We start from the raw sequence: 72,089 nt of genomic DNA on the forward strand, positions 1-72,089 counted from the left end.
AGCCTCATTTGTGGTTTATCAGTCTGTCGAATTTCCCCATTTATATAATAATTGGTTCTATGTGAAAATGCAACCTGCAAAAAGTTGTTTTAAAAAATGTAGTCATTCAATACAATCAATGCAAAGTGTGAAAATGTTGCCAGTAATGAGGTCACCAAAAAGCTATTTTTAAATACAGAAAAGTACAAGGCTGTAAACACTGACCCAAACATTTAATACAATCTCTACAGTAACCCTAACTCTATTCCTAGACCTTGCCCTAATTCTAATTCAGTGCGCTAAAGCATTTTATTTTCATGCTTCGAACATTGAGCACAAGGCTCTATTCATCTCAGGTTGGACTTATAAAGTTAGGATTATTCTGAAGTTTGTGTATGCCGTACATTGTATTCATCCTTTTCCCTTGCAGGTATTGGTGGAGTTATTAACTTTACCACATTGACTCCAGTGATTGTATATATTTTACATAGTGTGTTGCTTGTGTGGTATTTCACAGTTGCTTTCCGTTATTCATCTGTGTTGATTCTTGGGCCCCGAATAAATAGTATATTTTGTAATACTTCTGTCTAATGGTAATTCTTGGGATTTCACTGTGTGTGTTCATTAAAGACCTCTAATCACCTTCACTCCTCCAGAGACCTAGCCTTAACTGCTCACCAATCTACCTTGAATTGGTCTGGCTATCGTCCCAGAAGTGTCCCGTTTCACTAACAAGTGTGGCCTCCTCAACTTCTGTTCACCAGAGCAGTTTATAAATCCATTCTAACAGGCAGCACAAAAGCCCAGTCAGTGCTCTCATTGGCCCTCATTACGACCCTGGCGGAAATCGGAAAACGATGGCGGAAATGCAATACCGCCATCGAATAGCGCTCGGTGCGACTATGACCCGTCACCGCAAAGTACGATGCCATTAGCGACACCGTAGTGAACGCCAACGCTAACTGCACCAAGCACGCGCGCGCGCGCCATGCCAAACCGTAAACACCACCATGGCGCAACGGTACGCCAATTCCGACCCCAGCGGACATGTACCTAACGCCATCAAGCATGGCGGAATGCACCATTCCGCCATGGTGAGAAGTACGGCATCGCGAATCAACCGTAAACGGCCCCACTGACTGCCCGTACACCGCTCCCTGCCCACAAAGTGCAACTCCCCGTAGGTGCAACGAAGCCACATGCAACCAGTGAAATGCACAAGTCACCCATGCATGCCAACGAACAAATGAACCTCAAGAGGGGCCAATGGGAGCTGCAGGGCACAGATGGCACGAATACAGAAGCCATCCCAATGGACATGACCACAGTCCCCCACCAAGAAACGCACGCAAACACAGGCACCTGTGACCAGCAACATTCAGAAAATCACAACATTCCACCAGTCCACCTGGCTGACCGGCATCTGTCACACGAAACCCAATCCCCCGCCCCTGAGCATGACAACATCCAAACTGTCATATTGGCAGCCCCCATCCCTGACCTCACGGGCTTCGTAGGCAAACGCGCCCAGTACAGGACCACGCAACAAAACTCCGAAGCTGGAACCCAATGCAGATCCCCTCACAATACATCGCTCCCCAAATAGGAATATGCCACATCACTTGCAAAGAAGAACGCTACACGGCCCATATCAGAATAGAATTTTAATGCACATCAATATCACCAAGCCCATACAGCCATCAGGCCATGAACTCCAAAACACATTTCACCATTGTGGGCTGCATCCGCAAGAAATGACCAGCCACCACTTGTGTGACGCCCTGTTCCCTCATGGTACACAGAGCCACATTCACGTACGAAAAGGCAACATGGAAGCGCACAGAACCGCAGGGCCGTCCCAATGGGGAGGCACTAGTCCAGCTGAAAGGCCGAAATGTTGCTCCGAGCCACCAGTACTGCGTAAGGGCATGTGGCCCATTGGCGATCGTCCCATAAGATCGTAATGCTGCTCCACTGATTAACACGAAGCAGCAGGTGTCGGGAGTAAAACCCATCTGCAGGAGTGGCATACAGATGGCAGTGGCAAAAGGGGAGGAGATACCTGTCAACCAAAAGAAAAGAAAAAGAATAGAATGGCCATCAGAACTACATTCGAACAACTCACTCCAATGATCACACTAAATCCACAGCCATATGCATGCTAGCCCACTCCAAAGGATCATCACCACCCCAAAACCACTTGCGAATCATAACTATCTATATCGAGGTGAAAACACCATCACAAACGAGTGTACCTGTGCATGCGTCTGTCAAAACAGAATCCTTCAGATGGGATTGGTAACGTGCATGGACACAAGTGTCTGAAGGCGCGTCGAGACAGGGAGGGCTCAACAAGGCCAGATAGACGATGGTCCCACTATGGCAGCCCTGCATCACATAGCGTAGGGGAGGCGGATAGATCCCAAGAAGCCCTGTACATGGCAAACTCTGTATCAAATCACCTGCCCATGCATCCATTCATCATTCCCTCATCCCGTAATGAAAACGCCTGAATATTTACTCACATAACATTAGAAATATCCATTGAGTCTGTGCGTTATGCAGCCTGCAAAATCCACAGTGCCCCAGCCCGTAATTCCAGTCTAGTGAAGTAACATGTATTTGGGAACGTCCTGCCTTATCGTCCACTACGCAATTGCGCATCCCATACTATTCATATCAATCATAGCATTCTCGCCATGGCCCCTGTCCCAAGGACATTGAACAATAGAACGTTATATTTGCAGTCAGACCTGTGGGCATCTCCTCGCCGCTAGCTGAAAACCGAAAGCGCCGCCCTTCGAATTCCTCATTTGCAACATCACGTCGAAGAGGCATCTGTGGCCGTTTGAAAACACTAATTAATCCATCGAGTGCGGCTGTGTGTGAAAATGGCAACTGCCTTCACCCACGAATGGGACGCCCCGCCCGTCGTTGCAACTCGGTACAGTGATGAATGAGGGCCCACCGTTACTCGAGTACTACGTTCCACTGACCCTTCACAACTCTGTTCGCGACTGCACAGATAGTATGTGAAACAATGGGACCACAGCAGAATGAACATATCAACCAATGTTACACGGCCATCGGGTACAAATACAAGATTGCAATAGCAAGATGCCATTCCACGAATTGCAGCGTTGTGCGCGGGACGTGCTCGGCCAAAGGGGAGAGCAGTTTGCACAGGTGGAATGAATCACCACAGGTGGAGGCCATTCAGCCTGGAAACACATAAATTGCACAGCCAGTCTCCTCCCACAACCACACCGAAATGCTACCGGCAGGACTCGCGATGTTGGCCCTGGGGGACCTGATAGCACTGCAAGTACTCCAACTCCAAGAAGAAGACGAACACCAACTACAACCGGCCGCACGGAGGAGACGCAGGAGGAGGAGAAGGCCAAGGCAGGGCCAGCAAGGGCCGCCAGCACAGCCACTACCACCACGCAGGCAGCCCGCAATCCCACGCCTCCGAGCACATCCGTTCAACCTCACTGATGAGCAGATCCACACCCTCTACCGTCTGGACCGGGACACCATAACCGCCATTGTGGACATGACACAGGCTGACCTTGTCAGCATGATAGATAGCCCAACCGCCATCCCACCCCTACTGAAGGTGGTGTCTGTACTCCACTTCCTGGCCACAGGCACCTACCAGCACACAGTCGGACAGTTGCATGGCATTTCTCAGCCACTGTTCTCACGGACACTATTGCAAGTGCTCGATGCCCTCCTGCAGCACGCAGACGACTACATCTCCCTACCACGCTCGGAGCTGGAAATTACCAACACAAAAGTGGGATTCCATGCACTTGCCGGCATACCGGGTTGCATTGGTGCCATCGACTGCACCCATGTGGAATTGGTCGTCCCACATGCCATGGAGGCCCAGTACCGCAACCGAAAACAATTTCATTCTCTGAATGTACAAATGGTGTGTGACTCCAACAGGATCATTACACATTGTTGTGCCCGATTCCCTGGATCAACCCATGATTCTATGGTCTTGAGGAACTCTACGATACCACGCTACATGGAGCGACACGCAGGGAACAGATCCTGGCTACTCGGTGAGTCTCATTTCATGCATGATAATGTGGGGTATGTGATTCGGCAATGACCTGGCAGGAAGGGGGGGGGTGTGCGTACGTAGCAATGGCATTCCACATCATACGTTTCTCGTCCACATACAGGTGATGCTGGATATCCACTGAAGAGATGGCTCCTCACACCAGTCCGGAACCCACGGGACCAGCATGAGGAGGACTACAACCATGCCCACTCACGTACCCGTGTAGTCATTGAACAGGCATTCGGCCTACTGAAGGGTCGTTTCCGCTGCCTCAGCAGGTCTGGCGGGGCACTCCTGTACCGCCATGAGAAGGTTGCAAAGATGGTGATGGCATGTGTCATGCTCCACAACATGTGCGTACGTAGAAATGTGCCCATGCCCCCTGACGCAGAACTGCAAGCACCTGATGATGGTCATGATGAGGGTGGGGATGTGGCAGCACCTCAAGGAGTCCGCGAGGCACAGGAGGCCCGTGAAATTCGTCAGCATCTCATTGATGTATGCTTCTAGCACTCACGCCTGGTGGCTGATACATGGACACGGGACTCGTGGCACTGTGTGTGTCTGGGACATGCACAATATGGACTGTACGCCTATGATGGCCTAGTACACAAAGATCAATGTCCACACATCTCATTGGTTGATCGTGCACTTTTTATGGCATATGTGATATCATGTTGTACACCCTATCGACCCGCCACCCAAGTGAGCCCAACGCACCCCCTCCACCCTCCCACCTCCCCCCCCAACACCAGTGTCCAAAGATGCTCATCGTCAGTGGGCAGTCGCTATTGCAAGCCCCCTCTGCGGGTATCAGGGGCACCCCTGCCTGTGGAGCGCAGGTTCCTCCCAGATCTACGTTGGGGGCTGCCCTGGACGGAACTTGCAACGGATGATGTCTCTGCCTGCTCACGTCCATGCATGTCCCTAAGGGTTTGCGAGAGCTCAGTGAGCACACGGCGCACTGCGGCAAGTTCACCACATACGTCTTTGGACGTCGCATGCAGTTCCCCCCTCAGGCTCTCGGTGCTTCTCTCCATTTGGACTCTCAGGCTCTCGGTGCTACTCTCCATTTGTGCCCTTAGTGTCTCTGTACCTCTCTCCATTTCTGCCCTAAGTGTCTCACTTGATGTTTCTATGTCTGCCTTAGTGCCCCCACATTCATCGGCATGGTCCTTGAGGAGCGTGGCCAGTTGCTGCTGTTGCACTATTAACTGGTCGAGGGACTGTTGCCTCTGCTGGGCCATGGCCATTTGCGGGGGTGTCACAGAGGGGCTGTTGTCCTCATGTTGCCCTGCCACAGGGCTTGTGGGGGATGGCCAGTCGTCGTCTTGTGGGTGCCCCTGCGTGGTATCCTCATGTAGTACGGGATGGGACAGACAGGGGGATTGGGACAGGTCATGGATGGATCTGACTTCGACATCCCCGTCTTCTGTGTCGGAGCATGCTGCCATCAATGGGGTGTCACCTATGGTGCTGCTGCCACCGGAGGCAGTGCCTTCTGTGGCATCCGTTGGGGGGACCTGTGGTGGTGTTGTGGGCATGCTGGCTGCTGGGGTGCCTGTTGATGTCCCCTCCTCTGTGCTGCCACCTGATTTGTGCTGCTGCCGTGTCTTGATGCGTGCAGCTGAGGTGGAGGGTCTTTGGCCATTGGTCTTGGCCCTCTTTGCAGGTGTGCTGGTAGGGGTGTCCTGCAGCTCGTCGTTTGGATCGGACCCTGTGGTGGAGTAAAGGAGGGCGAGGGTTATTGGTGGGTCTGTGGGAATTGGAATGGCATTGTATCACATGCATTGGGGTGGTACCTGAGGGTGATTTGGGTCGGGGCCTTGGAGGTGCTTCCATTTGTGTGTGGAGTGAGGGTGCAGTTGTTTGGCAGCCTGCAGTTAGGGTGTGCCTGCTGCACGTGTAGTGCGTGTTTTAGGGGTTTTTAATTATTTATGTATTTATTGTGGGTTTTAACGTGCGCTATCAGGACGATGTGTGTGGACGTTCTCCTGGACATGTGTTTCTGTTGCACTATGGGGACACATGGTGCTTCACATGGATGGACTTTGTGGTTTTGGCATTGTTTCATTAGGCCCACCTACCTGATTCTTCGGATGTCTGCACTCCTTTCTCCATCCCTCCGACTCCCTCTATGCTCTCCATTCCGATGGTGGAGGCACAGATTTCTTCCCAGGGGGTCAGCTTGATGGGTGATTCCGACCCTCCCCCGGTGGCTGTGGCAATGTTGCGGTTGGCAGAGAGTATGCTGCGGACGCGTATCCGCAGGTCGTCCCATCGCTTACGGCATTGCTGTGGGGTGCGGGGTGCGGTCCCCACCGCACTTACCCGCTGTGCCACCAGAGCCCATATGGCCTTCTTGTTTGCGAGTGCCGTCCTGGTCATTTGCGTGCAGAAGACGACGGCAGCATTCTCCTGGAGGGTCTCTGTTAGCACGGTGAGTTCCTCACGGGAGAAGTGGACCTGCCGCTTGCGGTCGCACGCTTTCTTCGCTACTTTTCCCATTTTTCTTGGTTTCGCTAGGGTGGATGACGGGTTGGGTTGTGTCTCAGGGTAGTGATTTTAGTGGTTGTGTGGTTTTAGTGGTTTTATAGGTGTACGGCGGGTTGTTTCCCGTTCCGGGCCCGTGTTTTAACTTCCGTTTCCGTATATTTCCGGTCACCGTACTTTACGGTAGGCGCACACTGCAGTGTCCGCTGTGATGGGTGGCGGTATTGCACCTAGGGCGCCGTACGGCAGCGGTGTGGGCCGTTTTGGGTTCATTTCCGCCATCGCGGACTTTGCACTTCCGCCATGCCGTGGTGCTCGTGCCCGATGGGTCGGAATGGGCCGCACTTTGCTCCTTCTTGCAATGGCGGAAACGCTATTTACGCTGTGGCGGTCCGGTCAGTCACTTTCCGCCAGGGTCGTAATGAGGGCCATTGCAAGATTCCTGCCTTGACTATTTTACTACTAGATCTTGTCTTTGCATTGTGATTTTTTTTAGACCGCATAGCCTTGTCTGGTAAGGATCTTAACGGTTGGGAGGCCCAATCCCATTTTCTTAAGGAGAAGAGGTGATTTACAATCAGTGGTGTCGATTACGGGGGACGGGGTAGAGGTTTTGAGCCCCCTCTAAAATGTTCAAAGGGTGCTTGGTTCCTTCTGGCGACAGTAACCTCGTTAGCATGAGTAAAAAGACATGACTGGGGCTGTACTTGCGTCCCAAATCTATAGAAATACATTCTCTGTCAAGCAGTTTTTTTAAGTTGATTGTCAGGCATTTTTTCCAATGTCTTTGTCTGCCTTTCCTTTCCTTGTGTGTGTTTAAAGTTATGCATAAACTAGTGTTTTTTACCTAGGGGATTGGAAAATCCTATCCTTTTTCAGTTTTAATCCCACAGCCACTTCCCACCAAGGTGGACCAAGGTGATCCAGAACTCAGGTAAGCAGCAGGGTTTGGAGACAGGTAAGAGGCGGGTCAAGTATTTATAATTGATATGAAGTATGATAAAAATGATATTGCTGGGCCCGCCTACACGTTTTTCCCAATAAATGTGTTGGGCCCATCCTCCACTACAGATTGTTTACTTGTTCTCACAGTACTTTATTTCGTGGAGCAGCAGGCAGACACACCAGGGAACATCTCAGTTGTTAGGAGTGGGGGGGTGTTTACCCCTCATAGTCTGATGGTTATCTTTCTGATACCAATGTTGTTTTCTCAGAGCACCACTCAAGTGTATAAAAAGGTCTCTGTTGTAATGTAGCTTGGAGTGTGGAGTGTGATGAGGTCATGACCAGGACAATAAAGCATTGTGTATCCCAGACTCCTCGTGCACCTATATATTAGCCATTTGTCTTTAAGTAACGCTGGTTGCATGTCACAGCATTTATGGTTTAATGTTGTGTGGCATGTAGTGTGGTGAGTGGTGTGTGTGCGACTACAGCATGTAGTTGGTGGGGCGTGAGTTGAAATGCCCATGTGTTTTGTTATTCGCCTGTTTGCGTGTGGTACAGGTGCGCGCGGGAGTGTGGCGAGGGGTGCCCTTTTTCGGAAGTGCTTTAATGTTGGAGCGGGTTGCTCTGTTGTTTTCGTAGCGCCTGGTCCTAAGGCCAGGGTAGGTCGCTATGTTGTTCTGTTGTCTTTCATAGTGCTTGGCTGTAGTGCCGGGGTAGGTCACTATGTCTAAGGGAGTACTCCAGTTTTTCCTGTTGTTCATAGTGCTCGGTCTGAGTGCCAAGGTAGGTCACTATGCCTAAGGGAATATTTCAGTTTTTCCTGTCGTTTCATAGTGCTTGGTCTGAGTGCCGGGGTAGGTCACTATGCCTAAGGGAGTACTCCAGTTTTCCTGTCGTTTCATAGTGCTTGGTCTGAGGCCGGGGTATGTCACTATGCCTAAGGGAGTATTTCAGTTGCTCCTGTCGTTTCATAGTGGCTGGTCATGGTGCTGGGGTTGGTCGCAATGCCTAAGGAAGATTTTGGATTTTTCTGTTGTTTCATAGTGCCTGGTTATGGTGTCGGGGTAGGTTGCTATGGGGATTGATTTATTTCAGTTTTTATCTGATTTCTATGTACTGCAAATCAGGTTGTCTTTTCTGGTGGTGTCTAGAGGTAGTGTAGTTTGGGAGAGAGAAAATGGCCCATTAGCACGAGGTATAGGGGTAGGATTATGGTTCGGTATGTCATCCCTGCTGGTTGTTGTGTTGCTGTGGGGCATTGGGTGGCCGGTCGGGCTCAGTGTTCAGTTGTATGTGCTCCGGTGTGGCAGGCTGAAAGCGTGGGGTGGCAGCCCAGGCGGCAGGTGTTTTGTCGGCACTGGTGGGCAAGTTAGCATTGCTGTTGGTGGTAACGCGAAATTGGTCATGTTGGTCCTTGGGAGTTCTGGGATTGGGGTTCTGGGACCTAGTTGGTCTAGGTTTTTGTTCGTTGTGAGTTTTGGTCTGGTGGGTCATTGGCATTTTGTATATGGTCTGGTTGGTCTGTGAATGGTTCCTTATGTGTTTCTTGTTGCCAGAGTTTCTGGGCATGGGTGACAGCTGTGTGTGGGATTCTGGTGCCGTGTGTGGGGGCTTTGTATAATTGGGGTTTGGTGTTGGTCATGGTTCCCTTTTCATTCTGTGTGTTTTCCCTAGGGAGATAGAGGTGTTGTAATGTTGCTTGGAGTGTGGATTGTGGTGAGGTCATGGGTTGGTGTGGAATGTGATGGTTGGAGTGTTCTACAGTTGACCGCTGGGCTTGGAGTGAGAGAGAGCGGAGGTGTATAGGTGTGGGGGAAAGCCCGATGTTTCCTTCCTTATGTCTTGTCATCCGTGTCCCCTACCATCCTTTGTACATCTTGAAGGAGTACAGGACCAGGACAATAAAGCATTGTGTATCCCAGACTCCTCATGCACCTATATATTAGCCATTTGTCTTTAAGTAACGCTGGTTGCATGTCACAGCATTTATGGTTTAATGTCGTGTGGCATGTAGTGTGGTGAGTAGTGTGTGTGCGACTACAGCATGTAGTTGGTGGGGCATGAGTTGAATTGCACATGTGTTTTGTTATTCGCCTGTTTGCGTGTGGTACAGGTGTGCGCGACAGTGTGGACGAGGGGTGCCCTTTTTCGGGAGTGCTTTATTGTTGGAGCAGGTTGCTATGTTGTTTTCATAGCGCCTGGTCCTAAGGCCGGGGTAGGTCGCTATGTTGTTCTGTTGTCTTTCATAGTGCTTGGCTGTAGTGCCGGGGTAGGTCACTATGTCTAAGGGAGTACTCCAGTTTTTCCTGTTGTTCATAGTGCTCAGTCTGAGTGCCAGGGTAGGTCACTAGGCCTTAGGGAGTATTTCAGTTTTTCCTGTCATTTCATAGTGCTTGGTCTGAGGCCGGGGTAGGTCACTATGCCTAAAGGAGTATTTCAGTTGTTCCTGTCGTTTCATAGTGCCTGGTCATGGTGCTAGGGTTGGTCGCTATGCCTAAGAAAGATTTGGGATTTTTCTGTTGTTTCATAGTGCCTGATCATGGTGTCAGGGTAGGCTGATATGGGGATTGATTTATTTCAGTTTTTATCTGATTTCTATGTATTGCAAATCAGGTTGTCTTTTCTGGTGGTGTCTAGAGGTAGTGTAGTTTGGGAGAGAGAAAATGACCCATTAGCACGAGGTAGAGGGGTAGGATTATGGTTCGGTATGTCATCCCTGCTGGTTGTTGTATTGCTGTGGGGCATTGGGTGGCCGGTCGGGCTCAGTGTTCAGTTGTATGTGCTCCGGTGTGGCAGGCTGAAAGCCTGGGGTGGCAGCGCAGGCGTGAGGTGTTTTGTCGGCACTGGTGGGCAGGTTAGCATTGCTGTTGGTGGTAACGCGAAGTTGGTCATGTTGGTCCATGGGAGTTCGGGGATTGGGGTTCTGGGACCTAGTTGGTCTAGGTTTTTGTTCGTTGTGAGTTTTAGTCTGGTGGGTTATTGGCATTTTCTATATGGTCCGGTTGGTCTGTGAATGGTTCCTTATGTGTTTCTGGTTGCCGGAGTTTCTGGGCATAGGCGGCCGCTGTGTGCGGGATTCTGGTGCTGTGTGTGTGTGCTTTGTATAATTGGGGTTTGGTGCTGTCATGGTTCTCTTTTCATTCTGTTGTGTTTTTCCCTAGGGAGGTAGAGGTGTTGTACTGTAGCTTGGAGTGTGGAGTGTGGTGAGGTCATGGGTTGGTGTGGAATGTGCTGGTTGGAGTGTTCTACAGTTGACCGTTGGGCTTGGAGTGAGAGAGAGTGGAAGTGTATTGGTGTGGGTGCAAGCCCAGTGTTTCCTTCCTTATGCCTTGTCATACGTGTCCCCTACCATCCTTTGTACATCTTGAAGGAGTACAGGACCAGGATAATAAAGCATCGTGTAACTTACATTGATGTCCAGGATCCGTTCTTCTTACAGTATCCGCCTTAGAAGCCCTGTATCCCCTTTGCTAGAAACTGCTCTAAAAACATAGACTTCGTATGGAACGAACCCTGTTTCTTAAACTGAAAAGCCCCAGTAGATTTTCCAAACTTTGATGTATGTTTAGTTTTTGACAGGAATGCAACTTGTATTCACATCATGTCCTATGCATAATTATAAGGTGAGTGTAACAAGCAATACCTAAGAGCAGGCGTCACACATGTCAAACCCAGAAAGCGTTTTTTATGTTTTATTGTGCATTCAGTCACAATTGGACTTTTTTACACACACAACAACATATAATTACAATTTAGAAATACAAAACAGGTAAAATAATACATTATTCAGCAAATACACATTCCAGAACACATATTAAAGTAATCAAACTGTTTCAAAATTGGATAGCACCTAATCCGATTTGCTTTGTGATGTCATTTGTATAAAATGCAATTCATTTAAGAGATTTAGCAATGCCATCAACAAAGAAATGTCTTTTCCAGATGAAAGTCTAGGCCAACATTCCTAACTACGCATTGAGTGGAGTATGTCCAGTTTGAAATACTCACCCAGTCCTGGGATTTAGCCTACCATCACACTCTATTCTGGTAATTTTAGGTCTACCTATACAGCGGGACAATACAAGTACAAGTGCTGTACAAGCATCCAGAAGATGTGGATTAAAAACCAAACATGTAAAAGGTCCCATTCCTTACCCAGGACCACTTGAAAACGTTGTTGAAAGGTTTCGTTTCTGGATTTTCAATAAAATGAGTGTACAAATGCAGCCATTTCAGAGGGTTCGCCCTTAATATTTCTTCCTTCCAGCTATTAAGCTACTGGCAGGATGGAGAAACCGAAGACTTCTGCGTCCAGTCTAAAAGGCAACGATTTAGCACACCAGCCACTTGTGCTGCCCCTTGTAATAATAATAATACATTATTGTGTTCTTACGTAGCGCGTCATGCCAGGATCAACCAACTCCTAAGAGCTGTAGGTTGCAGCGCATTCGGAGCAGTACAGAAACCACAGCCACTGCGCATCCAGAGCTCTCAGAGACTATTATTAGATCCCGGCTGGGTAACCATGGCGACGGGCTTTAACAATGACTCAGAAACTCGTGACTTTCAAACTTTAAAAAAGTATATCCGAGAGAAAGGCGTGCCTCAACTGTAAGTGACTGACTGGGCAGGCGATCACCGGGAGCATCACACACTATACATTTCGGAGGGAAAGAGGATGCGGTTCACGCCAGCGGCCCATTCCAGCCACCCACGTGTGCTTTTTAAGACGGAAAATATGGCCTGCCATTTATGTGGGGCTCCTAACTGCAGTGCAAGTTCGTTATGTAGAGACGCATAGACATTCGAAATGGATATCCCACCCCTGCCCCCACCCTTCCCCTTTCTTGCCAACAGTCAAACCAAAGGCCCTTCAGTGAGCATCTCCGTTACATCACACTTCATCTCAAGCCCTTCTGAGAGTGCTCCTGCTGGAAGGCGGTATCACGAATTCAAATCATTTTCAGTGAAAAACAACTTCCTTGCATAACTGCCGAGCCTCCACCAGACAAGTGTTTTTCATGATTCATTGTTTAAGAGCCGCACTTCTCCTGCAATATGCTCGACTTCTCGACAGTAGCTGAGGTTTTTAAATATCATTCTATCCCTCCCACCTCGACTTCATTTATTCCCCGTGGTCTTTAAATGTCACTCATACCCCCAATCCTTTAAATGGAAAAAAAGGAGTGCAGGTACTCACCGCGCTGAAGCCAGACATTCCAGCGCAGCGCATTCGGCGCCGGCCGTTTTGGCGATGCACTTTGCACAGGTCCCTTTTAGGCACACCCTGTTTGCAGACAATGCCCAGTGAGATAAAATTATGTGCGAGGAGCACACACTTGGGTTAAGCAGGGCATCTGCGATCCTTTCACACAAACCCCCAGTTTGTTGTTATGCATTGTGTGAAGAAAGTGTGAATATCTATATTAAATGAGACTTTCTTTTTTGCATATCAAACTAGCAGATATCATAGCTGCCCCACATACCAGCCAGTGGTGTGCAAACCATGGAAGACATTATTCGAGCTCCCCCACCCTTCCAACCCACAGAAGAGCACAGGATAGAGTGGCAACAGTGGAAGAAAATGTTTGATACATTTTTGATTGCCAGAGGGGGCAAATCATTTGATGCGGAAAGGAAACAAGCCGTTTTATTAAACAGTCTTAGTCTGGGGGGAGAAGGATTTGTGAAACTCACCCCAGTTCCTGGTGGAGGTGGTGATGGTGATGCACAGGATGTTTATCCGGCGACAGAACAAGCCCTTTTGGAGAAGTTTGGGCCCTGTGTTAATGCTGCCATGGAACGTCACTTGTCTTTTTATCGCCGGCAAGAATCCGGCGAGAAAGTCAATTCATATGTGGGTGCTGTGAAAGGGTTCACGAAAAATGGTGCGTTTGGCAACCTCACAGGCAGTCTCATTGGAACCCAAATCATGCGCTGTACCATGGCTAAGAGGTTGCAGGAAAGACTTCCGATGATGCCAGGATTAGCCCAAGAACAAGCTGCAGGCAGGGCAAAGCTTGTGGAGCAGTCTGCAGCCTATTCTGCAACCCTATCTGACACACAGAAAAGTGAAGTCCATGCATTGTATATGAAGAAGGCAAAGACTAGCACAGATGGAGTGCACTCTGTAAAAAAGCAGATGGTTGAAATATCAGAAACAATTGTCTGTGAGCAAATCTAAAGTGCACAAAATTGGGTGTTTTGGCTTCTGGTGAAAGAGGCCATATCTCCACCAGTAGTTGTTGTCCTCTCAGAAATGTTAAATGCAAGAAAAGAGGTCATGTGGCAAAAATGTGCAGGAGTGACAGGTCTGCCAATGATGTGCGATGTGTGGATGATGACATGCTTTTTTTGCAAGAAGACGTAAGTGATATTGTCATTGATACCATAGATCAACATAATGTGTCAGCACCATGGTGCACTATTAAGATTGATGGTTATGAATTGGACATGATGGCTGATTCAGGGTCAAAGTACACTGTGATTAGTGTGAATACATTTGGGAATTTAGGATTCATTGCAGTATTATACAGTACAATACATCGCAGCCAAATCAATACGTAAAAGCCAATGCCAAAATAAAATCAACATATGACTTGTCAGTAGAAATAAACAGGGGTTACACAGCATGGACACTACAAACACAAACATAGGACACTATACATTTTCCAAATAGTTTGGACAGTATCAATGACACCATCTCCTCATGGCAAAATGTCCAGTATATTGGCAATCTTCCGCCAAAAAATTGTGAAAAATGCAATGCACCTTTCACAATCTCCCCTCATGAACATGGTCCAAATCGCATCCGCCGATGCCAACCCCATAAGGCCTGCTGCTTTTTGACGTTCAACCGTAGGTGCTGAAGAGAAAGGCACCTAGTCAAGAGATGTCTAACAGTTTCCAAGCACTCTTCCTCACACAGTGGGCATTACCTACTCTCCCTCAGTATATTATTCCTAGCCCCCACTATCTCTCTGGTCTTTACGATTTTGAATTTTATTCTTAGATAGTCCCAAGCCAAACTATTTCCCACAAAGTTTTGAATATATCTCGGTGTTACTCCACTAGCCTGTATATATTCCACAAATAATGCTGCATGGTTTTTTGTGGCCAAGTTGACAATTAATTGTTCCTGGCTCTACCCAATTAGTATGTTCTTCATGTATTTTTTAAATTTGTTAAAAAAGCTAGCTCAAGCCTCACTCTGGTGCCACGGAAAGCCATTTAATAACTACAGAGGACCATAGTTTCACTATATTGTTTGATGGCATGGTTTTTTCTCTAGAGAAAATTACTTCATATAGTAAGCTCATCAATGTATCGGCTGGGGCATTTGCCAATTTCTAAGACAGATTTAAGCAACAAAGATGTAGCTTTACGTGAATGTGTACCACTTTGAATTCCAAATAAAACATTTTGGTCGAAGTACGAGGGGGCAGTCTCAGTAGTCTCTTCAGTAAATAGCATTGTGTTACTCACAAAGTTCTAACTCTGAGCCACAAGTGCATGAACAATGGGGCACCTGCATACTATAGTTTATTTTCCCAGCCATCGTCTCAGGTCCTCCGATCAGGCAAGATTCCACCAACCTAAATTCAAGCTGAAGGGGTTCGGTGGGATTATGTTCAACGTCCAGGTTCCTGTAGCCTGGAATGCTCTCCCTCCTGATCTGAGAAAGAAAAAAAATGGTGACTTGTGGGGTGCATTTAAAGGCCCCAAACAAAAGTCCCTTTCACATGAATGACAGGCATTTAAACACTGAAACAAAAATGGCTTGGCGTTTGCCTTTGTTTTTCAAAGTAAAGTTAAAGAGCCATGTGGAAAGGGGCCTACCTTTCATTACCAATGAACAATCAGCATTTAATTTAGAAAAAGAAGAAGGAATCAAAGATCCCTGTCACATGGAAAACAGGATTTTTAAACATTTAAAACAAAAACGGCCTGAACATGTGTGTGCAAACAAAAAACGTTTTTTAACAAGCAAAATTGGAAAATAAATATCACTGCTCACAGAAAAATGTCAGAAAAACAAAACATGATGTGTGGGTTGACACAAGCAATGTATATTATGTTTCACCTACAAAACTCCAGTGACATTGGAAGAGCGCCTTTGTCTTCAGGGAAAACCTGTTTCTGGATGTGGGCAAAACTTCACAAAGGAAATCTCCCACTTCCAGCCTGGATGTCACATCTCCCATCTAATGACCCCCACAATAACATTTGCTGCTGATCGTGTTGAAAGCCCAGTGTTTTCCAGACATGTTGGCTCGGGAAGCAGGAGCTTCAATGAAATTCACTCTTGGCTGAAGCACGACTAATATATGTGAAAATGGGGGCACCCACATTCATAGAAAAAATCTCTGGTCACAGGCTGGCCCAGGGAGACATATGGCTGTGCTGGATGAAGCAGACCTCCCATTTGCTGAACATGAACATTCACAATTAATTTAAACTGACTATTATAATTTAGGACTTTTTCGCAGCAACCATACTGTGGATTGATTTCATTTTGGTCCAATTTTTAATGTAATTTCCAGGCGATTTTGGGGATATAAAATGCATCTAACTGTTGCTCTGGGAACTATATTGGCCAGGTAGACTAGGTTTCTGGCTGATCTGAACATGTTCCAAATGTGAGAGTTGGGTAAAAGGTGGAAAATTAAATTAGGGATATTCTTAATAACTTCCATCTTCATAACTGTTGTACATTTTCTGGAAATGGCAGAAATGTGCCACATGGGCGTGCTACATCATACAGATTGGTGGTCGGCTTATCTAATTCGCCATGAACAGCTGAAACAGAAAATATGTTTAGTATAGCAGTTGCTAGTAAAATGATGAATTTGTGATACATAACTAGTTTTTGCCAAAAAGTTGAAAGGAGAACAAAGGATGATGACAAATGGGAATAGACATATGTTGCTCCAAATCGCTAAACTAATCCTGACTTGGAGGCAGGGTTGGGAGGAGAGAGAGGAGTAACTGTCCAATCCTAGTGGCTAGGATTATTGCAGGGTACTACCCCAAGATTGTAAAATTGGTGATGTCATTTCTGCTATATAAGGCGGACTGCACTAGTACAGGAGACAGATGCAAAAAGCACAGGTGACAGAAAAGGTAGAAAGACAGGAAGGCTGCTGGAACTTACCATCTGACAGCTGGAAGGGACACCAGAGGAGATTGCTCAGAGTGCATCTGGGTTGAGCGGTCAATTTCTAGGAAGGCCTCAAAACTGACTGGGTCCTGTGGTGGAGAGTGGCGAGGCCATATTTGAGAGTGGAGTGACCAGACCTCTGCCCTATCTTTCAAGAGTGTCCTAAGATGCAGCTGGCTTTCCAGAACCTTAAACAGAGGCTTGCTATGTAAGTAGAACTACGCCCTGGAAAACCAAAAGGTGGGGGGTGTCTGTTTGCCCTGAATCCTTTCCCTTTATAGTGGGTGGATGGGGCGGGGGGCAAAACTGTGTAGATCCTTAGCCTATATAACCAAAAATATTAATTTAATTAATTCCCCATTTGGCAGAACTGTAGGAGTGAATTTTGTTAAAATTCTAAATTAACAAAGCTTACTTTCCAGTGTGCGCTGAAAACTATAGCCTATAATTTAATTGGGCAATCCTTGTTGTCCAGCTGACCCTGACTTCTATAAGGAAGAAGGGTGTCTGTGTTCTTAAATCAGTCCAACCTTTTTATCTAGCTTCCCCAAAAGAGGCCTTTCAGTAAGGGAGATCTGAAATCCAAAATTCCCCAAAGCATTCAAACTTTTCTGTCTAACTTCTCAACATAGACCAAAGCAAGAGGAGGAGAGGGGGCTGAAAACCAAGTGATACATCACCCTCTGTTTATTTTAAACCAAATGTTTAGGGTGAAATTATATTATTGATCAGTGTAATTATTTTGTGAAGTGAGATTTACAGAAAGGGACGAATTGTGTCTGTGTTCTTTTTAACTCATTTTTCTGATTTATTTATGATGAGAGAATTTTTTTATGTTATGCCACGTATAAAGTGGCGTTTTCGATATTTTCATGCTAATTTCTATTACTGTTAATTTAAATAAATACCAATATATTTCCCATACACCGGCCTGGTTCTTGGCTCATTGTTAGCTCAGTAGAGAGGGATCCAAGGGGAATGATATGTGTCTGAGATAGGGCTAAAAAAAGAATCTGATAAACAATTTGTTGAATAACCACTTGAGTGGGGAGGGAAGGGACTCCCTGTGTTGAGGGTGGCTTCTCAATAAACCGTTACAGACCGACTTCAAAAGAGGGATGAAGATATACCTCTTTAATCCTACACCTTAAGCAGACAACTCTGTGATTTCTCCTTTCTTCGCCCTGATCCCTGTCGTCTGTCTTGTCATGTGTTGGTGTGCGCTGAGACCTCCAGGTGTGTGGCGCATTATACAAATTAAAATAAATAAATAAAAATAACACTCCAATTTAAACATCTCCGAGAGATTTGCAAAAACCCAAGTTTCAGACCTATATAGAATAATGGGTAGGATCTTTGCATAATACAGCTTAATCAGTGCCCCAGGGAAATAACCCCCACACTTGCGATCAAACGAACCAATAAGGCACGTTATTGTGGCAGTTTTTAATTGTACTTGTTCCAAATGCTTTGTTCTGTGCAGTTTGTTATCCAATTTTATGCCTAAGTATTTATACTCTGAGACTACTGCAATCGCTACCCCGTCCAGTGCCCACCTCACTGTTTTAACTTTTTATGTGTTGAGCTGAAACCCACAATTTTCATTTAGCAATGTTCACAATTAGTGAATTATGGTCGGCATACATTTTCAAAGGGCAAAATCATCCGCATAGCCCATTCATTGCAGAGGAGTACTGCCTAATTTCAGAGGAACAGATAAGGTGCTAACAACGGCATCCCTGCCCCTCTCAAACTTGAGCCTGACTACCTGAAGTTCCAGAAGCAGCTCAAGACCTTCCTTTTCTCTGCTGGGCTCTCTCTCTCTCTCTCTCTCTCTCTCTCTCCCTCCCCTGCTGACCTACCTCTCTACTGCACCGACTGGTTGCTTGGCTACCCTCAGAGTCTCACTGAGTACCAGGATCCTCCATGATCAGTCTCCCCTGCACTGCCTACGGACCTACCGTGCGGGGAGAGTCTGTAACTGTAACCTCTACAGTCCCCTGCCTCCTTGCACTTACCCAGAGCTGTACTGCTATAGCTGCACTTACTCAGACCAATGCTGCCCTGATTGCACATCCCCCTCCCTTGCACTCCCCTCTTCCTTCCCCCTGCACTTTGCGTTGTCGCACTTGCACAATCTGAATGACACAAGGCCTAGTAAGATCGTTTGTCTTGTCCCCCCAGTGTCTTCCCTCCCTTGTCGTGTCACTCCTAGAAACACCTGTGAACAGGCACGTTACAAATGACATATCATATCTCCCAGGTCAAACAAATACAAATTAAACAGCATAGGCACTAATATGCAGCCTTGCCTGAGGCCCTTTTGGGATGCTATCCAGTCAGTCATCCTACCGAGTTGGTCCAGGTGAACCTTCACCCTAGTATGATCATGCAGGTAAATAATATTTTTTAATAAACCTAGCAGAATGTCCCAGTCACGCAGCTTTCTCCATATCCTACACCTGTCAACAGTGTAAAATGTGGCACTGAAGTCAATAAAATCAGCGAAAACTGGTATTAAGCATGTCAGCCACACCTGCTGTATGATGGTGATCAGGGTTAGTATGTTGACAGTGGTGTTAGAGCCCTTACAAAGCCCAATTTCATTAAGTGGGATTATATTATGAGTCTCTGCCCATTCTTCGAGCTCAGCCAAAAGAACTTGAGCAAAGATCTTTGCCCAGCCCTCTATCATTGCTAGTAGGTGATAATTGCGTGGGTCAGCATGATCTCCTTTTTTTAGGATCTGGGCAATAATACTGTAAATCCAAGATCTTGGAATCGATTGAGTCACATGGATCCAATGAAACAGCCAATGCAGGGCATTAGCCCAGGATAGGCTAGAGAGATGATCTTAATTAACGAACCACAAATCTTGTCAGGACAGGACCGGGGGCCCTAGAGGACTTACTGGCCCTTATAATGGAGTGAATATCTTGAATACTTTTTGAAAAAGTCCAACTAGTGCCTAACCGAGCATCAGTGGAATCTTCCACCTCACCCCCACCAAAGATAGCTCCATGTGGGATACCCAGTTCATCTCCAAGATGCCATTGATGACTCTGTTCTTTCTCACATTGCCCTTAACAAGCTTCAAAAACATACTAGGATTGTTAGTGAGAGACGAATTAACGAGAGGCCGCCAAAGGGAGCATTCAATCGAGAACTTGTGTCGATTGAGTCATGTATGGTAGATATTTTTGATGACCTTTGCCTCACGGGCGTGTTGTATTGGAACAAGGTTCAAATTAGCCAAGACTCGCAGCTCTCGTCGTAGTTCACTTTTTTCTCTGTGATATCCTTATAATATATGTGTTGGTGTACTTTGTTGAAGCTAATACCAGTCCTACGGTAGGAGTTAGGCTTAACTATGGAGCATTGTTTGATCCTCTCCGTGCCAAATTCATAGAGAATGATAGCTGTATCTCCAGTTTGGTTCGAAAGCTTTACTTCAATCAAGGAACTAGCCCTCAAGTAGGAATCAAGAGTCTCAACAGCCACAGCCGACGCCTGCCCGATCCGACTGTCACTCCAAGAAATTTGGTTCAATGATGCATTGATATTCAATCTCCCAGTAGAGATAGGAATGGAAAGCTCTCATTGCAGATTCAAGCATGCGATTAAGGGGTAATGATCACTTTCGTAGCTTTGGCACACACGCATATCTGTGATTAACGAGGGAGAGTTTGCAACAAAGATATAGTCAATTATGCTGCTGCTATTATTACAATGCATGTGAATTTAGGGGGAATATCAGAGGGGTAGGTACTGACAACCATAGAAAAGACAGCCAAACACCAAAGCCTTGCCCAGCTGATTCCCTGCTGACAGGCCCTATTTGAGTTGACAGCCTGCAAAGTTTGAGAATAAAATAGGTGCAATTCCTCCGCTCCAAGGGAATCTTGTGGAATTCTTGCATTGAAATCCCCACAGATAAGGGCTGATGTTCCTCCCTCTACCATGCTGGCTAACCATACCCAAAGAAACTCGCCCCACTTCACCCCATTTTCCGACAAAGGGCCCCCTAATTTGGTGCGTTTGCCAGTCTGTAGTTCTTCCAGTACGTTACTCTATACGAAGTTTCGTGAAAGGTTAGGCGGTGCATGCCCTCTCCTGTTACGGCTCTTAGACCATCCATCAGGCTCATTAAATTTGCACCCCTGCTTATCTTCCACCTCAATAAGTGTACATTCATATCCCAATTTATAGAGAGCAGAGCAATGGCCCATTATATATGCAAGAGTGTCATCAGCATGAGAAAATACAATAGATGTCACGTAGACAACATTTTCACAGATGTCCACAACGCAAATGTCATTACTACTGATAAAACGATGAGGAATGACACTATACAAAAGCTCCATTAATCAAGATCGATTTAAAAAGAATCTTTTTTGCTATCATAGAAGATACTTGGAATATTTAAGGCCTTGATATTAGTCTTGGTGTTGACTCCATTTGTTGAGGCTGCAAGCTCAGATAGGGTGTTATGTACAGTGATTCCCGTACCTGTCTGGACCGAGGCATTATTAATGATACACCCCGCCATGCCCATGTTAACAGAAGTCGGATGGACAGACAGCTCCTCGAGATTATATATTGACTCGTCCACAGCCTCTCCAATTATTTTATCTACATTCTTCTGTCCTTTTGCAGAGGTAACTGACTCGTTAGCGCCATGACATTTGTTTATTTGGGGCTGTCGTCGACCTCGACGCTTGGTAGCCGCAGAGCACGGATGTAGATTTCCACCACCTGTGAGAGTGGTATCACTCTCATCTGGGATCACCTCTGGGACAATTGTGGCACAATTCCACAAGCATGGGACCTTGTTGCAGGTATCTTGTGGATGAGACTTAGAGTTAAGGTTACAGTTTCGATAGAGAGCTCAAGGATAAGAAGGTCCCGTGTTTGTCAATACCTCCTGCGTCTTTCTCTTTGTTTTGGTATGAAGGTCTTTGTACATGATTGCTTGCTTAACAACCTTGCGCTTCTTTCATTCACACCATCTGGCAGAGTCAACTTCCACCCTGAAAGATTTCGGGTTCAACACCGCACCTTCGGCATAAGACTTGGTCAAAGGCATTTTTTTTTGTGCCATCATGTTCTCTTTTATTTTATCCTGAGAACTAATGAGGGCATTAGTAGCATTAGTGAGTTTGTTCAAAGTGCTTGTTATCTGTACGGAGTAAAAACAACATTTATTCAACCTGGCTGCAATGTCATCACATTTGGTGTTTAGTTGAATGATCAGAGACTCCAAGATATTAAACATTGCTGCAGAGGAGCTGCTAATGTCACTTGCTTGTGATGTATAATTCAGCTCCTCCAATGGCTCACCGTCAGGTGACAATGTATTATTTGGCGGCACGTTGTTTATTAGGGACTCACTCAAATGTTGGTTTGGCAACAAATTAGTTGTTAAAGAGGTGTTTAAGTGAGGCTCGACCCCAATCTCAGCCTCAGCCATACCTAAGGCTTGCACCTCTATGCCGCCTACATCAGAGACAATTGCTACTGGGCTAGGTGAGAAGCTGATTGGAGGCGTGCCCTGTAAAGGTGAGCTAGCAATTATGACTGAAAAGTCTGGGCTTTGTTGAAATTGGATTTAAGGGCAGGATAGCTAAGGGCAAGTTGTATCTGGCAGACAGGGGGGTTTCTCTGTTGAGTTAGAGACATCAAAAAGCTTTGAAAATTGTACTTAACCCGAATGCAAGAGAACCAGTGATGCTTGTGGAACATGACTTGTGTAGTGAATTTAAATACGGTTTTAGTGAAAAAATCAGCCTTTTGAAGGGGTTTCGGCATAACATTATTTTGAAGAGAAATGGAAAAGTGATTGGTCATAAAGTGAGGGCTGTACCTCTAATGTTAAAAGACAAACTCAGGGCTGCATTAGATAAGTTGTGCCAGGCAAAGGCGATTGAGCCCATTGAGGCAGCTGAGTGGGTTTCTCCTGTAGTGCTAGCTAAGCTTGATAAGGTGAGTTTTATTATTTCTCGCTTTCATTGCCTATTAAGAAATTCAGTAGATAACTGGAGCTGTGTAAGAGATTTCAGTAAAAAATGTTCCATCACAACTCCAATTACTTAAAAGTTTACATATTAGAATAGGCACTGCTAATAACAAAGAAACGTCTTTAAAAAGTATTTTCCCAGGCTCTCCAAATCAATCCATGTTCCATCAAAGGACACCAATTGTAACAGGTGAAGCCCGCTTAGCGAAACAGTGTTCCCTGCCTAGTGTGCTAAGAGCACAGTAGATGCATGTTTGTCTCTCGTTCAGTTATGAGGGTGGGCCCAGAAGGAGACATTATGGGCATTGCGGGTGTGCAGAGAGGAGGAGAGAGATGGCGTTGCTTTCCCCAGCAAAAGCTAGTGCTTTAAATTGAGATAAAGTGAAATGAACAGCTTTCATTTTCCCCTGCAACATAGATTAGTACCGGTACTCTCTTTCAGGCGTTGAGAAGTGCAGGTACTCAAATGCTTGGGTTGGGACAGATTCCCAGTGCTTTTCTATGCTGATGATGCTGTATTACTATCTACAACACCGATGGGGTTGAAGCCTAATCTGAATATATTCAAGGAAAAGTGCCAAGAATCGTCCTTGAATCTAGAGAAGACGAAGGTTCTGGTTTTTAGCAGAAAGATTCAGAAGAACATGAAATTGAATGTCTTATTAGGTGACTTTGTGCTAGAGCAGGTGTCATATCAAGACTGTCATGAACCATCGGACGCATCCTTTCTGGACTTCCTGGTCCCTGACCCATAGGGGCTTGCACTCAGCACTACTCTCAACATGGTCCCCAAACGCGGAACGCTGTTTACCAGTTTCCGCATCGTACGCACTACGTTCTATAAAGCTGACCCGCGGCCCTGCGTGTCTCAACGCTACCACTTGTAGTGCTAGACGTGTGCTGCCGTAGTTCGTACTGCGAATTCCTTTGATTCCTGGTTCCCGGTCCCCTAAATTCCTCCTCCTTCATTCCTTCCCTTCTTGTCTTCTGTTGCTTCCCGGATCTCCTTGCACTTGTTCCCCGAGTGCACTCCTCGCTGTTTCCTGGACTTTTCCTGGACATCTGAACGTTCCCAGGAGACGGGACGCTGAACGCACGCTGGAACCCGAGGACCTATGCACAGGGTTGTACAAGACCTGAACTGTGCGAAAGAAGATTCCATCGAAGAACTCCAACAAACAACACAGACAGGTGAGAAGGGGGGAAACCTGTGACAAAGACTGTTTGGGCATTGGAGTCTCAGAACACCTAATGTGGTCAGCGAATATCGATAAAGCAAGAGCGAACCTTGAAAAATATAGCAGTGGCATCCCCTGCCTGTGCAAGCTCATAAGGAGCGCAATTTCCCCAGCCATTTAACTATATCAAGAACAATGCAGGGCTGCGGCACTGTATGGTGCAGAATTGTGGGGCACTGTCCCTCTACTGAGCTAAGTGCGGTGGGCAACAATTTTCTGCAGAGTATATTATTGAAACCGAACGGAGCACCAATGGCATGTTTTACGTTTGGAATGCTGCTTCAAGCCAATAGCTAAAGTCATAGCTACTAAACCACTGCTGTACTGATCCAGGCTCTGGAGCAGCCCCAAACTAACTAAATACAGAGAAGCAGTGGTTTGAAAAACACAGTGGGTTCTAGTTCCCTGGCTTGGCTTTGTTGTGTGTGCAGAGGGCTTAAGAAATTGGATTTGGGGTCACTCTGTGTGAAACCAGAGGATCTCACTCTGAACTCAAAGGCGCTGATTAAGTCCAAGTGCCACAAAGCCATATTAAGACAGATGAGAATTGATTGTGCTGCGCTGAAGACAAGAGCCCTCTATATAATGCTGAAACGGGTAGAGGGTTGCGAACTGTATCTTGACTGCGTAGTCCCTGCATATGCCCGAAGTTTATACTTACAGTTACGCACTAACACTCTTAAAGTGGCCAAGTACACGGCTGGGTGGTCTAAACCACCTGCTATGAGTTGTAAAGTCTGTGGCAACCCTGAGGAGTCAATGAAACACTTTTTTATTGTTTTGTGGAGGCTACTCTAGGATGAACAAGCGTTATTTATCACCAGTTTTTCGTTTGAACGGCATTAGAACAACAGCCTTGGCTGTGTATTTCTGTAAGAACCCACCAGATGCGAACTTAGTTTACTTTATTGGAAAATTTTCGCATAGAGCTTGGCTATATAGGACAAAAGAAAAATGTCAGAATTGTGTGAATTGTAAACAATCTCCCTATTTTAAATTCTAGTATGTATCTGAACTGTAAGCGCACAGGATTAAGAGTTTTTATCTGAAGATTTTTAACATATGTTGTAAATAAGAAGTGTTGATTCATTCCTTTTGTGATCTTATTAAGTGATAGTTATTGTGCTTTTATGGTTTTCTACTGAATAAGGTTATGTACAACACAAAATGCTCAGAAATTAGAAGTACAGGTTACTGAGGGCTGTGTAGGACCGGCCCATTTACAGCACTGCTTAGAACCCTCACCCTCATCGTATGAATCTGTACTCTTGAGGCATTTAAAAATGTCTCTATACAATATTGTCCTCCACCTCCACTGCTTCATGTATACCCTGTAATAATTAAATGCCACCACACTCACCTTCCTCTATTGAGGCATGACAGCCATGGCAGTGAAGGCTGTAACTGGTGTTTATGGCCCACAAGAGAGTTATGGCCCCAAAATGGAGAAAAAGGCACATAGCAAGGGTAATGGATGATAACACCTATTAGCGCCCTGCACGGGAGTTGCAGCCAATCAGATGGCTAGGAGTAAGGGCTGGATCTCCCAGTGTACGCCTCCATTCCAAGCTACCTGATGGCTGCTTCCCCCACCCACCATCTTCCCCCCACCGTCCCATCCCTTGTTAGCTCCCTCCTCCCCACTTAACCTATTGTGGCAACAGCGGCAGATGGTGCCACCAACATATCTGCTCCTGCTTCTGCTCCCTGACCATTGTGGCTGCCATGGAAATGGAAAAAGGGCTCCGTAAAGAGACCTGTCTTCCAGCTCTGCACCGGCCATCTGTTAGGGAGAATTCTCAGAAATGTGCTAATTCCTCTCTACCCTAGAGACTCCGAGCAACTTTGCTGGATTTTTAGGACTTGGATTTTTAACCTGGACCCACGCTATCATGTGTTTTAATGTGATTTTAATCTCTGTGTTTCTTCTGGTTGTGGAGTCTGACAAACTCCATAGGCATCATCTTTTACATTGTGTCACACAGCACCTTCAGTGCAGTGACACAGGGAAGTCTTTCAGATTTCCCCAAGATTTAAATACCTTCTCTGGGATAAACTACTGTTTCCCAGCGCAGTAAAGTGAAATTGACTTTACTTACATTTGTAACTTTCTAGTCCCAGCACACACTATCTTACAATAGGGTGCGGGAGGGGTTACTTAGTATCCCCTTTGTCTAGCTTCTCATGTAACATTTTTATGTAACCCTTTCCTCGATTAATGGCTGGTGGCAGTGGTTTCCTTTTTACTACTTTTTACTACCATTGTGTGTTTTTACCGTGGGCTGCGTTCTCCGCCATGCTAAAGGACCTGTGGGTGCCATTTTTGTCAAAATGGCCCAGTCTTCTTTTTTCATCATTTCTTTGTGCAAAGGTCCTTTCTGAGATTTACTCTGCACGCCAAACCAGGTTTGGTCCCTTTGTTCATTTTGCCTTTGGCGCGATTCACCAGTGATGCCCGCCTCTGGCTCCAGGGTGTCTGGCGGCGTCAGGAAGCAAGGGAGGTGCCCAAAACTCCCTGTGCTTAGTCTCCTAGGAGACAGGAATGCACTCTTAGGTGATTGGCTAGATGTCCGTCAAGGACCGCCACATGCTGGGTGACTGACAGCTGGGCTGGAATGAATGGGAGAAACCTGCATAAAAGCCGATGCTTTTTGGCTTGGAAGGCAGAGTCGACCACTGGACGAAGGAATCTGAAGAAGAACTTGAAGAGGACGCCTGCTGCAACTCCTGGACCGTTGGTTTGCCCGGTGAAGCACTGCTGCTGTGCTGAAACTCCAAATTTGTATCGACAGAGAAGCCCCTGCAAGGACGACTTCTACCTTTGAGTTGGTAGGACCAATCAACTCCAAAGTAAGCCATCTGGACATCCTCTCGGAGCTAGTCTCGGAGCTGGTTGAAATTCCACTGCAGTTGCTGCTGGAACCGAATAGCCAGGGAGAGGAACAACCGATCATGTGCGCTTTTAAGCTGGCCAAGACCTCCAGGAAGATCCTCCTGACTCCCAGGAAGCAGGACTGACCGAGCATGAGCACCCTCAGCAGAGTACGCAACCCCAGATGCAAGGAAAGCCCATCTCGACAGCCAGGAACCGTAGTGGTGCTATTTGTGGTAACGCGAGGAGCTGAAACACTGAAGTGCCACTTGTTTGTAGATTGCCGATTGCGGTCGGTGACCGTCCCATTACAGTGCAGGAGTCCCCAGATGTCCTCCCTCTTGTCCCCACAATGAGGCCCAGGAACACCAGGATCTGCACAGCAGTACAGGAACAGAAGTCACCTGCTGCACTTTTCTTCAACCTAAAGGTACTGTAAAGTCTGAGAGAACTTACCTCTTGTTCTGCTACCTTGCATGTCCTCGTTTGAGACTTGTCTTGGTTGCTCTTGTAGAGTTGCTTGCAGCGTCTCTCCCTCACAAGCCTAATCATCTTGTGGCCCTACCTTGATTTCTTCTATTCTACAAAGACTTTATAAACATTGTACTTACCTGCAAGAAGTGCTTCTGTTCACCATGACTGCGGTTTTGCTAACTTAACATTAGCCGGCCTGGCTCCCTGAATGACTCATCGCACCCTTGCTTATGTGTTTTACCTTCCTTCCAGGAAAGGGTCAACTGACTTTGCATTGGGGGGCTATTTTGAAAGTACTTACCTGCTTAAGGATAACTGTGTGAATAGTTATTTTATTCTGAACTCTCTTTTCTTGAACACTCCTCTCAAGGATATTTTAAATACAACAGTGATATATTAATGTCAACAGCACCCTAACTATTGAAGTCACCTGAGGGTGTAGATAGTGCCTGTATGCCATCCCAAATGGGTATTTGCTGATTTAGAAAACTAAGAGTGAGTATTTTTGGAGTGTATTTGTGTGTTGCTTTATATTGCTCCCTTCTGAAGAAGGCTTATTCTAACTGACTGATAAATAAATGAATAATTGTTTAATCAAGAAACCTTGTGTGTGTAAGAGTTTATGTGAATACTTGTCACTGTGAATCTCGGTGTAACTCCCCTACAGCTCACATTGACCCCTACTGAGATAAGTCTGGCTACTCGACCACACTACCAACCTGTGGAGTACAGACTTATACCAAAGGTTGGGTTCCTATTGCCAGGAGGTCAGGGTTGTTGTAGTGCACCCAAAGGGTACTGCATACAATCTTGCCTAACACTGGTGGCAGATGGTGAGGATCTATTGCAGGGTTGTTACACTAAGAATTTACTTTGCTTTTGTTCAACTAAAAACCTTCACAAGGCTTAACTCCACTAGAAAAGCAATTGTAACATGCCAACTATGGATAACTTCACTCAGGAAGATAACTGTAAGAAATGTGTAAAGTCAGGTGTCTCCCTGTTAAAGGAAAGAAAAATGATTAATTGCAAGATTATTGAATCATCCCAGGAAATGTGGAAAATTATATTTGGGATGATAATGCAGAGTCCACCTCTGATGTCTTAGAAGAGTCAGAAGAGGGAGAGGAGTCTCAGGAAGAGAGCCCCTCTTTACCTCAACAAGCCCTTTTGCCTCAACCTTTAGCCACTGGGACCCCACAAGGTCCATCACCGAGTCCAGAATGTGTGTCTCTTGAGAAAATGAGACTTGAGTTAGAATTCAAAAGATTACAAATCCAAGCTGAAACCAAACATCAGGGCATCAAACTAAGGGAAAGGGAAATGCAACATGCTCTTGAAAGGAAGAAATTGTCTCTTGAAAATGTTTCTATCCCAGAGTCTTCTAGGTCTTCCAGTCCAAAGAGACCTTGCATGCCTAAAGAAGCAGTGAGTAAGTATGATATGAAACTTGATATTTTGGATTAGTTAGGTGCTTTTGAATATAACTATGGGATTCAGGGTTTCACAGGGAATCAGTTGATTCCTTGGCTTTTGTCTAGGCTCCCCCAGGTTGCAGCTGATGCTGTAATGGAGGTGGGGGAACTTGAAATATTGGAGTATGAAAATGTGAAGCTAGCTTTGATGGCTAGATTTGGGAAAACTACTTCCGAGTACCTTAAGAGGTTTAGGACCCTAAAAAAGACTGATGGTACCCCCTGGGCTACCTGGGTGTGTGAATGTTTGAAAAACGTAGATGGTTGGGTTAAGGGTTACAGAGTGAACTCCTTTGAAGGAATCAGAAATCTATTTTTCTTGGAATCTATTTTTGATGCCTGCTCCCCTGAGTTGAGACGGCACTTGGCTGACTCAAAAGAGATTGATCCCAAGAAGCTAAAAAAAAGCTGCTGACTTGTGAGTTGCCAACAGGGCTACTCACATGGATTCTGGGGCCACTCATAAAAAGGATGAGGGAAAGCAGCACAAGGAAGATGTGTACTGAGAGACCCCCGGCCAGCCCATAGAGTCGGAGTTTGCTCTGCAGCACTTTAAGACGAGATAGCTGCACCTCGCGATGGATGGGGGTGCAGGGTCTCTTACTCCAACACCAATCAATAAGGACAACTCAATGGGAAGCATTGAAATCGACAGCAGTGTCTCGCTTCAACTCCCTCGAATTTCATACAAAACATAACTTGTATGCTCAAAATGCGTCATAATCTGATGTGTAACACTCAAACGTTAACATGCAATTCTGTTGGTTGGAAAAAGGTAACTTTAATATAGGTGCTATATCTGTATATGGTAACGGAGTGAGGGGATTGGGTAAATACTGTCAGGTGGGCATCTAAGCCCTTCCTTAATAAATGACTACTGTAAATGTCACTAAAAGTATGACGTCTCATTGGTTCTACTAACTATAGGACCTTAGATTATTTGTTCCACTGTGATTGGGTTGGCATCAACCCCATGCATAACTCTCCACTTTGCCTAGCAGCACGCAGAATGGTCAACCAGGTGCAGGGTGCCCCCTCAGCTACCTGGCCTTCCTCCAATTACGGTTACTATCAATCATCACTTCAACAACTATGTGTCAATTATGTCACTATGGTTGGCCTCGAAACTGCATCTTCTGTCTGGAAAGTTTTGATATCTCTGTCTGGGTCAGTGCCAAGCGTAGGTGTGAACTCGTGCCTCCTCTCGCTCGGCTGGTCACTTGCTAGTACACCATGGATGTGCCTCGTTTCTCTCCATTTGTGCATTCGATTTTCGTTTCACCCTGCCACCTGCCTTCACTTTCTCATCTCACTTCTTCAGAGGCTGGATATTCTGTTCTTTGCTTTAATTAAAGTAGCTACTGTCTGCAGCTTCTATCTATGTGACCTTGGCTTCCCTGGCACGAGCTGCCTCTGCCGAGTTTCGATTCAGCCTTTTTCCTCTTGATGCTAGAATATGGAACTTCTTGCGTTTGGCCTGTAATAACCTGAGTTGGTTCTGCTTTTATGCAAAGTGGACCCGCACTTATAATATTGTGCTTCATTTTGAGGTAGATTATATACAATGGCGCTTGCCGCTCTATTCTTCAATTTAGCATAGCAAGCCGTACTGTTTTCTTAGCCTTCTTGCGGCTCCAAGCATTTGTACAGGTGTTAGCTGGTTGAATATTTTCATCCTGTTTACAGCTTAAGCTTCTTGGTATTTTTCATTGTTCTCCCTTTTAGGTTCATGATATCCTTATTCATGGAGTTTTGTCTCTTTGTATCATTCTCGGGTCGTTATTTCTTCTATCTGTACACCTGTCCAGGTCCCCGTGACGTCATCATTTGTCTTCCATTAAGACCTTTTTAGTTTCTTCGGGGACTAGTCCTACTGCGGCTCTCTGCTGATTTATTTGCTCATCATACGTCACATATCTTGGTGTGAACATTCCTGGTACTTCGAAATGGGTGACTGGAGTGCAGGCTTTATTCGGGACATCCTCTACACTCCCCCCTCTGGGCGATTCATCGACCACTTTCACCTCTGTTTTTGGATTCAACTTACTCGATTCTTCTGTATTCATCTTCATTTCATCTTCTGGGCTCATTCCCTCTTCATCTTGTGGTTCTGTACATGATGGCTTGAAGAAGTGTCTTTTTGCCGTCCATATCTTTATCACTCCTCTTAGGTTTCCTGCTGTCTTTACATGTTCGTCTTTGTTCCATGTCATCAGCTGACATTGTCCATTTGGGTTGCAATAAATCCATCTTCCCACATAATTTCTGCGTTTCCTGGGATATAGAAACGTTGTGCCTTCACGAAGTCTCTTATTTCTTCATCAGTTAGGTCTCTGGGCTTCCATCCTGGTTTGACATCAATCATAATCTTCATCCCTATGGCTTTCTTTGCAGTTTTCTGGCATTGTGAGTTTATTATCTAAATAACACAACATCCTAGTAATATCATCACTAGCAGGGCTCCCAAGAACTTGAATGCATCCGCCATCCATTTTGAAACCCATGAAAACAGTTATCCAAACCAACTGTCATCATCAACTTCATCGGTTTCATAGATTATCTGGTTCTGCAGGTTTGTCAGCATACCTATAGCTTCCATTAAAGTTCCATTTTCTTCGTCATGAGAAGGTATAAATGTGCAACATGATTCTCCTATTTTTGCACAAACTCCTCCATCCATAGCTGTGATCATGTCAAGTACATATCTGTTCTGGAGAGTCATCAGTTGGATGGCTCTTAGCTCTTCCTTGATTGCATTGAATCCTTTTATGGTCGTGTTGATCGTCTGCAGTAACTCCCATCTGGTTATCTGCAACCATTTAGTATTTGCTCCAACTTGAAATCTTGGCATCAAGATTGTCGAGAATGCTGAACAGAGGTGAGGCTTCTGATTTAGGAGAGAAGTAATTCTCTCTCTTCAGTCGAGTTATCAGTTCCACAGATCTCTTCTTCCTCAGGTGTGCATCTGCTTTTGGGAAACTATCAATGTTCAGGTCACTTTTCGGGATTACTAATGATGGAACGTGGACATTCACAATCGTACATATGCCTCCCCAGTCTCTTGGCAGTCTGATGTATGCTTTGGATCCGCATGCCCAATAATGATCCATAATTACTGCAGTTCCGTGAACCATTCCTGGAGCATCAGAAACTTGTCCACAGTTCTGATTCTCTCCCATCTTTCTTGTGCCATTGTTTCTGAAGCAGAATGCTGGGCTTTCCAGTGGTACTATCTGCAAGGGTCCTCCTCTGTCTTCGACCCATGTCAGTAGTTTTGCAAGTTTTGGCCATAATGACTTGCAGCCATTTTGCACAATATCAACAGTTTCTTTGTACAGTCCAGTGATCACCCATGCTCGGCAAATCACCACTCCTTTTTCCCATCCGTCAGGTGACAGCACCGTTGCCCAAATCTGCATCTGAGCTCTGTTCTTCCACTTTCGAGCTTCCTCTGGAGTTTTTCCTTGGACATTTAGTCTCAGATTTACTTCTGATCTTATTTCGGCTCCTTTAACTCCAGGCTTCTCGTACCTGATCACATGATTCCTCATATGAGCTCTGTTTCTTGTCTTGATATCCTGAACATGATCATCTTCATCGGGATAGGCTGTTTCAGTTGCCCATATTAGGGAAGCGTCACTTCCTATAAATTGGCCTCTAGTTTTGCACAATGCTACGTGTGAAAGACATTGTGCTGTCTGGACATCAATTTCTACAGCTACGAAGATCTTGGACTTTCCCATGCTGTACAGTAGGAAAGCACAAACATAGCGTTCCCCTTTGGAATTTCGTCTCCCAACTTCCATGCTGTGCTGGTACCAAATGTAGTAACCTAAGTGCGCTGTGCTATCCAGGTAATCGTTGAGTTCATTGTCGTCTTCATGCATGCTTCTCTTAATTCTTAGTGTTTTCATGTAGTTTGCTATTACTACATCTCTGAATGCGTCTGTATGGCTCTTCCTTGATGGAGGGTTCTGAGGTGTCCTGTTCCAAGGTGCAGGCCTTCTCATCTGCGCCATTTGAGTGGACAGGAGTCTGGCATCTCTTCCTTTTTCTTCATGCATTTTTTCTCTGCTGCGTGCAAATGCCCATGCCAACCAGCCTGACACTGGTCCAGTATATGGTTGTACTGTGGAACTGGTACTTGTCCCTTGTGTTGGAACATATATGCTTGGCGATACAGTCTCTGCTATTTTATTTTTCAGTTCCTCATGCAGTTTCCTAGCTCTGGCTATGTGCTGGAATAGTAAGTCTACTAACATTTGTGTCCTCTTGGAGAGTTTTTCTGATTTTGCCCTTGTTTTCTCAAGAGGTTCTGATATGACTGCTTCTGTGACGTCTCTTATGGCAGGCAGTCTCTTCCCTTCTGCTGCTTTAGTTTGTGGTTCTGCAGTCATAGATGCTAGGCCTGTTTCATGTACATTCAATGTTTGTATGCGTGTAGTTGTCAGTAATTTGTCTTCATTTAGTTCATGCCGACCCTGTCTCCGGCTTTCCTGCTCATTCGTTACCACAAGAGTGTGTGTATTATTGCTAGTCACATCCATTTCAAGTTCACTCACTCCACCATCAGATCTTCTGGGGACTGGAATGACTATGTAGAGTCTGGGTGCCTTTGTGGGTTTCATGCGTATATCATCAGGTGAGTGTACTGAATTAGGAACGCTTAGTGCACCAATATGGAATGCAGTTCTGATCGTTAATGACAGTAAAATGATAATAAATACAATGCATAAGTACATTATGGTTCTATATGTAAGGCAACAGCATTTCCTTCCAGAGAAGCCGGGGAGCCTCTCTTCTTGTGGGAGGACCATGTTGCTGCTCTGGGCCCCCATCTCGATCATTAGACGACTGTCGATGTTATTGTTTCCTTATCCAATATTGTCTTTCAAGTTCTGAGTTTATGAGTGTCTGGTGTTTAAAGGTGCTCCCCTTCTCCTTCTTGCAAGTGGCAATTGTCTTTTAATTCAGGATACAGTTCTTTTCGCTAGACCAGGGGGGCACAACTGATTTTGACAGAGGGCCGAAAGTAGCTTACATGAGGGCTATAGGGGGCCGAAAAGTAAATGTGGGCGGGGCGGTAGGCAGGGCGTGGCAGGAGGCTTTTTCAACCTCCAATTTGTATTACACACATTGAAAAAGAATATGTTTTTGAAGGGTAACGATTTTTATTTGCATTTCAAACTTACATTTTGTACTACACATTTTCCATTGTTATAATGTATTTCTATATAGTTATTGTATATCGTCTGTTTAATTAAATTATATATATTTTATTGACCCTTGATTGAACATTCCGTTATTTTGGACTGCTATAGTTTTCTGTTTGGGTTGCCCAAGAGGAGTATGGCCTTCGTTGAGTCAGGTTTCCTCAAAAAGCAAAGGATGTACATCTCCTAACTGTGCCTGTTTTAGCTTTATTATTGGGTTCACTCTTGGAGTGCAACACTATGCCCCATGGCTCCCACCCCCAACCAAACACTATGCCCCATGGCCCCCTCGCCCCCAACCAAACACTATGCCCCATGGCTCCCTCAACCTCCCAACCAAACACTATGCCCCATGGCTCCCTCAACCCCCAACCAAACACTATGCCCCATCCACCCTTACCCCCATCCAAACACTATGCCCCATGGCCCCTCACCCCCAACCAAACACTATGCCCCATGTCCCCCTCACCCCCAACCAAACACTATGCCCCATGGCCCCCTCACCCCCAACCAAACACTATGCCCCATGGCTCTCACCCCCAACCAAACACTATGCCCCATGGCTCCCACCCCCAACCAAACACTATGCCCCATGGCTCCCTCACCCCCAACCAAACACTATGACAGTTGGAGAAAGGAGGGAAAGGAACAAAACAAGCTATTATCGTACTAGGCCTGACGACATTTCAGATAGTGCTGGAGAGGGACAGAGGATAGTAAGTGGGGGTGGGGGGCAAACATTTGTTACTATCATTCTAGGTCCAGGGACAATTCTGGACCTAGGAGTATGATCTTTAGGGGACTGCAGCTAATGCCAAAGAGCATCACTAAATGAGCCGTCGCTATCGGACATTTACAGGGTGTTTGAGTTAGACCTGTAGACAGACACCCACCAATCATTTTACCCCAGCTAACATTCTAATGGAACCTGGGCAATGTGGAGTGGCAGGGTAGAAATGTTTGGCTTCCATTTGACTTTGCCAGCACCCATCACACAACCAAGTGGGACAGCATTGGGATTCATGTACTGATGCAGAAATCTTCAGCCTTCAGGACCCTGAATCCGGAACATCCCAATGGCATCAAATTCCGTCAACATGCACATGCAACAATGGGTGGTTATTGAATGAATGTTTTACTATGTTACATACCGTTATTGATAAAGGCCATCCCTAATAATGCAGACTTTTCCAGCTGCATTGGTTAGCTTCTGACTTGTGTTGGCCTCTAAGCCCAAATCTGAGAATTCTAAGGATCAAATGAGCATGGCACCGGAACTTGCTTTGTGCCCACGAGAGAGTTTTGTAGAACAGGAATTTGGCCTGCTCCACTTTTGATAGTAATCTATTGCAAATAAAGTAGTCTCTCTTGTGAATACAGTTCCTCTTCAATTGGTTTTGTTTGCTTTGTATGAAGAGATGCGCCCATCCCCCATCAGGGGCGCCCATCCCCAATCAGGCACGAACTCGAACCCCCTACTCCCCCAACTCAGCACAAACACTCAAACATGCACCCATACAGACCGGAACCCCCCAATCCCCAATTTAGCACACACACTCTCAAGCATGCACCCATACAGACCCGAAACCCCCAAATCAGCACACACTCTCAAACATGCACCCATACAGACCCAAACCCTACACCCCCCAACTCAGCACACATACTCTCAAGAATGCACCCATACAGACCCGAACCCCCACCCCCCAACTCAGCACACACACTCAAACATGCACCCATACAGACCCGAACCCCCCAACCCCCAACTCAGCACACAAACTCTCAAGCATGCACTCATACAGATCCGAACCCCCCACCCCGCAAATCAGCACACACACTCAAACATGCACCCATACAGACCCGAACCCCCAACCCCCCAACTCCAAACCCCAACTCAGCACACACACTCGAACATGCACCCATAAAGACCCGAACCCCCCACCCCCAACTCAGCACACACACTCAAACATGCACCCATACAGACCCGAACCCCTCCACCCCCAACTCAGCACACAAACTCTCAAGCATGCACCCATACAGACCGAACCCCACACCCCCCAAATCAGCACACTCTCAAACATGGACCCATACAGACCCAAACCACCCATCCCCCAACTCAGCACACAAACACTCAAACATGCACTGATACAGACCCAAACCCCCCACCCCCCAACTCAGCACACAAACACTCAAACATGCACCCATACAGACCCAAACCCCCCACCCGCAAATCAGCACACTCTCAAACATGCACTCATACAGACCCGAACCCCTCACCCCCCAACTCAGCACACAAACTCTCAAGCATGCACCCACACAGACCCAAACCCGCCACCCCCAACTCAGCACACACACTCAAACATGCACCCATACAGACCCAAACCCCCCACCCCCCAACTCAGCACACACTCTCAAGCATGCACCCATACAGACCCGAACCCCCCACCCCGCAACTCAGCACACACACTCTCAAGCATGCACCCATACTGACCAGAACCCCCAAATCAGCATACAAACTAGCAAGCATGCACACATACAGACCCTGCATCTCAACATACACCGCACTTACACTCCAAAACGAACATTCATGCACACCGACACCCCCCCACCCCCGCATCTCAACAAACACTTCACAAAAATTCAAAAACAAACATTCATGCACACCCAACACCTCCCCACCCCCGCATCTCAACATACACAACACAAACATTCAAAAACAAACATTCATGCAGATCCGACACACCCCCACCCCGCATCTCAACATACACAACACAAACATTCAAAAACAAACATTAATGCACACCCGACACCCCGACCCCTTCATATCAACATACACAACACAAACATTCAAAAACAAACATTCATGCACATCCGACACCCCCCCACTCCCCCATCTCAACATACACAACACAAACATACAGCAAAACAGACCTGACACACAAACACAAACACACAGACCACTTACCGGAGACGTGCTTGAAGGCAGGTAAGCTGGAACGCTGGCGAGGTAACTGGAGTCGTACTACGGCTGGCGTGGCAAGGCTGAAATGCCTTCCGGCATCAAGCCTTATGGACCACGCCAGCCATAGTGCTGGTACCCCATTGGTGCAGCACACACGCACTATGTGGCTCGTAGGAGTGACATGGTGCGTGCGTGCTGAGCCAATGAGGGCAAGTGTTTTGTCCGGCCCAGAAGACAACAAAGACTTTCCTAATGGAGTGCGGCCGATGCTGCTTGCGGGCCACCCTTCATTAGGAAAGTCTTTGTGCCTCGCGGGCCGCAACTTGCCCGCGGGTCGTATGTTGTGCACCCATGCGCCAGACTATGGAAAAGAGATCAAATTAAGTAATACTTCAGTGTGTCCTTTTACTGTGCATGTTCAAAGTAGGTGAGTTCCCAATTCACCCACCGAATCTGCTTCAGTCCTGAGGACATGCTGGACACTGATTGGTATGAAGAAATTTGGAAAAATAACAACAAATGTAACAAATGGAGTTTTGGACTCTGCTTCTTCAATCTGTCCCTCAGCGTAAGGTTTCACGATCTTCTCAGGAAACTCCTCTGATAATTGGAAAGTTCCACTTGCAGCATAATTCCGTGCAGTAGCTTTCCCATCTGTGCAATATTAGCTGGATCTCTGATGAATGTGAGAACATCAACATCGATTGGTCTCCCCACTAGCTCTGGAAAGTCAGTGACTAGGCGAAACAGAACATTATGTGCTAGCCTGCTGTCCTCTGGTGATAGAGACATCAGTCCAGTTTGTGCTGAGATTCCGGATTGTCTGTTTTTTCCTTGGTATAAACAATGTCTGCACTGTCCGTTTGTTTGAAGTGCAACCAAAATACTGGTTTTTTCTAAAAGATGGTTTAAATGCTCAGTGTTCGCTGCATCTTGTAGAAATGTATGTGTTGGTCGGACAGTCTTCAATTATGCGAAGGAACACTGTGAGGATAAATTCATTTATTTTTTCCTGTGTTGGGAACATTTGCTTCTTTCTCACTGTACTCAGGGAGTACAATGAATTGTTCTGCAATGACAGTAAGCAGTTGCCTTATTATTTTTTAATTTTCAGGGTCTTGGAGAAAGTCTGCGACACTTGTGATCCTTCCTACTAATGACGGGTATGATCTTAGCACTAGGTTGAAGTAGGTAACTATATCCTTTGTGATGTCCTTAACATGGGACACCATAAGTGTTTTCAAATAGGGTCTCAGTGTGGAAGGAACTAGGGTGCTCTATCTTATTTCAATTCATGTGTCCTCGGTCAACATTTGGCATATTCCTTCTGATCAAGGCTTTTTAGCGTGCCTCAGTCCAAGGTTCAAAATCAACAGACTATGTTGTGGCTGATAAGCAAAATTTTCTTCTTCACCCTGCAACTAGGATGCCCAGAGCGTTTGTCTTTTATGACCTTGCCCCCTTTTTGCTTAGAGGAATGACCAAAATGAAGCCACAATCCTTTGGCAAAAGTTCTTTGTCTTTACTTTGCTGGTCATGCGTCTTTCTTCCTCGTCATGGATCTCGTCTGCACATGCTGTGGTTCTTCCCCATTGCTCGTCGATTCCTCTCGCTGGGGTGCAGGCAGGGGGCTTTCTCCGATGTAAGGTTTAATGTCACCGAGAAAAATCCAAGCTCTCCTGCCCTGTAGCTTCACAGCGGACAGAGTGCAGTCCTCCATGATAAAAGGACCGTTGAATCTTGGTTCATCCCACTTTTTCCTTGTATGATTCCTCACCAAGACGGCGTAACCAGGGAAGCTGAGTGGAACACGTAGTCTTTGAACTGAGTCTGATGCAGTGTCTCCTTCTGCATTCTGTGCTGCGCTGCACCCTTTTTATTGTTGCTGCAGCTGGTCTGAAATTACAGTAAGGCAAGATGTCATGCAGTTCAGATCGTTTTGCATTTCAGATCCTAAAACCTCTCCTGTTGACTGGGCATCACATCTAGCTCTGTCTCGGGGTGTGAGGGGAGTTCTCATTCTTCTTTCTGTGGCTATCTCGTGTGGAGCAAGATGATGGTCGGAGCCAGGTTGTTTTTTAAGAGAATACAGTGCCAATGGAAGGCAGTGAAACCATCCCCTCTTTAGAGTAAGCTTCAACTTGGCTATTCTCTCCTTCAACAAGCCGTTGAGCCTCTCACATAGCCCATTACCTTCCGGATGATACGCCGATGAGAACTTGTGCTTTATACCAAGCAGCAAGCTAATCTGCTCAAACACTGTATTGACAAACTGGGCCCCATGATCTGATCTCTTGACTTCACACACCCCCCATCTGGGAAACACTTCCCTCACTAAAAACTTGGCTGCACAGGTAGAGTCTGGGTGTGTACATGGACCTGCTTCTATCCATCTAGAGAATGGACACACCACAACAATTAAGGATCTGTACACGTTGCATACTTGAATCATGTCGACGTAATCAACATGCAAGTGCTGAAAAGGCCCATTTGGCCTGGGGATGACTCCTCTTATTACTTTTAATGAGTGCCCGGTGGTGAATTGCTGGCAGATTATGCAGTTCACCATAAAAAATGCAACATGCTCTGCTAAATTCGGTATGAACCAGTCTTATGCGAGCATTGCTGCTAGATTCTCTTTTGTCATGTGCGCTGGGTAAAGTGCCTGCTCCAGTGCTATTTTTAATAGGGCTACAGGCATTACTGGTTTACCAGTGCTTTCTTGTCGCCACAAGCTGTCAGAGGGGTTTAAAGAACACCCTTGACTTTTCCACAAGTTCTTCTCTTCCTGTGGTGCCTCCCCTTGGAGCTCCATCACTTGTGTTTGCCCAAGATCATTATAGGCTTCCGATGTTGCCCGCGCAACCATCATCCTTTCATTGGTGCACGCCACTTCCATAATCGTCTCACTTTTGGATGACATATGTTTGGCTTCTGCGTCCGCTGCTTGGTTCCCGTGTGAGACAAAATTTGTCCCCTTGGTGTGGGCGGCGCATTTCACGACCGCTATGCCCACTGGGAGCTGTAGTGCCTTAATCAGCCTGTCCAATGAGGCTGCGTGCTGTACCGGCATGCTGTCCGCTCCGAGGTAGCCCCTCCTTTTCCAGCGCAGTAAGCCTGCGTGCACTGTCGACGTCACATAGGCGGAGTCACTGTACACCGTTACTTCCTGGTCTGCGTGATTCTCGATGGTGAGTATCAACGCCAATAATTCTGCAGCCTGTGCTGAATAGTGAGATGGTATTTGTGCACTAAGAAGTACTTGAAACTCTCCATTTGCTGTGTGCTTTATCACAGCAACGCCTGTGTATCTCTGCCCATCACTTTGTTCGATTCTCGATGACCCGTCAATAAAGACGATCTCTCCTCCTGCCAGGGCATTCTCTTTCACTGTGGAAATTTCATCATAGAATTCTACGTAGTTTGTGCAGTCTTGTATCGGTTCTCCCTCTGTGACTGGTTCTGCGATGACCATGGCTGGATTTACTATCTTACATCGGACTATTTTGATCGATGGGTTTGATATGATAACTTCATAAGCAAAAGCTCTCTGAGATGTCAATGTGCCCTTTGGTTTCTCTAGAACAGCAAATAGTGAGTGCTCGACGTACAACATCATGGAGCATCCCATCACAATGGTTGTAGCTTTCTCTATGGCGAACGCTGCGGAAGCTAAACTTTGTTTGCATGGGAAGTGGCCTCTCATTACTGGGTCCAGATTCCCACTGTAGTATGCTAGGGGTTTGTACCCCAAGGAGGTTCTTTGAGCGAGTACTGCCGTCATAGCGCTGCCATTTATGTGTGAAAACAGGTAACATTCCTCGGCATAATTGGGAATTCCGAGAACTGGAGCTGTACATATTGCTCTCTTGAGTTCAGTAAACCCTTTCTCCATGGCTTGAGACCATTTAATCCTTTCTTTTGTTACTTGGGCCTTCTTTAGGGCTTGAAGTAAAGGCTTAGTATAAGAGCTGTAATCGAAAACCCATGTTCTAACATAATTGCATAGGCCTAGAAAGCTCTGCATTTGCTTTATCGTGTGTGTCTTAGCCATGTTCATTATGGCTTCAGCCCTTTCTGGGGTCACTTTCTTCCCTTCAGGTGAGATCAACTGGCCTATGTACAGCACTTCTTGTTGACAATATTGTAACTTTTCCTTGTCAACTTTATATCCTTTCTCAGCCAATATAGTCAATAGCTGAACAGAATTGTGCCTGCATTGTTCTTCTGTGGTGCTGCAAATCAGGATGTCATCCACATATAGTGAGACAACACTTTCTAGTGCAATGTTGCTTAAATCCATTTGCAGGACTCTGTTAAAATAGACTGAGACTCACAGTACCCCTGTGGCAGCCTTGTGCATTTCAGACGCATTTGTCTGAATGTGAATGACGTCAGATCTTGTGAGTCACGGTGCAAAGGGATTGAGAAAAATGCATTTTTCAAGTCAATCACCATGAAATATTTTGCCTCAATGCGTATATTACATAGAATTGTAGACGGTTTAGGGACTAAAGGGAACTCGGCCTCAACAATATCATTTATCGGTCTAAGATCTTGAATTAGCCTCCAAGACCCCCCCTTTGATTTCTTGACAGGATAAACTGACATATTACATGGTGACTCTGACGTCACTAAGATGCCCTGGTCGATCATGGCAGAGATTGTCTTAGAAATCCCTTCATCTGCCTCTCTGGACATTGGATATTGTCGGTTCTCTTGGTAGGATTGATCCTGGTTTCAATTTAATTCTTACTTCTCCCTCCCCTTTCAGGAGACCCAAGTCATAGGGTCTGGTAGTCCACACTGAAGCTATATTGGCATCAAAATATTCAGGACGTTTTAGTGCCAACATCATTTTCTGAGGTACTTCTCTTTTAATCATCTTTACCCAAAAGGTGAGACTCACTTCCACTATTGTCTCTCCCATATCCGGTTGTTCTTCAAACAGATCATCATCGGTGACGTCAGTCACTCGATATCCTTCTTCGATGACGATAATTGTGCACCATTGTCTGCCCTCCTCATGGCAACCGTCAACCAAAACCACTTTCCCTCGCACTGCAGCTGCGTGTATCATCAAGGAAATTACTTGTCCCTCCTCCTCATGCATAGGTATTCGTGGTCTGAATAAAAACTCATCACGGGTTCTCATGATTCTGTCTGCAAGGCCTGATAATCTCGCCATAAGCACACGCATGCCATATGCAAACATTTCTGGCTCTATTGGTATGGCCCCCATGGCTATTTGTCCTGAGTATGCTCTAATCATTTCACATATATTTGAGTAGTGCATTCCTGGAGTGGAGCACGCTATGCCCTCCTCTGTGAACGAAATTGTCATGTTCAATTTTGTCATTAGGTCTCGACCCAAAATGTTTACTGGGGTCTGACGTGAATACAATAAAGGTACATACATTTCGCACTCTCCTATGGAGACTGGGAGTGCGTTTGTAAAGGGAACTCGACTGTGAGCTCCTGTAAAACTCAGTGGGCCTCATTACGAGTTGGGCGCAAAGGGATTACCAGCACCGGTAAGGACACCGGTGCCGGTAATCCCTTTCGCCCTATTCCGAGTTCACTTAGCGGGTCCCTTCCTTAACGCCTGGTTTTACCAGGCGTTATGGATGGGACCCGTTAAGGGAATTCAGAGCCAATAACGGTACCGCAATTTGCGGTACCATTATTAGCACCTTCCCCCTTCCAATTGAGCCCTATGGGGGCTCAAATGGGAATGGGCAATGGCTTTTTCAATGGGGACTTACCGGTCCCGCAAAGGTCGGAATAGACCGGTAAGTCCCCATTGGACCAGGGCGGACTTGGTACCGGTATGGGAGGTAGTCATGGCGCAAATAGCGCCATGATTACCTCCATACTCGGAATGAGGCCCAGTAGCTATGGCCTCGCCGGACAAGGAAAACTTGCCTTCCCATATAACGAGCGTATTGCACCTGTGTCCACTAGGAAGAAATAATCCTTGCCCCCTATAACGACATCCACCCTAGGTTCCCTATGAGGGTCTGGTATCACTGATAGGATAGAGCACATCAGGGTTCCCAGTGAGCTGTCCTAGTTCATATACAATTTTGGCCCACCGTGCACTTGTATATTTTCCCCATTCCCATTGTTGCTTCCCCTTCCAGGGTTCGGGTGCTGCCCTGTGCTCATCGTGTCTGACACTTGCAACGGTGCTTGTTGGATTTGTCCTTGTGAGAAACTACCCATGCTCTGAGATTGTACTCCCTGTTGCGCTCCTGGCGTTTGTTGTTGCACCGTGTGATTCTGTGCAACGCCCTGTTGTAAAACTGCAGGTGGATTTGCCATGCCTGCTCCCATCCCTCGGCTGTTCTGCATCATGCCTTGATTTCTGCATGTGTGCGCCAAGTGCCCTGTCATCCCACACAGCCAACATACTGGTGGTGGTCAGATTATTTTCCCATTTGACATATCTGGGTTTCCATTGTGCCCGTTTTGAAAGCCTCCCTGATTATTTTGGAAGCCTCCCTGACTGCTCTGCCATCCTCTTCCCCTAAATCCTCTCCCCCGTGGATAAAATCCTACGTTACCCTGATTATTCTCTTGTGGACTAGCCAACTGCTGCATGCTTAGTTCAGCTGCGTTAGTTAGCGTGGCTCCTTCAAGAGCGTACTTTGATAGTTTCTTCTGCACCAGTTTCGCTTCCTCACCCTTTCGAGTTGCTTCATTCTTTCGATTCTTTTCCCGTAATAGTCTGCAATAGTGTGCGATAGTCAACTGTATTTCAGCCCAAGGTTTAGCCTCAACTCCTACCAATTTCTTGAGTTGTTTCTGTACTGGTTCTGGCAATCCTTGGCACAATATATGGTAAAACACAGGTATGGATTTTGTCCAAGATTCATGCGTTTCGAGCACCCACGTGTCTTGGAAATTCTGTATATAAATTAACGAATCTTCAGAATCCTTCATTTTTTGAGTCTTTATAGCTCCCATATCAGAAGTGTCTGGATAAAGTACTCGTAGCACTTTCCATACTGCTGCTCAGCAATTGTTAAATGGTGCTCTGTCATGTGCGGTATTGATTGTGGTTACACCAGGGCTCTGTCATGTGCGGTATTGATTGTGGTTACACCAGGGTACCCTGCCCGTGTCCACACGTCGTCTGCTCTCTCACCAAGTATGGCGATTAGGAGACCCTTAATGTCCCCTATGGTCAACGTATTTTCCCCTGTCATTTCTTCTAACTCATGTATCCATTTTTCGGCTCCCAATGTCAGCATTGGAAGCTTCTTTTTCAAGTTTTCCCGATCCATGTGTGGCCATGGAATATATTGTGGTCTTACTCCTCCCCTCTCTAGTAGCGGAAACTGGAATGCGTAGCCCTCTTTTTCTTCTCTCATTGTTCTCCTGTCTATTGCAGGGGTAATATTCCTGCATCGCCGTCTACCTGGCAATGTCCTTAGTCTGTCCACATAGGGCGGTGAAGACACCCCCCTCTGACCGTGAGACAGTTCTTCATGTTGGTGAGACCGTGTGGCTGACTCTAATGCCCTCGGTGCAGACTCACTAGTATCTGACCATCGTATCCATTTCTTTCTTGGGAGACGTCCTTCGTTCTTTCTCCCTCATTCTCTTTCCTCTCGCTCCTCTCCTTCTGAGTCGGACATTGTGGGTTCCCAATTTATACAACTTCTTGTATCTTCTTTATTCCTACTTACTTCTAGTCTATCCAGGGATAGGTCTTTATTCCCGCTACTCCGGGTGACATCCTCAGTGTCATACAGTTGAGTGCTCTCCAGGCGCTCATCTTCCCCCTCTCCTTGGGGTATTTGTTCCAGCCCCATTTCATCACATATTCTATTGATCGTTTCTCCGATACTTCTGGTGTCAAAGTCATCGTCATTATTCGCCCTAGACGAGCCTGGTACCGAATTGTAGGCAGGAGGAAATTTGTCAATACCTTCCCAGTCTACAACTGGATCTGGTTTTTTTAACCTCCCTCTCCAAATATTCAAGATCGCGTGCTCTCTGTCTTCCCTTACGTTCGATATCGTCATCAAATTCTTTGCGCTTCCTCGCCTCTTCTCTGACCCTATCTTCTTCCTTTCTCTTTTCATTTCTACGTTCATTTGCCCTTTGTATTTCCTCATCTCTTCGTCTTTTTATTCTTTTCTCACATATTCTTTGCTCTTCTTCTAACCTTTGCTGTTCCTGTCTGTCTCGATCATAGGCTGCTCTTGGGTTGCAACCAAGCTGTTTTTCTTGCTCCTCATGATATAGCTGTTCTCCCCTTTGTCTGTCTTTCCTTCTTATCCTTTCGTCTCTTAATTCCTTTTCTTTTCCCTTTCTCCCTGTTTAATCTAACCTCTCCTTTTGTTTCACGTCATCAATGACTTTACCATCGAATTTAAATAATATTTGTCCTCCCATCCACTCGTCCTTTGCGAATTCTATCTCATCAGTTCTGTCTCCGCTCCCTTTCCATTTCTTCCCTTCTCTTTCCTTGTCGAGCGATGCACTTGTCTGTGCCTGGTCTTTCCTTTCATCATCGCGCCCCCCTTGTCCCTTGGGACTATGGAGGTAATATTCTTGTACTTATCCTTCCCTGGATTTTCGTCACTACTATGTGCAGGTTACTCATATGCAGGGTTGCTGTACCCCATAGATGCTTTAATTTCCCTCAACGGGTATAATCCCTCAACCTTACTTCCTTCATCTTTCGTTTCGGGTGGGGCAGGTGGCGTGATAGGCATCTCACCCCCCTCAGTGCATACATTAAGTATCCAATCTGTTGGCAGCTCTTCCTCCTTTACCTGTTCGTACATTATCCACAATTCAAGAATAGCAAGGCGTTTTTCTAACTTCTTGCCTGTATATGTGGCATGCAAATATGTCGTCATATGTTGTAAGACGGCTTTAGATAAAGACCCATTCTGTGGCCACAGCATAAACATCTTATGTGCAGTACCTTTAACCCACTCGGTGCTATACTTCTTTAGCTTGGGTGCATGTTTTGGCAATTGCTTGCACACGTGTGCTAATGGAGTTATGTCTTCCATGTTTAAATCTGTTCCCTTTCCTCTTATATAACACTTGCCAATGCTTTCGTGTGGCTTAAACAACTTGGGACAATATGAGCGAGCACCAAACACTGCAAGCTCCAATCCAAATTTTCCTAAAAATTTTGTATTACCAATTTGCTCAAAAACCATCAATTCGTATGCGATTCTGTCTCAGCTATTGAATCGAGCAAAACATTTTTGAATCAGTTCTCTTAAAAAATTTCACATGTGACGTCACGACAGAAAACATGTAAGACAGACGCCTAACAGACTAGACAGACGCCAGCTGGACACAGATATCTCTGCCTCTAATCATTACCCCTCATGGAGTGTAAACAAACCCCTTTTACGACGTCTTTAAACATTGTGATAGTCTATTTGTTCCCCATTATGTGGGACTCTGGGTACACATTTCTTCTAGCCGCTATATTTAAGCGCAGGAATAAGGTGAATCCTCTCACTTCTCCGGTGTCCGCCCTGGTAACCTCTCTCTTCTCGGGTGTCCACCCCGGTAACCTTTATTTATTTAATTATTCTAGAGTCTTTATCTCCATATATATATATATATATATACATATACAGTCTTCTCTAATTCTAACTATATTTTGTTGTTTCCCTCCTCCCTCCATTACCTTTTCCCTTTACTTGTTCTAAGGCATGCACTGTTTGCCAAAGCACTACATTTTTGTTTCACTCACAGTTTGCATTGTTCATCTCTGGACCCTCGGGACCACCACCTTCGTTACCGCCTCCTTCAGCTTTTCGCCCGATCAGCTGCCCGTAGGAATGGGAAGGGATGTGTTGGGAAAACGGTCCCTTCAGGCCCTGACTGCAGTTTTCTTGCTTATTCTACCATTATCTATGGGGAGCTTCACGGTCTACTCAACCGAATGGCAAAGGACTTGTGATATTGCCGAAGACCTAGAGTTACCTTATGTCGACGGTCAATAGGTGTCTTACTTCAATCAATAATCGATAGTCGATAAACCATCCAATCTTTGCTACCAAGTGTACTGAGAGAACCCCAGCCGGCCCATAGAGTCAGGGTTTGCTCTGCAGCACTTTAATACGAGATAGCTGCACCTCGAGATGGATGGGGGAGCAGGGTCTCTTACTCCAACACCAATCAAGGACAACTCAATGGTTTGGTAAAGGGGAGTCCGTTTAATGACAAGTACAAAAAATGGGGAAACATGGAAATGGACAGCAGTGCGACAGCCCGTCTCGCATCAACTCCCTCGAATTTAAAAAAAAACATAACTTTTATACTCAAAACGCGTCATAATCTGACATGTAACACTCAAAAGTTAACATGCAATTCTATTGGTTGGAAAAAAGTAACTTTAATATAGGTGCTATATCTGTATATGGTAACGGAGTGAGGGGATTGGGTAAATATTGTCAGGTGGGCATCTAAGCCCTTCCTTAATAAATGACTACTGTAAATGTCACTAGAAGTATGACGTCTCATTGGTTCTACTAACTATAGGACCCTAGATTATTTGGTCCACTGTGATTGGGTTGACATCAACCCCATGCATAACTCTCCACTTTGCCTTGCAGCATGCAGAATGGTCAACCAGCTGCAGGCTGCCCCCTCAGCTACCCAGCCTTCCCCCAATTAAGGTTACAATCAATCATCACTTCAACAACTATGTGTTAATTATGTTATTGTGATTGGCCTCGAAACTGCATCTTCTGTCTGGAAAGTTTTGATATCTCTGTCTGGGTCGGTGCCAAGCGTAGGTGTGAACTTGTGCCTCCTCTCGCTCAGCTAGTCACGTGCTAGTACACCATGGATTTGCCTCGTTTCTCTCCATTTGTGCATTTGATTTTCGTTTCACCCTGCCACCTGCCTTTGCTTTCTTATCTTGATTCTTCAGAGGCTGTATATTCTGCTCTTTGCTTTAATTAAAGTAGCTACTGTCTACAGCTTCTATCTATGTGACCTCGGCTTCCCTGGCATGAGCTGCCTCTGCCGAATTTCGATTCAGCCTTTTTCCTCTTGATGCTAGAATATGGAACTTCTTGCGTTTGGCCTGAAATAACCTGAGTTGGTTCTGCTTTTATGCAAAGTGGACAGGCACTTATAATATTGTGCTTCATTTTGAGGTAGATTACATACAATGGCACTTGCCACTCTATTCTTCTACTTAGCATAGCAAGCCATACTGTTTTCTTAGCCTTCTTGCGGTTCCAAGCATATCTACAGGTGTTAGCTGGTTGAATATTTTCATCCTGTTTACAGGTTAAGCTTCTTGGTATTTCAACATTGTTCTCCCTTTTAGGTTCACGATATCCTTATTCATGGAGTTTGCCTCTTTGTGTCATTCTCGGGTCGTCATTTCTTCTATCTGTACGCCTGTCCGGGTCCCCGTGACATCACCATTCGTCTTCCATTAAGACTTTTTTGGTTTCTACCGGGACTGTACTTAGGCGATCTTCATTTCGTCTCATTTGGTTGTAGAGTTTTCTTATTGGATACCTGACTGTCCATGGTTGTCTGGGCATCGATACTTCAATAGGTGTTGTTTTTCTGATAGGTACTGGGCAGAGCCCTACTGCGGCTCTCTGCTGATTTATTTGCTCATCATACATCACATTTCTTGCTGTGAACATTCCTGGTACTTCAAAATGGGCGACTGGAGTGCAGGCTTTATTCGGGACCTGCTCTACAGTTGACAAAGAGAATTCTAAAACCTCCCATCCAAAAGAGGGCCTCAAACATAAGAAGGGTAAACCATTTGGGAAACCAGGTCAGTCTAGTGAGGCCTCGGGTGCCAAACCAGAGGGAGGTCAGCAGAAGCCTCCATTCCAGAAAACATTTGGTAAATGTTATGCTTGTGGGTCTACTGACCATGTGAAAGGGGATCCCAGATGCAAGGGTTAACCTTCAAGGGTTCCACACTGCCTCCTTAGCCTTAATCCGTGAGAGAGAAGTTCATATGGCAAGTGGAAACTTTCATCTATTGGCGGAAGACCCCATTGGAGTCTCAGTCAGTGTTTCTTTAGTGTCCCTGGGTCAGTGGGAACAGCAGAATTTAGATATGTATAACTCTATTCCAGATAAAACAAAAGAATACTACAAGGACAGTGTACTTGTAAATGGACAGGAGACCTCTGCCATTAGAGACACTGTGGCCAGCATCACAGTGTTGGATGAAACCTTTTTCAAACCTGAGGATGTTGCTAAGGCACCCAAAGGACCCACTAAGCTTGCTGGATTCCCCGTCCAGATAGTTCCAATAATATCAGCTCTCACCCAGTGCAACAATATGACTGTAAAAATTCCTGTCAGTGTAGAGAGTGAGGTGCCTGGGAAAGTCCAGTTGGGGAATGACTGAAAGACTCTTGGAGTTGTATCAAGCACTCCCAGGCCTTCCAGTAAAAGGAAGCAGGACCAGACTAGGAAAGCCAGAGAGGTCACTTTCGATGACTTTCAGTGGGTTGTTACAGAATAACTTATAACACCCAGTCCACATGAAGAGCAAACTTCTACTTCCAAGAAGAAAGAGACAAAGGGGAATCCCAAGGTACCAGGTAACCACAGAAGTAGCACTCCTGTGCACAAAACCAGGACATCCCTGAGAGGACAGTCCCAAGTCACACCTGTGACTCCTCCACCAGCTGAGACTGAGTGTGAGGTTCAACCAGAAGATGGTGAATCAGCTACTGATGACACAGAGCTGGAAGAAGACCTTCCCCCTGTTGGAGATCCGGAGCCTAAAGACCACCCTGAGCTGCAGACTTTGCTTGCAGAAGGTGGCCCCTGTAGGACAGACTTCAGCAGAGTTCAAATAGAGTGTCCTACTCTTGAAGTACTTCACCAACAGGCAGCTTCCCAGGTGTACGGGCAAGAGCCATGGAAGCACAGGTTGTACTGGGAGGATGGCCTCCTCTACAGTGAACCTATTGAGTCTACCCCGGGGGACTACAGAAGACTTGTAGTGCCTCCAGAGATGAGACAGTGGTTTCTACAGTTAGCTCATGAGATTCCTTTAGCTGGTCACTTAAATTTTAAGAAGACCAAGGAAAGGATTTCTCTTTATTTCTACTGGCCCAAGATAGGGTCTGATGTAGATAAATTCTGTAGGAGCTGTCACACTTGTCAGACTTCTGGCAAGAGTGGAGCCAAGAACATGGCACCTTTGGTTCCTTTGCCAGTGGTGGGAGTGCCTTTTGAGAGGGTAGGAATTGACATTGTTGGTCCCTTAGACCCTCCCACATCTTCAGGCAACCAATTTATGTTGGTTGTGGTCGACCATGCTACCAGGTATCCTGAAGCAATACCTATGAGGACTGTTACTGCTCAGGCAGTGGCTAAGGCCCTACTTGGGATTTATACCAGGTTAGGGTTTCCTAAGGAGGTTATCTCAGACGGGGACCAATTTTATGTCCCACTCCATGCAAGCCATGTGGAAAAACGGTGGAGTGACCTACAAGTTCTCAACAGCCAACCATCCCCATACCAATGGATTGGTGGAGAGGTTTAATAGAACAACGAAGAGCATGATAGGTGCATTAGAAGTACCCCTTAGAAGAAAGTGGACCTTCTACTGCCATGCCTTCTCTTTGCTTATAGAGAAGTCCCTCAAGACGGGGTTGGCTTCAGCCCCTTTGAGCTTCTCTATGGTCATCCGGCTAGAGGTCCATTGGCCCTGATCAAGGAGAGGTCAGAGAGTGCTCCTTCCCGCAGGCCAATGAGAGTCACTGACTATGTGTTAGGTCTCTGAGGGAGAATGACACACATGAAGACAGAAGCTTCTAATAACTTGAAAGCAGGTCAGGCTCTGGTGAAGCATTCGCATGACCAGAAGGCCCACATGGTTGAGTTTACTCAAGACCAGCTAGTTCTAGTTATGGTACCTACAAGGCAGAGGGCCTTACAGGACAAATGGATTGGACCCTTCATGTTTGTGGGAAAACTTGTAGAGGTCAATTATTTGGTGGACTTAGGCAATCCTAAGGAGACCCCCAGGGTCTTTCACACCAACCGCCTAAAGGCCTATGTCTCTAGCCCAGAACTGGGAGCTTTGCTCTTAGAATGTGCTCAGGAGGAGGAGGAAAGTGAGCATCTACCTGACCGCCTCAGGGGACAACCTTTAGATGGAAAGATAGAAGGAGTTAATCTCTCTTCTGATCTGACACTGGAACAATAAGAAGAGTGTAGAATTCTGTTAAATCAGTTTGCCCCTCTGTTTTCACTCTCACCAGGCTTGACCCCTTGAGTCCAGCACGAGATTCTCACTGGTGACTTTCTGCCTGTCAAAAGCAGGGGTTACAGAATGTCAGACCATGTAAGAACCCACATAAAGAGGTCAAGAAGATGCTTGATCTTGGGGTAATAGAGCCATCTACAAATCCATGGACTAGTCCAGTTGTACTAGTACCAAAGGTAGGATCCAAGGAGTTGAGATTCTGTGTGGACTATAGAGCTCTTAATGCAGTCACCATGACTGATGTCCATCCTTTACCTAGGACAGATGAGCTGGTGGGAAAACCTGGTTCGGCCAAGTACCTCAGTACATTTGACCTAACATCAGGCTATTGACAGATCATGCCAAGGAGAAAACTGCATTTTCAACCCCAGGAGGCCTCTACCAGTTTAAGGCTATGTCCTTTGGACTAAAGAATGCACCTGCTACATTCCAAAGGATGTTGAATCATGTTCTGAACGGGATGGAGGACTTCTGCATGGCATACTTGGATGACATTGCAGGGTTCAGCCCTACTTGGACTTTGACCATGTGGGATATGTATTGCATGCTCTTGAGCAGGCCAATCCGACCATAAAGACAAGTAAATGTCAAATTGGTCAGAGTAAAATGGTCTACCTTCGACATGAGGTAGGAGGAGGTGAAATAAGGCCATTGCCTAGCAAGGTACAAGCTTTACAAGACTGGGCCACCCCTACTACTCAAAACCAAGTGAGAGCCTTTCTAGGTCTCACAGGTTACTATAGGAACTTCATTGAGAACTATGGGACCATAGCTTCCCCCTTGAATGTGATCTCCTCACCCAAATTCCCCAAGAAGGTCAGGTGGAATGAGGAGTGCACAAAGGCATTTGACGGACTTAAGAAAGCCCTTTGTCAAGCTCCAGTCTTAAGAGCTCCTGACTACAACCAATCCTTTATTGTACAAACTGATGCTTCCAATACAGGTATAGGTGCAGTTCCGAGTCAGCTGGATGAGAAAGGCAGGGAACACCCAATCTGCTTCATCAGTAGAAAACTGAAGGACCCTGAAACAAGGTGGACAACCATAGAACTTGAGTGTTTTGCCATTGTGTGGTCTTTGAAGAAGTTTAGGCCATTCTTGTATGGGTCTACCTTTTGTAATGCAAACAGACCACCAACCCTTGAGATGGTCAATGCAGATGAAGGGGGAGAATCCTAAATTGTTAAGATGGTCAATCAGCCTACAGGGGTTTGATTTTACCACAGAACACAGGTCAGGGTGTAATCACCAAAATGCTGATGCTCTCTCCAGAAAATATGACCGACTGGGGTGGATTAAATCCTCATGTTCCTTAGTCTGGGGGGAACGAGTGTTAGGGCTAATTCTAAGAAATGTGCTAATTCCCCTCTACCCTAGACACCCCCAGAGGTTTTGCTAGATTTTTAGGACTTTAACTTTTAACCTGGAAAGAGTGAGACCCTTATTTCCCACTCTATCATGTATTTTAATGTGATTTTAATCTCTGTGTTTCTTCTGGTTGTGAAGTCTGACAAACTCCATAGGCATCATCTTTTACATTGTGTCACACAGCACCTTCAGTGCAGTGACACTGGGAAGTCTTTCAGATTTCCCCATGGTTTAAATACCATCTCTGGGATAAACTACTGTTTCCCAGAGCAGTAAAGTGAAATTGACTTTACTTACATTTGTAACTGTCTAGACCCAGCACACGCTATCTTACAATAGGGTTCTGGAGGAGTTACTTAGTATCCCCTTTGTCTAGCTTCTCATGTAACATTTTTATGTTACCCTTTACTCGATGAATGCCTGGTGGCATTGCTTTACTTTTTACTACCATTGTGTGTTTTTACCACAGACTGCGTTCGCAGCCACAATAAAGCACCCATGGATGCCATTTTTGTCAAAATGGCCCGGTCTTCTTTTCTCACCATTTCCTTGTGGAAAGGCCCTTCTTGAGATTTATTATGCGTGCCAAACCAGGTTTGGTCCCTTTGTCCATTTTGCCTTTGGCGGGATTCACGAGTGAAGCCTGCCTCTGGCTCCAATGTGTCTGGCGGGGGCAGGAAGTGAGGGAGGTGCCCGAAACTCCCTGTGCTGAGTCTCCTAGGAGATAGGAATGCACTCTTAGGTGATTGGCCAGCTGGCTGTCCAGCAAAGACAGACACCCTGCTTAGTGACTGACAGCTGGTCTGGAATGAATGGGAGAAAGCTTTTTGGTTTGGAAGGCAGAGTCGACCACTGGACGATGGAATCCGAAGAAGAACTTGAAGAGGATGCCTGCTGCAACTCCTGGGCCATTGGACAGAGAAGCCCCGGCAAGGACGACTTCTCCCTTTGAGTTGGTGGGTCCAATTAACTCCACAGTAAGCCACCTGGACATCTTCTCAGAGCTCCACTGCAGTTGCTGCTGGAACTGAATAACCAGAAAGAGGAACACCAGATTGTGTGTGTTGCTTTTAAGTTGGCCAAGAGCTCCAGGAAGATCCTCCAGACTCCCAGGAAGCAGGACTGACCGAGCCTGAGCCCCCTCAACAGAGTGCGGGACCCCAGATGCAAGGAAAGCCCATCTCGAGAGCCAGGAACCGTGGTGGTGCTATGTGCGGTAGACACGAGGATCTGAAACATCGAAGTGCCACTTGTTTGAAGATTGCCAATTGCGGGCGGTGACCATCCCATTACAGTGCAGGAGTCGCCAGACGTCCTCCCTCTTGTCCCAACAACGGAGGCCTTGGAACTCCAGGTTCCGCAGAGCTGTACAGGAACAGAAGTCATCTAATGCACTTTTCCTCAACCTAAAGGTACTGTAAAGTCTGAGAGAACTTACCTCTTGTGCTGCCTTGCTTGGAGACTTGTCTCGGTCCTGTAGAGTTGCTTGCAGCTTCTCTACCTCACAAGCCCACTCTTGTTCGGAGGAGAATTGCCTAGCATTTTGTTGCTGGACTGGCCCTGGGCAGGACAAAGACTGATATGCAGGGAAATGTCTCCTCTGTGAAAGGACAGTGAGCTAAAGACTTGGTAGAGTCTCTCCCAGGGCCCATCCACCCAAAAACAGGTCAATGGGCTGTGTTCGTGCTGGTAGAGGGACTCCCAGAACCCCCTTGTTTTGCATTTTAAGTAACTTTGGGTCTCACCCTAAGTTACCAGCGGAATCCAGACGTGGACCCCTTGCTCACTGTTCTTAGAGAGGTACAGCCCCATTTTACTGATGAGGCCCGACTAGGCCGAAACACGTCTCTGGGGTTGCTGTTGGTACTCTTGTTCGGAGGAGAATTGCCTAGCATTTCGGTGGTGCACTGCCCCTGGGCAGGACAAAGACTGATATGCAGGAACATTTCTCCTCTGTGAAAGGGACAGTGAGCTAAAGACTTGGTAGAGTCTCTCCCAGGGGCCATCCACCCAGGAACAGGTCAATGGGCTGTGTTTGTGCTGATTGAGGGACTCCCAGAACCCCCTTGTTTTGCTAATCAACTTGTGGCCCTACTTTGATTTCTTCTATTCTACAAAGACTTTTTAAACATTTGAAAGACTTTCTACTTACCTGCAAGAAGTGACTTTTTTTTTTTTTTTTTTTTTTTATTTTGGTTGGCTGAATTGAATTCAACCTTTCAAAAAGTTTTTTTATCATTACAAAAAGTTACAATATTACAGTTTTCCGATTTTACATGAATCATTTTTGCATAATTTGTATCGAGATCCCAAACTTACAATTTTTCAAGCTTTCCATGGTCTATGTACATATTGGAAGTTATAAGCAATATTTTGTTCACAAAAATAATTGACAAGTAATGTTAAAATTGAAATTATAATAAATAAATTGAACCAACATATATCTTAAATTCTAAAATACATTTGTCAATAGGCCATAAAGAGTTAGCTACGAGGTAATATCGATTTTATAAATTGCGTTAAAGCAATGTGAATGGCAGTGCGATTGCTTGTCATTAATATAATCCATATTTCATACGCAGAGCGATCACAATACAATTGTAAAATATTACAGAATACACGTTTTCGTATGCCACTCAAAGCCGGACAATCCACTACTAGGTGAGCCAGGCACTCTAATTGCGTCACATCTTTACAGAAACGGCAATATGTGTCATTTTTTGAAATTACACCTCTCCGTGCTAGAATTTGATTTGTGGACTGTAAGTTCAAACGCAATCTTAGCATTTCAGAGCGAACATGCTGTGATGGGGATTTTAAAAGATAATAGGCCATTTGTTTGAGCTTCTTGAGAGGGAACAAATTCCGATCAAAATCTACATATTCTTTACAAAGATCTTGGGTTACATTCCAGTCATACCAATACAGTCTTTTCTTTGCTAAAGTAGGATTCTTAAGTAGCAAGTCGATTGAAACATTTGCATTTGCTAGAGCATTAGTGACTTCTCTTGTCCATCTTTTGGGGAATACATCATTGGAAGTACACATATACATTGCCATTGAGCCCAGCATATTATTAGTTTGTATACCCAAAAGACATTTTCGATAGAAATTGCAAAATTTCCAAAGTATTAGGCTAAACAAAGAGATACTACCGAGTTCGTACCTTAACATACATAAGGGAGTGCACACTGGTAAGCACAGAACTGCTTTCCAAAATTTCCCCTCAAGTCGATCCCAGTAGATTCTGGATTGAGGTAACAGAGTTTCAGCTCCGTAAGATAGTATTGGGACAACTTTTTGATTGAAAAAGGTTACCACATGCATTATAGTGAATTTGCCGAACTTATGTAAAATGATTTTCGCTTGTGAAATCAAGGTCATGACTTTGATTTTTACAGAGTCATCATAAGTTTGGTTTAACATAGAGCTAGAAAAAGGTAATCCTAAGTATTTATAGCTTGGTACCGTTTGTAAGGGAACTTCGCGTAGGAACCATTGACTTCTCACCTTTTTTGTATACTTTTTTTTATGACAAATCACTATCTGAGTTTTATCCACATTGATAGTTAGATTGTTGGTGTGAGTATAAATATCCAATTTGTTCAGGAGGTTCTGTAGACCGCTTGGAGTCTGCGAGATGAGAACAAGATCATCAGCATACAAGAGCCATGTAATTTTTTGAGCACCTAATTTAGGAGAATCTGACAGTACCCTTTCAAAGCAGGTCCCAATATCTAAAATGAATAGGTTAAAAAGAGAGGACGCCAAAATACACCCCTGTTTTAGTCCTCTCATTGTATTAATATTCGCGGACAACAACCCATCAAGCGACAGTCTGACTTGCATTGTCGTGTTCGAGTGCAATTTTTTGATTATGGTTAACAAAGACGAAGGACAGCCATAGCTCTGTAATTTCTGAAATAGCAAAGATCTATCAACTGAATCAAAAGCTGCCCGAAAATCGACAAATGCCATATACAGAGGTTGATTGAGTTCTGCATATTTGGATTTTAGCATATTTAGTGTGATTAAGTTTACTGAGGTGCCTAGCCCTGCGACAAAACCAGTCTGAAATGGATCTCTTTTGAGCTCATTTAGTGTCCAGTTATTTAGTTCTCGCAAGATAATACGGCTGTACAGTTTACCAGGAGCGTCTAATAAGGCGATGGGTCTGTAGTTCTGTGGGAGAGACCGATCACCTTTTTTGTGAATAGGTACAATCAGAGAGTGAGTCCATGAAGCAGGAAGCTCTTGGGTTTCATTAATGTTTTCATATATATGATATAAGATTGTTGACCATATTACCGGATGATCTTTGAAAATTTTGTTTGAAAGTCCGTCTGGACCAGGCGCCCTGGACTGACTTATTTTATTGATAAAATGTAAAATGTCAGATTTGTCAATATTAATATGAAATCGTTCGTAAGGGGTGAAACTTATAGGTAAATTGCAATTAGACGGGATAGCATAGATTTTAGAAAAATAACTAATCCAGCTCGCTTCTGGAACGCTCTGTGTTTGTGACTTTATTTGCACCGGGGAAACAGCGTTGGTCAAGACTTTCCATGTTTGGGCTGTATTATTATCACGAATATTTCGTAACATTGATTCACCGTCTTGTTGAAACAGTTTACTACGATGGCTTCTCCGCCAGTTCCTATAAGATGTTTTAATTTGCATTAAAGCTGTGCGCCTGATGCTTAATGGAAGTTTCATAGCTTCTCTTTTTTTGTGACGAAATTCAGTTTTCTTACTTTTGGTCTCCAGGTCAAACACATGTGATTTCCTAAAGATGTACTTTTTCTGTACTCTATTATCTGAGAAATGAAGTATTAGGTCATAATAGGCAACTGGGGGGATGGTTGTGTTATTCCGAGCATGACAGAAGGCAGCTTGTAGAGAGATATTGTAGTTGTCTAATTTATTTTCGGTCCAAATAATACGATTCAGTTGATTAGAGACTGTTAGTTGACCTAAATTCCCCATCGTGCTACGGTTGGTTTTCAACACTTTTGAAGCCCACTGTAAGGTGAGCAATCGATGATCACTATTTAAGTTTGACACAATATTAAAGCAGTGAATTTGAGAAAAAAGTCTGTCATCAACATAAATATAATCGATCGTGGCTTTGGCGCTGCCCTGTTGCCACGTGTGACTCAGCTCACTTTTGTCAAATTTGCTCTCATTCAACATGCAGAATCCTCTCGTGAGCATAAGTTGTTCCCACAGTTTGCAATTTGAATCCTCCGATAAGTTCAACGAGGGGAGGCAATGGAGATTTAAGTCACCAGCAACAACTGTATGTTGTACTTCTGGAACAAGCATGATAAAATCCAACATGGAGGCAATATCATCCAAGAACCTCCCATTTTCAATGCTTTTGTGGTTCCAGTAAAGATTAACTATAGCGTACAAGATTGAATCAATAGCTATAATAGTCAATTGCGTAAATGAGTTAGGAGAATGGGAGTATAAAATGCTGATGTTAGAACTTAATTTAATTGCTGTAATAAGGCCAGCCATCGGGCGGCCTCTCTTTCCTTGAATGGCTGGCAAAAAATGAGTTTCATGGTTGTTCCATACGGGAGCAGTTGTCAGCCATGTCTCTTGTAAAAGAATCACATCGTGATTATTTAAGATATTTTGTGAATTATTAACCAAATGATTGAAACCACGAGTGTTCCAAGAGACCAATGATATATATCTTTCCTTCTTCGCCTTGTACGCAAGTTAACTCCTGGAATCGCAATTACAGCAGCATTTGGAGGGGGCCTCTGTAATTACATCGCTCTCCATGTGCACAGTACCCTTATTAAGTTCCCTTATGGCAGAGTCAATCCATGTTTGAGCACTAAGAGAACCATTAAATGAATTTGTTGGGCCGAGAAGTAATATGAAACCTAGTGATAAAAGTTGGTTTTTTGCTTCCCAGATGAGATTTCTGATGACTCTTGACGTTAGCCATAAGCATGCCGTGCTTACTGAGTTATCATTGAAAAATTCAACCTGTGCTATATCCGCAGAGCCAATATCTTGCAGTAGCGGAATATCGGAGAACACCTGTAATATACTTTGTCGGTTAAGTACATATTGCGGATAAGGGGCTGGCCGGCATCCCAATATTAATGCAATATTATTATCTTTTTTAGGTTTTAAGATCGATTTACCTGGTGGTTTATTAGGAATATTTTGAGCAGCTGTGGGATTTTGTTTTACTACAGAAGGGCGCAAAGTTTTTAACATGGTGACAATTTCTTCATCGTGGGTTGCCAAAAGAGGAGGTGACTCTATTAGTTTTGTGTTTTTATCGCCTTTAAATGAGACTGAAGGTTTCGCTGATGAATATAGAGTTTGCATATTATCAATTTTTTGTGATTCAATAGAGGGGGCTTTGAGTATTGATGGTGCAATAATTCTGCTCATGTAGGCATCAACTTCTTTTCTGATATCAGCACGACACCTAGCAATCATTTCTTGTTCGTGTTCGTCTTCATTCACTGAAGTGACTTTTGCTAACATAACATTGGCTGGCCTGGCTCCCTGACTGGCTCATTGCCCCCTTGCTTGTGTGTTTTGCCTTCCTTCCAGGAAAGGGCCAACTCACTTTGCATTGGGGGGTTATTTTGAAAGTACTTACCTGCTTAAGGATAACTGTGTGAATACTTGTATTCTGAACTCTCTTTTCTTGAACACTCCTCTCAATGATATTCTAAATACAACAGTGATATATTAATGTCAACAGCACCCTAACTATTGAAGTCACCTGAGGGTGTAGGTAGTGCCTGTATCCCATCCCAAATGGGTATTTGCTGATTTTGAAAAATAAGAGTGTGCATTTTTGGAGTGTATTTGTGTGTTGCTTTATATTGCTCCCTTCTGACTGATAAATCATTTTATAATGGTTTAATCAAGAAACCTTGTGTGTAAGAGTTTATGTGAATATTTGTCACTGTGAATCTCTGTGTAACTCCCCTACAGCTCACATTGACCCCTCTTGGGATAAGCCTGGCTACTCGGCCACACTACCAACCTGTGTAGCACAGGCTTATACCAAAGGTTGGGTTCCTATTGCCAGTAGGTCAGGGTTGTTGTAGTGCACCCAAAGTGTACTGCATACAGTCTTGCCTAAGACCGAGTTACCGGATTGGCAACCCGGTGGGCTAATAGCATTAACACCCTCTCTGGCATGCCAGGTCTGGGGTTATCGGTCTGGGGACCTTCGTTAAAAGCCCTTGCTGTGCTCGGGCCTTTATCTTGATCGGGTGTTGATGCCTAGTTACAGCCCGGTTCCAGGGACTTCATGCCATTAAAATATGGCAAATTCACAAAAACAGGTTAAGAACAAAAGAAAGCAGTTTCAAGAAGTTTCTCATAACCTTGCAGTGAGCATTGTCTTGATGGAATGTTGGCTAAGAGAGACATTGAGGTGAAATGTTGGGACATAAATATCAAGCTTTGACCTGTAGTTAAGGCCCTCTGCTGGCACATTGTTTACAAGGGCTCGACAGCATTACAATGGTATAATGTATTAAGCAATCATCCCCGCATCAGAGGCGTTCACAAGAGCCTGGATGAGGTCGCTGGACCATTGCCATCCATGTACACCTCAGACAAGGGGGTGATAGCTATTTACACCCCCAAGGCTTTGTCCGTGGTGCGAATAGTTTAAATGTATTTTTTTTTATCAGAAAATGGCTGCGTACGTTTGGCACATGTCCAATCTCTCAACGGAAAAAAACCAAGATGGCCACCAATTAAAGGAGTGCGGCAACGTTCGGGGCCTGCACGTTAAGTGGGGAGGAGAGGGGCAGTGTTAGCGATGACATGGAGGCTGGGGCCGAGGTGGGAGCAGGGGGAAGGCTGGGGCTGCATCGCTGAATGCGCCGGGAAAATAACGGCAACACCCCAGGAAGAGGCGTGTGTGGCCGGAGAAACGTGGGCAGACACTGACATTTTCCGCCCACATTTCCAGCAACCTGATTGGCAGAGCACCCTTCAATGGCTGTGAATGGATTGTATGTCCTTAATGGATTTAAATGTCTCTCTTATATCTCCATCCCTGCTCCTGCGTTGTATTTATTCAGAAGGTAATCATGTGTGCTTACCACATCTGTGCCTCACACATTCCAGCTATAAGGGTTTAAATCGGTGCACTTCCCTTTGTATGATTTCTGAAGCAATCAATGCACTCTATGGCCGGGAAGCACATATAGAAGTACACACTTGTCTCTGAAGATAATATAGCTTTTACAACCGTTCTTTTTTTTTTATTATCAATGAACGTTTTAATAAATAAACTCATCAAACCTTGAAAACGGCATCTCGTGCTGAAAACTCAAACTCGTAATCGAACTCTAAAGAAAGCATGACGTGAGTTTGTCTTTTTTTGAGTAAATTGTGCAGGCTACCCGGGAATGACGAGAGCCCTTGGCCAATCGAGATATAGCTCAGCAGACAGGCCTGAGGGCAATGACCATGAGGTGACAGACAGAGGGAGTGCCCTTGCGACATCAGGCCTGGCCCCAGCAGCGGCGTGTAGGCATTTTCCTGTTGCCCACAGGATCAGGATAGAAGGTCAGTGACTGTGAGGCCCATTGTTCAGCTCCCTATCGATCACCTCTTGTGTCCTCTACAGATTACACTGCTGGGTCACACCACCCAGCTCTCTCTCTCCAAATGTCTGACATGACTGAATCATTCCAACCCTGAATGGCCTCTCACTGGGCCAGTATTTTGGAAAATCTCACGATGGCCTGACATTCCTTGCCAGTCCCATGTGGGGTGTTCTACTCAACGGGCCGCTATTGATTCCCAGTTGAGGGGTGAGTGGTATTTGAAGCAGTTTGACTTACTTTCTTATATACCATGTGAAAATGTCCTCTGCTTAAACCTGCGACTTCCAGTGGGGTGGCCAAGGTGGGCTGGGTACCTCCCCAAGCTAGTGGAATATTGGCCAGCAAGTGCAATGGGGAGGATCATCTGGTCACCCCACCTGTTCCTCGTCATAGGGCAGGGGACAGAGGCAAATCAAGCCACAACATAACTGACCAATTAAATAACGCTAAGGGGTTTCCCTGGTTGGAGGTAGATGCACAACCCACATCTCTACTGGTGATCCTAGTGCCCAGCACCCTCCATTTGAAGCACCACAATAGCAGTACTGTCTCTAAAAGCATTTGGAGCTCCGAGTGGATGTGGGAAAACATAAACTGCACCGCACAATGAATCTCTTTCCCGTGCCAGAGTCCGCTCAGACATCAGGGGCCGTTTGTGGATTCTTGCACTACCTCACTCACGTCACAGGCTTGCACAAGCACTTGACAACAAAAGAATTCAGAGAGATTGCAGCCCTTACACCAAGCCTACCAACCTTTTCCGATTTCCAACCTCAACAAAGTAAAACATCACAGCTTTCATGGCTGCCAACAGAACACGGCCATGATGTATATGATATCAAAGATGGAAGAACAGCCATTGAAAACTTGGTCTAACTCCCTAATCCTTTAGTGCGAACGTGTGACCTCTGGTACCACAGCCGATCCTAGTCCCTCACAAATTGGGCATCGAAGGAGCAGACCTTCACAGAAAGTCCCGCTAAATGGGAGGGTTGACAGGGCTACATAAGATAATGGGGGTGTTTGGGAGACGGTTGTGGCAGGTAGTTGGCGTGAGTTTGCAAAGTTGGAAAGAGGTTGTGACATGATTTTGGAGAGGAAGTTGGAGGCTAGAAGTTCAGAAGGTGGGGGCAGAAGGAGATTAGGAGGAGCTGGGGGTAAATCAGGAGTGTGCGGCCAGAGAAGAGAAGGAGAATGTTCTTGCACATCGGGAGGGGGTGGCAGGATAAGAACAGGAGAGGTTTGGCCAACATGAGAAGAAAAGAGCAGAGGAAGACAAAGAAGAAGCTGGATAAGGACAGCAGAAGGGTGAGGATAGTCCTATGAAGATTAAAAGAGGCCAATTCTGCCCATGGCCGAGGGTTGGTGAAAGATCCTGATCTGAAGACATTGGGTCCATTGTAGGAGGAAGAAAGAGCATGGGCAGAACATCGAAGCGGGACAGGAACAAATTAGGTACAGCGACATGCATAGAAGGCCAAAAGTCAGGGCCCTGGGATAGAGAAATTATGAGGCCCTACTTAAGTAGCTCAAGCGAGTGGTAGGAGAACTGACCCCGTTTCTCCACCTGAGCCTTGCCAAGAAATTCACCTTATAACAGCATTTGTTGGGAGAAATCCAGCAGTGCCTATAGGAGAGGTCCGAAGGAGAGAATAACCACAGAGAATAAGGATGGGGAAACCCTTAATCTCAATACTGAGATATGTGATCACAGGACTGAGAGAAAAAGAATGCTGGAATCCCATAAACGCAGTACTGAGATGGAAACAACAAAGAATGATGTGGTAAACTCTCAGACGTGGCACTGATTGACATTGTAAGTCATGATGGGACTGTTTGGGCACGGGGGAAGAGATTGGTTATAAATAAACATATAAAAACATTCTGGTGTCCTGGTCCTTTGTGCTGCCCATCAGACATATCACCACATTCTGTGGTTGCCTCATTTTATTGAGCCAACATCTTCTGGTGATCCCACATTCCAAATGTAAATGTGGAGGGGACTGCATACTCACAGATTAAACAAGAGTGTCGGAGCCCCTATACTGGGAATGAACATAGGTCAAATACCCCGTTCTATGGAATTTCTTTGACTCAGGAGGGTCTACAACCACGTTTTGGATCACTGCACCCTTTACAGAGAAGAAATATCCATTTGCATATCAGTCTGGTCCCACCCACAAGGGCTGTCCAGCACCAAAATGCTAGGCTATTCTCCTCTGAACAAGAGTACCATCAGCAACCCAAACACATGTTTTGGCCTTGATGGGCCTCCTCAGTGAGGTGAAGCTGAGCATCTCTAAGGCACAGTGGGCAAAGGGTCCATGTCTGGATTACTCTTGGTTACTTCGGGTGATACCCCAAGTTTGACAAATTAAACTGAAGTGTGCAAGCCCCTCTACTGAGAACGAACATGGGTCAAATACCATGTTCTATGGAATTTCTTCCACTTGTCATGCCACGCTTTCACCACGGTGCCTGGGATTTACCTGGATGGAAGGTTTACTCTTATTGGAAGCTGCGGAACTGGAGACTAGGCGGTGGGTCCGCTCTTGGCAAACAGCGGCATGTGGGTCGGCGTAGTAGCCTCCCAGTCTCCACCCAGCAAACCATGGGCACAGCCATCTTGCCGGTGTTGCATGAATGCTGGGGCCCAGGCCGTGTTTTCATGCATGCATGCTCTGGCAGGCGTCATTAGTTGCTGTAATGACGCCTGCCAGAGCATGCTTTTTGGCAGCTCCAGCCTCACTTCCACATTGCTCAGGGGATTTAAACCCTGCACTCCTGACACCCGATGCATCGTAATGCGAGCTGCAGTGCCAGTTGTCTTGCCCTGTTCCTTGGACTCTGTCAGACTGCTCTACTGCTATTCTTCCCCTGTTTTGTTCTCTCTTCCTCTCTGTGCTTCCTCTTACTCACATTCCCTCCTTCTGTTGTCCCTGTGGCTTGCCAGGGTTCCCCTGTTCCTGCTGCCGGTCTCCTGGTATTCTCTCTGCTTGCTTTCTTAGCTCTCCCCTGCTGCTGGTATCCTGGTTTTCCTCTTGTTAGTCACCTCCACTCGGTCCTCCTGTCCAGTGGCCACTGCTTCCGAACTGCCACTGCCGCCGTGCTCTGTACCATCAATTGGACGAACCATCACAGCAGCAGCCCGGCTCCTGGTCCAGCTTCCATCGATGTTCCTGCATCACGTATATCAGGGAAGCCACCCTCTGGTGCAGGGAGTTGGTCACTAAGTCCCTGGCAGTGTTCGTCCACTGGGGTACTCCGAGGCCGATTCTCTCTCTGTGGGTCTTCACAATAGAACATTCTGGAAGCCCAAAGAGTAAGAGAATCCAGATCCCATCACCCTGCCACACCAACGGTCTCAGGTATTGAGCAACATCGGGAGAAAGTTCTTATTTCCACATTTAGGAGGGTCTGCAACCAAGTTTTAGCTCACTGCAAACTTCACAGCAGAAAAATATCCATTTGAATATCAGTCTGGTTCGACCCACAAGGGCAAGCCAGCACCAAAATGCCAGGCAATTAGCTGAACAAGAGCACCATCAGTAACCCCAGACACGTTTCAACCTTGTTTTGCCTCCTCAAATAGGTAAAGCGGAGCCTCTCCAATGCACAGTGAGCAAGGAGTCACGTCTGGCGTGCCCTCAGTTACTTAGGGAGAAACCCCAAGTTTTACAAATTAAACAAGACTGTGCGAGCCCATCTACTGAGAACGGACATGGGTCAAATACCCTGTTCTATGCCATTTCTTCCACTCGTAAGGGTCTACAACCGTGTTTTAGCTCAATGCACCCTTCACAGAGGAGAAATATCCATGTGCATATCAGCCTGGTCCCACCCACAAGGGCACCCACAATTCACCCACAATTCTCCTTTGAACAAGAAAATTGCAGTGAGCTAAAACATGGTTGTAGACCCTCCCGAGATGGCACCTTCCCATAGAACAGGTTATTTGGCCATGTTTGTTCTCGGTAGAGGGGCTCCCAGTCCCAGACATCTTTGTGTATGTTTAGGAACTTGGGGTTTCACCCTAATTTACTCAGGGTAATCCAAACCTGGACCCCTTGCTCTCTGTGCTTATAGAGGGAGGCACAGCTTCACCTCACTGATGAGGCCAAACAAGGCAGAAGCACGTTTCTGGGGTTTCTGTTGGTACACCTGTTCAGAGTAGAATGGCCTAGCATTTCAGTGCTGGACTGCCGAATGGGTGGGATCAGACTGATGTGCAAGTGAATATTTCTCCTCTATGAAAGGCACAGTGAGCTAAAATGTGGTTGTAGAACCTCCTGAGTTAAAACATTTCCATAGAACAGGTTATTTGGCCATGTTCGTTCTCGGTAGAGGGCCTCCCAGACCTCTTTATGTATGCATATTCACAGTACCGCCCCCTCGACTTTGGAATGCCCTGCTCACCAAAATGTGTGGGTGACTCAAATCTTCTTCTTTTGTAAATGCATTAGGACTTTTTTATATTGAGGCGGTGTGCCCCGAAGTGGCGGGCCAACCGTGTTCGTAAAGGCCCACTGCCCAAGTTAAGGCCAAGCCGAAGAAGAGTCCCTTAACAAGGGTGGCGGTGCCGTTACCGGGAGGGTCGGACTATGGCCGAGGCACATGTCGCCATTAGCACCCATTTAGTTTCTTACACGGGTGCTAATGGTGTCCATAAAAAAAAAATACCTTCATCCAGCCGCTCGGCTCTACGTAGTGCTGTTTGTCAGTGAAGCCCGTTTTCATGCTGCACGGCACTGGACTGCGGGATAAAGGCACGTTTCTTTTTTTTTAAGACACCATTAGCACATGTGTAGGAAACTACACGGGTAATAAGTGGTGAAGGGGGAGCGGGGAAGGGAAGGTGGCCCAGGCTGCCCAGGAAGCTCAGAACGCAGGCTTGTACCATACAGAACAGCCTGCTTTCCCATCCTCCTGATTGGCCAGTGCCCCCACCCAGGGTAGCTAATGCTATTGGTTAAAGAGAAAGGGACCCACACAAAGCAGCGTTGGTCCCATTAGGCATCTCCTGTAGGTCCATGGTGTACTCATGGTATACCTTTATGTACAGACAACACCTGTGCAGTTTCCTCTACCCCCAGTATCCCATGCATGCCTGACTCATACCACAAAAAATAACCTTTGCTGTCTAGCTCACTGCGTTTCCTCCAACTCCCCATTTGAAACCTCAGGACAGGAGCAGTGAGTAGGGTTCTCGTTGGTTTGGACCACCGCCATCCCATTTTGTTAACCTAATAAGACGATGCATCATCTATGATAGGTCACTATGGAATCATTCAAGTTTCCAAGTGAAAGAATTGGGGTAAGGACAAATCCTTTAGATGTGTCAACACAATATTATTTTTATAATGATTATATATCGGACCTCAACTGAAATAATAGCTGGCTAAGACTTCTACATTAGGTGACATTGTGGCGCTGTCTGTAACAGACCGCCCAGAGAAGAAATTGCCATTCAGCACTGGACAAGGAATAAACAAAGGTGGAAAGCCACCAAAAGCTCCCAAGGCCAGCAAACACAGAGTTCCAATCTTTCGGCTGGATATGCATAATTAGTACATCACACTCAATACACATTAACTATAGGTATGTTTCTTCTGCGCATCTTCATGTGTTTTTTTATCAATCATCCAAGGATACGAATACAGAATGAGCCCTCAGATGCAGATTAAGTTCCTTATGCAAATCATCATTCACAGAAACAATTGCGAACATGACAGCAAAATCACACATTTTATCAAATATTGCGGTTTAACAGATCCATACCCAAGTAAAAGTGATGTTTAGTATACATTCTTGTTCCTACAGCCACAGTTTGAAACGCACATGCCACACTAATGATTCACAGTCGCCTTTTATAATGGTGCAATCCCATTGAAAAATGCTCTGTGAATCAGGCCCTCAAACCGGTATGCAGTAATGATATCGAGAGTAAAAAACCCGAATGTAATAATACCGGAAATATATGGAGGTTCGGGGTAAGGGGTTGTAAGGTGTGGGGGTGGTTCGGTTGGTTAAAAGTGTGGAGAAACATTGATTTGGTGTTTGGGGGCAGCCCCCACCCCCAATTAAAAAAAGAAATTGTATTTTCTTTTCTCAGTATTATTTCATTCACAATGTTTTGATTCGTTGTAATCCCATGTAACCACTGAAACCTGGTGTTAAATCCACTCAGGTCTTCCCCCCCCCCCCCCCCCCAAACACTTAAGGAAGTGTAGACCAATATTCTATGTCTGATATTGATCCTGACTTGCTGATCCAGATTATTAGACAACAATGTGCTGCTTTCGTTATAGAGCCCAAATCCTTTCAAACAGCAGGTCAAGATGTAATACATGTTGCTGACTCAATCTTAATCAGTGGGCTGGTCATTACCTGTGTGGTCAAACGCTTAGCAGTACTGTGATTTTAAAAACAAACCTGGCGAATTATTGGGGAGGTATCCCAATCATGCATTTGACTGCATGCCTTTCTATTTTCAGAGCACACTTTCCTAAATGTCTCCAGTAGCTACACCTCTGCCCTCCCATTCCCCCCAGTGGTGGTAACTACTTCTTAATTCATTCAGAACTGGGTAAGGTGAAGCCTCAACTTTATTTTATCCTTTTTAAGAATCATCAAGATTTGCTTGGGGAATGTGTGCATCCCCGTATCCAAATTAATGTCAAGTACCAGATGAGAAGTAGTAACGGATCTGCCTGCGTGTCACAATTAATGTTCCATTTAGCAAGCCATGTCCATATGTCCTCAGTGGGGCTTCGGGTGCCATGGAAATGTGAGGTTCCCCATATGTCATCATGAGGTGAAGCAACTATGCCCTCTGTCATTTTTGTATGCAAAAAAAGATGCAGAGTCCAACACAAGTAAACTGCAGTGTGCCCCAAGGGAACAAGGGATATGGTCTAGGAGCTAGGTTGCTGGTTGGGAAACCTAGGCACCTAAGTTCTAATCCTCGCTTATCAGCTAGCTACAATTGATTGATCCTGGGAAAACACTTTATCGCACTCTGCCTCCATTCGGTTATCTGCCAGATAAAGTGTGCAATAGGTGTCCTTACATGAAGCTTCGTTGATACGTTAGTGCAAAATACTGCTCTGTTGCCACTACTTTGTGTATGTTTATCTCCCTCTATCTTCTGCGACTCACTTTTTTTATTTATATTAACTTATCATGTGGTATAGGGATACCATTTCCATGATATCTATATATAGATTTGTGAATGTGTTTGTGTATGTTCGGGTTGGCTCCAGCCTCAAAACAGTTGGTGGGCTGACATTTTGGCCCAAGGTCGGCATACCAGGCTGGGGTGTGCTGGCAATAGTGAAATTTGACCAACCCCACCCATTCTCCCTGCAAATGGTGGGGTCCGACCCTGTGCTATCAGAATAGGCGATTTGGGGATATTGACGATTTTGCGATTTTTGGCTCCAGAAGTCAGAGTTGAGGATTACTGTTCTCCTTCCACCATTTCAGTTTGTACACATGATACAACAGATATGGCTTTCGTTGATCGACTTGCTGGACCTTGTAGGGGTGATGAGATGGGACCTCTGTAATAGCGTATGGTCTTTGCCCCCTGGCTAGTAGTTTGTTTTCGGTGGTGGAAAGCAATAGCATCACTTTGTTCCCCAACAAGGAAGGTACGCAGCTTGCCATCTTTATCATATGCCTTCTCTTGTCAGGCTTGGACATCTTGCAGGTGAACTCTTACCATGACCAGAATCCTCACTTTCTCCATGTATACTGGTGTGTTCAGCACTATTAGATATTTGATTTTCTGTCGGCTGCCTGGTCCTTTCCACTTATGAGGAATGCATGGTATCAATAGTAGACACAGACACAATAAATACAAGTTTGAAAACTTTTATTTATACTTTTGTTTGGGACGGTAGAATTTCTCACTGGCCCTAATTCTAAAATGGAAGTTTTCTCGACAAGCAAACAATAACAAACACGTCCAAGTCAATCTGGTCAAAATAAAAAAGGCCTATACTAGAAAAATCTAACCTTGCCCTCCTTCTTAGAATAACAAATGTGTTAATGGAATACAAAATACAAATTGTGTCTCAAAAGGAAATGTCAGAATGGCTTTAGCACCACCTCCCTTCCCCAGGTTTAACCATAGAGGGTCTAAAGAGTTTCTCAAAATGCAAATGATGTTTGAATGGCACAATTCTGTCAGTCTTGCACACTGTGTCTTACTGGTACAATTGAACAGTTCACTCTTAGGCTTTCAACCTCTGGTAGCTCAATCACTTCTTTAAGCTTTGCCCGCCGTGCCATCAATATATTCTCAATTTCTCATGGTACTGCGCAGGCTTCCCTCTGTCGGGCTTGAGCTGTTTTTTTTTACTTTACCACACAATTTCTCACAGTTCTGAATAGGGTTCCCTCTGCCGGGCTCGAGCCTGTTTTGCTTTCGTGCGGGTTCTCTTCCCGATGTTTTTATCTCATATAACTTTTTCACTTTCGAAACTGCAAGGAATGTACATAGACCTCTGAATGACGACTTTGACTTCCCTTTGAACAATCCTTCCATTTGTAATTTACTCTGGTAGCGCATCAATGCCTCTTGGTACTTGTAGTTTTATTTTCTCTCATTTGCCTTCTTGGCCTTTCTCCACAGTTCTTATAGTTTGCTTCTGCCCTCTTGGTATATGTCACAGTTCACTTTACTTTTGCCCTCTTGGCATATTTCCCATTCCCAAATGAACCCTTCCCTCTTATTCAACCTTCTTTTCTTATTGCGGTTTCCTTTGACCTCTGCTTGCAATATCCTTCAACTTCCATAAACATTTCACAGCGACTTTCGAATGTGTGACTTTCTCTCGCAGGACCACTCTGATTCTTTGTATTCTTTTCTTTTAACAATTGTGCTCTTCATTCTCATTTTATCGGCACATGCGCAACCTTCAACTTTATAAATTACAGTCACTTTCCCTTTAACATCAGCCAGACTTTTGTTTCCTTCAATAATTCACCAGCTATGTTCATTAGATTTCTTTCATTGCTTTTCTGCAGCTCAAGGCCCAAACCAATACCTCTTCCACTCCTCCCCAACTCCACCGTTCACCCAGGAGGGCCACGGAACGATTTCTGACAACTTGAAGGTTTCTTTCCTAGGCTCGCTCGTATTTGCTTTTTGAACACTCATGTCCTCCCAAAAACATGGAAATCTTGCCTGGCTTTCACTTGATCTCTTCCGCTGCCGTTCAGCCTATTGGCCTGACACTTTCCACTGCCTTGTTCGCAACAGCCTCAGAAGAGCTGTTCCTTCTCGTACCAAGCCTCGCTCAAATTGTGCTTGTGTGCGCCACCTTTTATCTACACAGGCAGTGCTAATAAGGGGCAGGTGTATATCGTTGGAGTTAAATGCCTGACTCTGCCTAACCTCATTATAGGGACAGGGCCAATGGAAGTCAGCGGAGATAATCCTTCTAACCTCAGTTCTCATCTTCTTTGGTGCAGTACTTTTGTCAGGGAGAAGTTACTACGAATTATAGGAGTTGTAGTTTCCCATATAATAAGTGGGGAAGTGGGTTAGAAGGTTTGTGGAACAAGGGGGATACCATGTTTCACCATTGGATGCTTCTCCTCCACTTCCCGGGGACCCCCTACCCAGGCATTCCTCCCTTGCTTGTCCACGCCGCGAGTCTGGATCGAAAAGCGATTGCCTTCCCCTCGCCACCTGAGTACAGGATCCCTCTGGGACTAGGTTGTGAAACACCCTCTAGTTTTTCACACACTCCTCCCCTATGATATCCAGTACATCATTGGAATTCCGGTCATACACTAGTTCAAATGGAGAGAAGCCAATAAAGATTCTGGCATTTTCCAGATTCCATATGGGGCCCAGAGGATCAACTCATCCCAGTTTCACCCATCTTTGGCAGCCAGCCTTCTCATGATATGTTTTAGAGTTTGATTATCAGGTTCATCAAGGCTTCCATGTCTCTCCTAAAATTTCGTCAGGAACACGTATTCAAGGCGCTCTGCGCTTAGATCAGTTTTCCTCAGGTACAATGGAGGGAACATGAAAGTAGTGCAACGCAGACAACGTAATAAGGGCAGAAATGAGGTATTAACACGTGGTTACCGGCATATAGGACTTAGGAAGTCTGTTTTCCATGGTAGCTGGAAGTTGCCATTGAAGCTATGGGCTCCGTTATCAAGGGGAGGTAACTCACGTTAGAAATTCCGACATCGGCGTCATGTGACTTCCTCTATTTCAGATCGACAGCAGAAACCGCTTATTGCTTCTGATTTAGCGTATTAGTATTTACTGCCTATTGTTATGTTCTTGACCCTGTTTTTGCTATCTTAACCTGCCTATGGATTTTCCTTATCTGCTTTGTCAATCATTTGATTTCCTGGTATTACAAACCTTTGCTTGTTACTCGACTGCCTTTTGCCTTTTGCCTTGCTCCTTGTGTTTCGTCAGATCAGCTGCTAATACGACCCAGACCAAACTCTGATTCCTTGACTTCTGCGCCATCCATTGTTTGCCTTCTGCTACAAGTCAGACCGCCTTATTGCTGAACTACGTTATCCTATGCTTTGATTCATTTTTGTTTCATGATGCCATGAACATTCTAACGCAAACCTTCACTCGAACGTTACTCTGGTGAACTCTTCTTTCTGTGGAAATAACATGGATTCTCGACTCACGGCACACACAGACTAGAGACTGTGTGGAGCTTTGTGTGCTCTCTAGGCGTCCTCATGCCGTCGGGGTAGGGTTGGACTTCTTTAGGCGTCCTCATGTCTTCGGCTATATTCTGTATTGGATTGCTTACCTACCTTTGAACTGCCACTTCATCTTGGAACATTTGGATACTTAAAGACTCACGGATCCCTTGGTAAGGTCTTTCCTGTTTTCTGGGATATGTTATTTCTGTTTTTTCCTTCTTCGTTTATTGATTGACTATTCCC

This window comes from Ambystoma mexicanum, chromosome 10, assembly GCF_040938575.1.
Source record: "Ambystoma mexicanum isolate Mex_15411 chromosome 10, UKY_AmexF1_1, whole genome shotgun sequence".
Classification (NCBI taxonomy): Eukaryota; Metazoa; Chordata; class Amphibia; order Caudata; family Ambystomatidae; genus Ambystoma; species Ambystoma mexicanum.